This window comes from Neovison vison, chromosome 5, assembly GCF_020171115.1.
Source record: "Neovison vison isolate M4711 chromosome 5, ASM_NN_V1, whole genome shotgun sequence".
NCBI classification, from domain to species: domain Eukaryota; kingdom Metazoa; phylum Chordata; class Mammalia; order Carnivora; family Mustelidae; genus Neogale; species Neogale vison.
Window position 1 is genome coordinate 56,048,770 of NC_058095.1, and position 72,089 is coordinate 56,120,858.

Sequence of the window (72,089 nt, forward strand, 5' to 3'; positions counted from 1 at the left end):
TGGTGCCAGGGAAAGAAAAGCAAGATTAGCATCTCTTATGGACTGAATGTTTGGGGTCCCCCCAAATTCGTATGCAGAAACCTTCATCCCCAATGTGATAGTATTTAGGGTGGGGTGTTTGGGAGGTAGATAGGGCTCGGGGCTGGAGGTGTCCTGAATGGGATTAATGTCCTTCTACAAAGAAGCAAGGGAGAGCTTGCGTCCTCTCCACTGCCCTCCACCCCAAGGGCAAGGTAACATCTGACTACCAGGAAGAGGGCTCCCACCAGGCACCAGATTTGCTGGAATCTTAGGACCTACCAGCCTTCAGAAACGTGAGAAACAGAGGGCTTGTGGTTTAAGCCCCTCCATCTCTGTTGCACCTGTTAAAGCAACCCGAACGGACATCCCTACTGGGTCTTGGTGAGGCCTGCGTGCCTCTGCCGTCTGTCTACCCAATGGGGAGCAATGCTGCTAGAGAATGTGTGAGGACATCTACGGAGCTAGAAGTATTGATTAGGGTCGGTTTCACAGCCTGACAGAGATCGATAGCTCCAGGAAATAGACCTTCATTTCTCTCTCAAGGAACAGGACAGGGCAGGTGCTCCAGGTAACCTGGAAGATTTACTCCATAAATCAAGGGCCTTGGTGTTTGCAGCCTGGTTGGGGTCAAAGCTGAGTTGTGGCCAGCAGGCAGTGGAACATCACCGTCAGGTCTTAGGGCATACAGCTGGGGGCGTGAGCATAGCGGGGCCCCTCGTGGGGCATCAAGGAGATGCGGGAGCGGCAGGCCCCAGGCTGTAGTCTGGGGCTGCTGGGGGTGTCCCGCAGGGGTGCAGGAGGCCAGGGATCCTGGGTGCGTTGCCCACTCTGAGGAGTCTGCTGAGCCCGGATGTATACAGAGAAAGTGGGCTTTGCTGCAGGCTTGTGAGCAGGGAGGTGGGAGGAGTTTGCCCAAGGAGGCACCGCCAAGGATCTGGGGAATTCCGTGGGTTAGCGGGTCTCCAGGGATGGATGTAGGTGGCTGGAGCTTGGCAAAGGCGAGGTGGGGGGAAGACATTGGGGTGTCTGGGCAGGCGCCACCCAGGGACATGCTTGTCCACACTTGTCCATGCCCGTCCATGTGTCCTACTACCTGCAGAAGACAGTGGTGCTAGCATGACCAGCAGGGGAGACCTCCATGTGCCATCCCAGAGGCGACTTTCTTCACTTGGGTTCCTCCTGTGCACATGTTGGAGTACCTCCGGGTTTGCTCCAATCCCAGCTCCTCTTAGGGCGGTCAGTCCACTTCCAGGAAACAGGTGCAGAGGTCAGCCAGGTTCGCGTTTCCTGGGGCAGAGCTGCGAAGCATTTGCTCTCCTAAGTGTGGGGTCCAGTCCTCTTAGCATTTCATCATTCCTCAGCCTTGAGGGACCGGGTGACCACAGTTGTGCTACTTCCTGCTGGAAAAGGGTGCGATGTTGGGGGTTTGGAGAATGAAACAACTTTGCACTTTGTGGAAACTATTTCCTAGCACTTGGCTTGACGTGTAAGGTCTGCATGACCAAAACATGAGCTCCCTCTCTGGTTCTTTCGGGGCAGGATGGGAAAACACATTTTTAAAAAATGACCTATCCAATTAATGAGACGCAGAGGACAGACAACCCAAATCTTTGCACTCCCTGTGACATTGATCTAATCCCTTGAAGAATCCTGAAAACAGTCCCGTAAACCAATCCGTTCCTGCAAGAATTTCTGGGGAAATGTGCTGCAGCCAAGTGGTTTGCTGTCCCATTGTTATCTTAATGAGTTTTCAGTTTTGCAGAACTGTTCATATAACACAGCAAATGGTGTCAGCAAGGACGCATACTCCACCCTGTTTGGCAAGAATATGGTCCAAAGCAACGCGATTTTCAAGCCCCACTTTGGGCAACAAATCTATTTCCTCTTGTGCCACACCAACGAAAACACCAGTTTCTTTGGGTCATGGTTTCTTGAGTGGTTTCTGACACTCTTTAGAAAGCAAGAAAATTATTTTTGTTGCTTGCTGGGCTTTTTTCTTTTCTTTCTTTCTTTCTTTCTTTCTTTTTTTTTTTTTGGTCTTTTCTGTTTGTTATGTTACACATTTTTGCTAGATGGCACTGGGCATATTTTCATGAAATACAGCTGAAATTTGTCTGTGAGTGGAGGCAAGTGGATTTTTTTTCTCTTTGAGAAAAAGAAAGTTCCCTGCTCTTTTTTTTTTTTTTAAGATTTTATTTTATTTATTTGAGAGAGAGAGACAGTGAGAGAGAGCATGAGCGAGGAGAAGGTCAGAGGGAGAAGCAGACTCCCCATGAAGCTGGGAGCCCGATGTGGGACTCGATCCCAGGACTCCAGGATCACGCCCTGAGCCGGAGGCAGTCGTTTAACCAACTGCGCCACCCAGGCGTCCCAGTTCCCTGCTCTTAACCACGGAGACTGCCGTCTTCTTAGGGGCCAAGGGGCAAGACTGCCCCTTCTTAGGGGCTGAGTTGCGTTTTCTGAATGCATATATATTTTTTTCCTTCTTATCCTTGAAAGAAAAGAGACCATATAAATTTCCAAAGTTGCTAATCTCAATTCAGTAATTTCTCCCATTATTCATATAAGAGATTCCCCCCCCATGTGAAAACCTGTATTAATTGAGAGATGAATGATGGAGTGTTGATGATAATTCTTCACTTGAGTTCCTCCTGTGTATGCTGTATGCCAGTGAATACTCAAGTCTTTCTGATGATGCCAAAATAGTTGATGAAGCTGTGTGTTCTTTATTTTTTAAAAACACTTATTTATTTTAGAAAGAGAATGCATGTGAGCAGGGGGGAGGAGCAAAGGGAGTGGGAGAGAATCTCAAGCAAGTTCCCTGCAGAGCATGAAGTCTGACCCAAGCCTCCTGAGCCAAAATCAAGAGCTAGCAGCTCAACAGACTGAGCCACCCATATGCCCCTAAGTTGTATATTCTTTAGAAAGTACTGACATAAGGGCATCTGGGTGGCTCAGTCAGTTAAAAGTCTTCTTTCAGCTCAGGTCATGATCCCAGGGTCCTGGGATCCCTGCATTGGGCTCCTTGGTTAGTGTGAAGCCTGTTTCTCTCTCTCCTGCTCCCCCTGCTTGTGCTCTCTTTCTCTGTAAAAAAAAAAAAAAAAAAAAAAAAAAAAAAGCACTGGCATAATATTAGCAAACCGAATCCAACAATACCAAAAAGAAAATGATTCACTACAGTCAAGTGGGATGTATACCTGGGATGCAAGGGTCGTTAGATATTCACAAATTGATGTGATATATCACATCAACAAGAGAAAAAAATAAAAACCATATGAACATGCCAACAGATGCAGAAAAAGCATTTAACAGAGCACATCATTCATTCATGATAAAAATGCTGAGCAACTGGGTATTGTATGTAAGTGATGAATCACTAGATGCTACTGCTAAAACCAGTATTACACTAGATGTTAACCAACTAGAATCTAAATAAAAATTGGGAGGAAAAAAATCCAAATCAAGCAGACTGCAGAGTGGTGAGATTGTCTCAGCAGAAGGAGCTGGAGAACATCTACAACTCCATCATTACCCCACAGTAGCAGAGTGCACCAGGAGGAATGTGGGAGGGCTCCCCTCACGGTGGAGCACCTCCATCTGGTGGTGCCTCCTCTGGCCCCACCATGGAAGAGATTCATTAAGCCAATCTGAGCCTAAATTTGCTTTGTTCCACAAAACATCAAAGGACTCAAAGTTGTAGTAGATTCCGTGACATTTTTCAAAGCCAAGCTGCTGTGATGAATAACTGGGCATTCTTGATACATGGATATGAAAACACGTGTACAGAGAAACGAAATAACATTACAGTTTATAAGTAGTGTAACTGGAAAATGCAGTGTCTTAAAACTCTATTTAAAACTGGCACCCAAACAAATGAAAAACCCACAAAAGAAATGCTCAACAAATAGGGTTTATATATATATATATATATACATATATATATTTTAAAGATTTTATTTATTTATTTGACACAGAGAGAGCACAAGTAGGCAAAGAGGCAGGCAGAGAGAGAGAGGAGGAAGCAGGCTCCCTGCTGAGCAGAGAGCCTGATGCGGGACTCGATTCCAGGACCCTGAGATCATGACCTGAGTCAAAGGCAGCGACTTAACCCACTGAGCCACCCAGGCGCCCAGGTGTTTTTTTTTTTTTTTTAAAAGATTTTATTTATTTATTTGACAGAGAGAGATCACAAGTAGGCAGAGAGGCAGGCAGAGGGAGAGGGGGAAGCAGGCTCCCCGCTGAGCAGAAAGCCTGATGCAGAACTTGATCTCAGGACCCTGAGATCATGACCTGAGCCAAAGGCAGAGGCTTAACCCACTGAGCCACCCAGGCGCCCCAACAAAATAGATTTAGAAGGAACATACCTCAATATAATGAAGGCCATATATGAAAAACCCACAGCTAATATCCTATTCAGTGGTGAAAAACAGAGCTTTTCCCCTAAACTCAGGAACAAGACAAAGATGTCCACTGTCACCACTTCCATTCAACATAGTACTGGAAGTCCTAGCCACAGCAATCAGACAAGAAAAAAGAAGTAAGGGTCATCCAAATTGGTAAGGAAGAAGGAAAACATTCACTACTTGCAGATAACATGACACTATATATATAAAACCCAACAGATTCCATCAAAAGCTACTAGAACTGATAAATGAATTTGTTAAGGTCCCAGGGTACAAAAGGAATACACAGAAAGTCATGGTATTTCTATACACTAATAATGAAGTAGCAGGAACAGAAGTTAAGAAAATACTCCCACTTAAAATTGCACCCAAAAGAGTAAGATATCTAGGAACAAACTTAACCAAGGAGGTGAAAGACCCGTACTCCAAAAACTATAAAACATGGACAAAAGACATTGAAGACAATACAAACAAAAGGAAACACATCCCATGCTCATGGATTGGAAGAACAAATTTTGTTAAAATGTCCACACTACCCAAAGCAATACGCAGATTTAATCCAATCCCTGTCAAAATACCAACAGCGTTTTTCACAGAACTGGAACACACCATCCTAAAATTTGTGTGGAACCAATAGCCAAAAGCAACCTTGAAAAGGAAAAAAAAAAACTAGAGGCAAGACAATCTCAGATATAAGTCATACTACAAAGCTACAGTCATCAAAACACTATGGTGCTGTCACAGAAACAGTCACATAGATCACCGGAACAGAATAGAAAGCCTAGAACTAAACCCATTCGTATATGGTCAATTAATCTTAGACAAAGGAGGCAAGAATATACAACAGGGAAAATACAGTCTCTTCAAAAAATGGTGCTGGGAAAACTGGTGGAAAATAACTTTCCTCTTCCATGGATTGATGTCCTCTAAAATCCATTTCCATGAGCAATCTCTAGATTATTCCTGACGTAAATATATAAATTCTGAAGTCCTGTCCGCATGTAAATTTTCTCTTCCAGAGCCTGATTTTACATGTTCCACCCTGGACGGCTGGGATTCCATTCTGATTCCCAGCTGCTGATGGGATGGGGAGTGTATCTGAGAGAAATTGCTATTTTTTTTTTTCCTTACACGGAGCCTTCCTCTGACAAGGCAGTAACAGCACCTCTAAGCCAAGGAGTGGCTTCTTGAGCATCTCTAACAGGCTGGATGCCAGGACAATGACATATTTTCTTGGAAACCCACATAACAATGGAATTTCACCTAATGGGGATAGTCAGAAGATAAAATTCCTACGAACTTTCTTTTCTAGGCAACAGCCCAACGGTCTAAATAAGATATCTACAATGACATAAAACAGTTTTTGGTACAAATGAACATTCTATTATGTAAGAGCCTTTGATAACAGAGGACTGACCAAGAGCAGCAAAGCATCTGAAACCTGGCTAGTGGTTCCTAAATGCTCCAGGCTACTCTAAAACATCAGGACAGAGACACTCCTGATTCCCCACGCTTGGGGAGACCCACTTGGTAGGGTCTACTGAGTAAGTTGACTACTGAAAGTCTTTGGTAACACTCCCATCAGTGACTTCACGGCCAACACAGTGAATCTCTGTATTTCTACCATTTGGTAAATGTTTGTTTGACTGAATGTCCTTGTCTCTGTGTTTTAGTATTTGAGCAGAAAACAACCACGATTTGGTCTGCTCTAGGGAGGCAAAATCCGGAGCATGTTAGAAGGGTTTGGGCAGACCGTGGCTTGCAAATGCTGTGATATCCTATTTGAATGAGCCAAGCCCCAATTGCTCTAAACCAATGGTTTGCTTCAATTCATGAAATCACACGGAGATTTCCTTTTCATGCAGGTGGGCCCCAAGAGGTAAGAGATTCTTTGTCATGGCCATAAAAAGTCTCTGAGTTGTTGTCGCCTTGAAGCCATAAATTAAGGATCTGAACTTGACACTCTTCTTCAGTTTTCCACAGGCATCACAAACAGTCCCTGGGCCCTACTATTCTGGAATTCCTAGGACTTCTCATGTTGCTCTGTAGAAAAGGCAACCTTGTTCTGCTCGGTCCTGGCCTTTGAAGTGCTTGCTTCCACAGACTGCAGTAAGAACTCTGTCATTTTGTCACCAGATCCTAAGAGCTTCTAGGATCTCAGCCACTAGCATATTAATGAGAATGTCACTGTCACTGGCTTCATCACCACCAAACACCCCGTATTTTCCCGAGCGCTGGTGGTTTGCAACATGCTCTCCACTCTTAATTTCTACCCATGCTGCATTTTTGTTTTTGTTTTTTTTTCCCCAAGCAAAGATACCAACTCCTGCCAACTCAAGCAAGTCTATGGTATAATCTCGAAGCAACGACCAGAATGGTGCCATTTGGACATTAGTCTGGTCGTGTCACTTCTCTGCCAAAGACTTCACTGGGACTCCTGCCCACAAAGATGTCCTTCTGAGATGAAAACATCTGATTCTTCCAGCATCTCCATTTGGTCTGCCCCAGCAGAACAACCGATGCTCGATTCGGAAGTGAAAACGTCCAGTTCCATTCAGGTCACCGTGACCAGTTACCGTGAAGGGTGTGCGCTCCCACCTGCAACACAGCCCGTGATCAGCATTCAAGATCTGCCCTCATAGCAACTTTCCAGTGAACAGGACAGTATTGTTCTCTGTAACCACCATGCTATGCACTGAGACCCAGAACTTACTCACCTTCTGTCTGGAAGTTTGTCCTTCTGGACCAACCTCTCCCAACTCCCCCCACCTCAAAACCCTGCTAACCACTACTCTGGTCTTCATTTCTGAGTTGTTGTTGTTGTTTTTTTAAGATTTTATTTATTTGAGATAGAGCAAGAGGAAGTGATCAAGAGAGCACAGACGGCTGGGCAGAGGGAGAGTAGAATTAGGCTCCTGGCCAAGAGGGGAGCCCAATGTGGGACCCGACCTCAGGACCCCAGGATCATGACCTGAGCCAGAAGCAGACACTTAACCCACTGAGCCACCCAGGTGCCCCATTTATTGTTTTTATTTAAGAATTTTTTTTATTTTTAAAAGATTTTATTTATTTATTTGACAGAGACAGGTCACAGGTAGGCAGAGAGGCAGGCACAGAGAGAGGGGGAGGTAGACTCCCTGCCGAGCAGAGAGCCTGATGTGGGGCTCGATCCCAGGACCCTGAGACCATGACCTGAGCTGAAGGCAGAGGCTTAATCCTCTGAGCCACCCAGGCGCCCCTTTATTTTTAAATTTAAGACTATTTCATTTAATGTAATGTCTTCTAAGACCATTTTTCATGGTGGAGTAATATTCCCTTGTGTGTACGTGTACACACGTGTGTGGTGTACACACACTCTTCCTGTATTTCTATGTTTCTGTTTGGAACCTTTCCTTTCTGCCTGAAAAAGTCCTGCTTTTGAGCAGATAGCAAGGAACTGTTTTTATTTGTCTGAAGATTACTTTGTATTTTTTTTTTTTGGAAGGATATTGTTCCTTGGTATAGACTTGGAGGTGGGAGTTATTTCCTCCTAGCAATTTAGAGATGGCCCTCTGTTGTCTCCTGGCTTCCATGGCTTCTGCTGAGACACAGAGAAGACAGCCCCACTCTCGCCACTTTGGCTGTGTGTCTCTTTCCCTCTCAGGCTGCTTTTATTTGTCTCTGTTTTCTGGGGTTTTCACTATTGTGAAAGAACTATTGTGCTTGGACGAGTTCCCTTTGCACTGACCCTGCTGGGGCTCACAGAGGCTCTTGGATCAGTGGGTTGATGTCTTTGATCAGCTTTGGAAACATCTTGTCCTTCTGTATAATTCTCTTTTCTGCTCAAATTCCTCGTGCCAGACCAAATGTGTTCAGTATACTTATGCCCTTTATTTTTTGTTTTTAATTCTTTCTCTACTTCTGTGTGGCTATTGTCTTTAGACCTGTCTCTGGTTTATTAACCCAGTTTTCTGCTGCTTTTTTTTCTGCTGTGAATCCACTGACTGAAATCTTCTTTGAGCTACTGCAGTGCTTGGTGCTACATTTTCAGTTAAATTTATTTTTATTGATTACAGTCCTGTGGTGAAAATTTTAAATCATTTACTTATTTTCTTAATCTCTTCCTCCATTCCTGCATTATTCTGCTATTTTACAGACTTTATGTTGGTAATTTGAATCTGTATCATTTGTGATTCTTTTCCTTTGGCCCTTTTGTCTATGGTCCTGTCTCTTGGCTTGACTAGTACTTTTTGACTGATTGCTGGAAAAGGTGTATAAGCATTGTAGAGGCCCCAGCTGTCCTCCTCTAGAGAAGGCCTGCCTTTCCCCCTGCCAGCTAGATTGCTCCAAACTGTATTTTAGAATACGCGATAATCATGCAGTTTGAACTTGGTCAAGTACCTCTTATCACTCTTCTTTTTAGAGTAGCTGCAAGAATTCACAGTGTTGCAGATGCAATTTCGGTTAAAAGTCCCTTCGTTAGTGTTCATTGCCATTTTAGCTTCTGGGAGGCTCGCACAACACCTATCCAGAGAGAAATCCTTTACATCGTGAGAGTTTCGAGCTATCTGAAAAGCATTAGACCACCTACTTATCTTTTTTTAAAAAAAATTTATTTATTTATTTGACAGAGATCACAACTAGGCAGAAGGGCAGGCAGACAGAGAGAAAGGGAAGCAGGCTCCCCGCTGAGCAGGGCTCCATCCCAGGACCCTGAGATCATAACCCGAGTCGAAGGCAGAAGCCTGACCCACTGAGCCTCCCAGGCACCCCGACACCTACTTCATCTCAAATGGAGTGCCTCTTGTGGTCCTTGAGGAGGAGAAAGAATTTGGTAACTATCACAGCTGGGGGTGGGGCGCCCTCTGCCTGTGTGGATGCCACCCATCTTCAAGCATTCTGTCCACCCTGGGTGTTGGATAGCCACCTGCTGGCTAAGACTTAGAACTTTCCATTTCTTAGTGGTTTATAGTTTATGTGTGTCTGTATTAGGAAGGCGATTCTTTGTTTGAAAAAGAAATCCCAACTTTGGAGGGCAATCTGACTGCAAGTTCTGTCCCCACGTTGATCACTAGGGTTGACTGGGCTGATGTGGCTGGCTAGACAGTGTCTCCCTCGTCCCTCACTGCTCCACGTGGCGAGGACACCTGCCTCGACAGAGGAGGAGTGCTTCTCTGTCGAGTGTTTACAGGTGGCTGTAAACAGGACCTTCCTAGGACCTCCAGACAAGCCCTCGTGGACCACTTGTAGGAAAAGGTAGGGTAGTCAAGCTTCCATGACTCCAGACACACAGTCAGATGAGGCTCATGTCTTTCTTAAAAACACAGGCGCCCCTCACCCCAGCCTTCTGACTTCAGGAAAAGTATGATCTACAATTATGAGTGTTTCTTTGAAGAATATTGAAACACTGGCCTCTCTCTCTTCCTGGCAAGATTCCATATTAAAGGGAAAAAATTAATTTCAAAGCAAATATATTTCTCAGTTCCTCTGTACAAGAAGCAATTGGTTTTTTTTTCTTTTAGAAAGAGAAGACTTTTCCCTCCCTGATATAAAAATAATACCAAAAAGAAGTCATCTTTTACTCTCTTCTTCATGGATATTAAGGAGCCTCTGTAAGTTGTTTCAGATTCGTGATGCTCACAGATGCGTATCAGTTAATATAAAAACACCCAATAGTAAGCTTATTCAGCAGTTCTTAAAGGAGCTTTGTTTGTATTCAAATCTTAGAACAGCCCAGATGGGCTTGAAGGTTCAAGATGAACAACTTAAGATTCATTCTCCTCCTTCGGGAGAAGCAGAAGTGACTCTGTTGGTGTTGAAAGCGTAAACACAGCACATACGCTTTCAGGCTGAGTTGAGAACTCGGCCCGAGACGGCCCTCCACCTCTCCCACCCCGTGCCTCTCCCAGTCCTGGTGCATCCTTGGGGCTTGCTCTCTCAGGCTGGGGCGCAGCTCCCTGGGCAGGGCTCAGCAGACCCTCAGAGCTTACCCAGAGTGGGGAGGTTTCACCTCGGATGGCTCAGAGAGGACACCTGTGGCGGAGTCAGCACACCTGAGGGCCCTGGCTACACGGGCTAGGCGCTTCCATCTGCTTTCCACCGGCAGTTCCCACAAGGAGACAACAGGTTATTGGAAGTTCACAGCCTTCCCTGCGCACACAGTAGAGTGCTCTGCAGTAAAACCGGACCCTTCTGGAGCACTGGTGTTTCCCGGAGAGTGAGCATTGTCAAGGCTTGTGGAAAGAGCGTTCCTATATTCCTTCTTCCACCCAGGATCTGACTTCTTGACCTAAGCTTGTGGAGCCCATGTTGAAGACCCAGGCAAAAATCCATTGCTCATGGTGGTCCAGGCCCACTGCTAGCATTCCCTGGGCACCCAGCTTGGGATCCTTGGGCAGGACCTCCTGGTAAACGAGGCAGAGAGGCAGCTATCTGGGCACCAAGCTCAGAAGGAAGGTCAGAAGCACAGACTACGAGCCGAGAAATGTGGTGCTGCCCCAGGGACAGGACAGGAGAGAGAGAGAGAGAGGACATCAGCATCACTGTCCAGAGACACACCTGCAGAGTGCACAATGCTGGTCCCTGACCGGGCACTTCCATCCTTAACCAGCGAGCTGAACAGAGGCATCTGTGACCTGCGGGGAACAATAAAGGCAAGAAAAGGGACCAAGTCCCTCTATCCAATACATCCTGTTCCCCCGGCCTTGGGGTACAGAGACGCACGCAGGCCTGATGCTCAATTTCTGCCACTGCTTGGACTTGAGCCTCTGCTTTGTTAAGAAGCCACCCTGTGGGTCATGGCGCCTCATGTCTGTGCTGGGAACCCCCTGGGCAGGACACCTGACCGCCCCTGAATCATTTGTCCTGTATCGTTCCCTCTCCACCGGCCACCTTCCAGTAAACGGTTTCGTCGCGTTCGTCTTTGTACCTGCTGTCCCCTCTGCCTCGGGCGCAGGACCAGCCTGTGTCTCTCCTTGTGCCGCCTTCCCTGGGCTTCCCAGGCAGGCGCCGAGCCCCAGGCCTCCTCGTCGCTGGGCGTCTGGGGCCGGCCTCGGTGAGTCCCTGAGGTCGCTCTGAGGAGGTCCCGTCTTACCTTTTCCTTTGGTCCCTCCATTCCTCCACCACCAAACAGCCTTAGCAAAGGGCCAGACCTACAGCAGGTGCTCAGTGGGAGCAGGAAGGCAAGGACGTCTTCCTCCGCAACCTGGTCGATCTCCAGGCACCCCCTCCCCGTCCACAGGCCTCCGGTCATCTGCAGGGTGGGGGGCAGCGCGCACACAGAGAAACACCCCCGCGTCCAGGCTCCCCAGGGAGCGAGGGGGCCCACAGAGGGTGAGAGAAGGGGGTGGGGTGCAAGGCCTGTTCGCAGCTGGACTGTGGCTGCTGTCCCGCAGTGTTTACCCCCAGCCCAGCTGCGGGCCCGCCCGCCCGGCTGCACCCCTCCCCTCCCCGCCGAGCCTGCTGCTGTCCCAGGGCCCGAGCAGGACGCGGTGGGGGTGCGGGGCAGCCTGGGGCAACGGGCGCGGCCTCGGCGGGCGGACCGCAGCCTCGGCACCCGGGGGTGGCCCCGCAGCGCCCCCCGCAGCGCCCTCCGGCCTGGGACGCGGGCTCGGGGCGCCCGACAGCGGGTGAGGGGCCTCGGCCTCTCCCGCTGGAACAGCAGCACGTTCCTCCGCTGCGCGACTCCGCCTGCGAGACCCGCCGTCTGCACCCCGCATGGCAGGAGGGGCAGGAGGGAGGGGGCAGGCGCGGAGCGACCTCTTCGGCTGCCGGGCTCGCCGGGTGCAGGGCCGGGCCGGGCCGGGAGCTGTGCCGGGGCTCCACCTGCCGGCCGGCGGCGGTACTGCACCGAGAGCCGCCGCCCTTGCCCGCGGAGCCTGGGGGGACCGGCCTGCGGGCCCTCAGGCTCCCGGAGGGGCTGGGGACCGTCCTCTCGCGGGAGCTCGGCCCCGCATGGGCCTGGGGCACCATTGGGTCCACTCCGCCCCCTTTTATTTTAGAAGCAAAGTCAATGTACGAACAGATACAATCACAGCAGATGGGAAGGGAACCGTGCACGGTCCCGAACCAGCTTTCCGCAAAGTAGAAACTAGTAACGTCCAACAGCTGCAAACGGCTATTTTTATGCTCATCTTTGAAACGCATCAGTGTTCTATACCTTTTATTTGTTTTTTAAAGATATTTATTTGAGAGACAGAATGAGAGAGAGGAGCGAGCCGGAGAGGGAGGGGTCAGAGGGGGAAGTGGGCTCCCCGCCGAGCAAGGAGCCGCATGCGGGGCTGGATCCCGGGACTCCAGGATCATGACCCTAGCTGAAGGCAGATTCAAAATAGTTAATAAGGAATTTAATTTTAAAAATTTTATGAAGGGGCGCCTGGGCGGCTCAGTGGGTTGAAGCCTCTGCCTTCTGCTCAAGTCATGATCCTGGAGTCCTAGGATCAGGCTCCCAGCTCCGTGGGGAGGCTGCTTCTCCCTCTGACCTCCCCTCTCATGCTCTCTCACTCTGTCTCTCTTTCTCTCTCTCAAATAATAAATAAAATCTTAAAAAAAAATCCAACCAACAAACCATTCCGTGAAATGCTTTCTTCTGTCTCGACAAATAGTTCATCATATTATCAGAATAAAAAACGAGGAAAAAAATGTGAAATGAGAAAGTCAACAATGTAAGAGAGGCGCTTGAATTTAACTATTATTATGATGACAGGATATGTTGATACCAGGGCTGGCAATATTTGCATAAGTAACAAAATTAAGACATATGTAATAACTAAACTAGTAGAAATTTGTTTCATGTAATTCATTTTTGTTTTCAGAAGAGTTAAGTGCATAATTCGTCATGTAACAGGTGGCAGCCATGCCAAATTAGACCACCTTTCTTGACCTGAGTCATTGTGGTTCTTGGATAATTTTTGTTGATTTCAATTTGGAGGAAATTTGCTTCGTTGATGCAGCCATAACTGGGATGACCAACTCTTCCGGGAATACTTAGATTCCTAAATAAGCTGTGAATTTGATATATTATTTTAAATATTTTATTTATTTATTTGACAGAGATCACAAGTAGGCAGAGAGGCAGACAGAGAGAGGGGGAAGCAGGCTCCCTGCTGAGCAGAGAGCCTCACACAGGGCTCGATCCTAGGACCCTGAGATCATGACCTAGGCCAAAGGCAGATGCTTAACACACTGAGCCACCCAGGTGCCCCTGAATTTGATATATTTACTTAATTGCACAGACAGCCATGTGTGCTCTCCAAGCCCATGCCGCTCACTCACTGATTGGGATACAAGCCTGGATTTGTAGGGTTCAGACTGGTGTCCTTCATTCCTGTTTCTGGCTCCTGCGCGTGCTGTCCACACCACCACTGAAATGACGGTCCTCGACCGGTGTTGTCCTCATCATCCCAGCTTCTCTCAGGAGTGGTTCACGCTGGCTGTCCATGCCATCTGGCCAGTGTGGCCATCGCAGCTTGTGGTGACCTACTTCCGTCCTCCTCTTGATCTCCTGCCTGAAATGCCAACTCTGCGGATCTTCAGACATCTTTGCCAGTGCTTGCAAGGCCCCGTCAAAAGCCACCTTCTCAGGGTGCCTGGTGGCTCAGTGGGTTAAGCCTCTGCCTTCAGCCCAGGTCATGATCCCGGGGTCCTGGGATGGAGCCCCCATCGGGCTCTCTGCTCAGCAGGGAGCCTGCTTCCTCCTCTCTCTGCCTGCCTCTCTGTCTGCTTGTGATCTCTGTCAAATAAATAAATAAAATCTTTTAAAAAATTAAAAGGCACCTTCTCCAGAAAGGCTCCTCTGGCTTCACTCAACTCTTTCTGGATCTTCCTGAACTCCTCACCCCCTTCCTACTGCACACTGTCCGAGATCAAGGGACACTGCCCTTGAACAGACGTGTTCCTGCAAGAGTGTGTTCCTGCTCAGCAGCTAGAATGAATTTCTGTGCATCCAATCTCATTCTTCAAATTCCCTTTCTTACAAAACCAGAGAGGAATTCCTTTGGGCGTAAATGCTTTGGTGGGGCGAGGCAGCACTTCCACCACCAGGAAGAATTCATTTTTTGGTCATTTTTTTCCTAACCGATTCCTTTCGTTAGTAGTCATTGGTCTGTTCAGGTTTTCTCTTTCTTTCTGATTCAGTTCTAGAGGATTGTGTGTTTGTGGGAATCTACCCGTTTCTTCCAGGTTGTCACCATACTGTATGTTAGATCCCCATGACTTATTTATTTTCTAACTAATTTTCCCCTCCCCTGCCCTCCACTTCCCCTCCTCCTCCTTCTCTTTAAGGGTCCACATGTAAGTGAGCTCATACAGCATTGGTCACCTTCTGCCTGACTTATCTCACTTAGCATAATGCCCTCAAGGTCCATTCCTGCTCTTGTACATGGCAAGATCTTTTATTGTTTTACGGATGAATAATATTCCTTTGGATACCTACAGCACGTTTTCTTTGTGTCCTCCTCCATCCGTGGACACTTGGGCTGTTTCCGTTATCTTGGCTATTGTGCACAATGCAGGGGCAGGTACCTTTTTGAGTTAGTGTTTTCGTTTTCTTCTGATAACTATCCAGAATGACTGGATCATATGCTAATGCTATTTTTAATATTTTCTGAAGAAGCCCTATCCCGTTTCCGCAGTGGCTGCCCTGATTGGCGTTACCACCAACAGAGCACAAAGGTCTCTTTCCTCCACACCCTTGCCCACACTTGTCATTTTTTGGTCTTTTTGAAACAGCATGTCTAACAGGTGTGAGGTGACAGCTCACTGTGATTATTTGTCATCTGGTCTGTTTTGAGGCGAGCAGGAATTTTCTCTGCTCCGTGTCTATGTGAGTGTTTAGGGAGATGCACCATCTATGCCGTCTCTACTGTCACCACCTTCCCGGATTCTCCGTGTGCTGCCGTAAAAACCGAGGCATGGGAAGATTAATCTATGCATTGAATTTGGGTGATTGCTTTGGCAAGGAGCCATGGCTGATTTCTGAGCAATGGGTGTGTCATCAGACCGGCTCATGTGAAAGATGAACTTGGCGGAGGTTTGGCGATAGAAGATACTGGAGTGGGGAAGGCCAATTATGCCAGCAGGCCAGCAACGCAAAGAGGGCATGATACTGAGGGCAGGTAAGTGGGAATGGCGCAGCGCAGGTGGGCGTGAGAAACACAGCACAGGCTGAACCAAGTAGCTTGGTGATTGGGGCGCGGAGAAGAAGGAGGGCTGGCGTCAGAGTCAACTGGAAATTCCCAGGATGAATGTCTGGGACAGGGCACTGTCGTCCAACATCAGTGAGGAGGAGGGCGGGGATGGCGGCCGTGAGGGTGGTGGGGGGGTGAAGGGAGGAGTATGACCGAGTTTCCAAAAGCAAGTTTGGTGACTGAGGGGTACCTTGGCTGGAGATGTGTGGGGACGGAGGGAGCTCAGGGACAGACCCATGCCGGACACACAGAGACTAAAACTGTGGCAGACGTGGGGCTTAGCTGTACAAGGTGGGGTATGCGGTCTGTGGACCTACACCTGTACGTATGTGCCTGCAGACGGAGAGGCCTCCGGCCACGCCCCGTGTCACTCGTGCACACGTGTCACAGGGTAAACAGCACCTCCGAGGCTGGGCCTCTGGGGGGTTCTCGGGGGGCTCTTATGCCTGTGGCTCACTGCTCTCCCCCCTTACTGCACTTTATAGCATCGAGAAGGTGAAGCTGGAATCTGTTTCTCCACCTGCCTTCAGTCTTTCCCAACCAGGGTGAAACCTGCTATGTGGACAGTCCTCCCTTTTCTGTGCTTTTTGTCCCTGTGCACTTTGATGTTTTGCTTCCTTGACCTCTGCAGTGGGGGTGTCAGAACACAGCATATGGGCAGGTGGCCAGGTTTCTGCAGTCGCCCCTCCCAGGGCTGCAGAAGCACAGGAGGGCTCCCACCCAGGGCTCCAGGGACGTATCTACAGCAGGAACGACACAGCTCCAGGGATGACACCTGTTAAAACCAAACCCCGCGTCCAACGGGCTGGCATCACACAGGGGATTCACCAGTTTATGCAACAGAAGTCAGCGGCGTGGCTACTTTAGGATTAGTCTGGTTCCGTGTTTTCAAAGCTGTGATTTCTCCGGATCTTTCCGTCCTGCCTCCCGTGGTGTCAGCCTTATCCTGAGGCTGTTTCCACCACAGAGGCAACGCCGGGGCAGCTTTTCCAGGCTTTATGTGTGAACCCGATACTGTCTGGGAAGGGGGGGACGCGTTCCCAGTGAGGCTTCTGGGAATTACCCGGATGAAGCCACATAAATTACACCACCATGCTATCATCAGCGGCCGTTTCCAGGCACAACACTATGAACATTTCATGTCACTAGAGAGAAAGAGAACATTCTAGAAGCCTTCCCTGACAAAAGAGCAGGTAGCCATAAAATAAAACAAAATAAAATAAAATAGCAAAATCAAAAGCCAGAGCCAATAAAGCAGTACTTCTGTTTACAACAAACTGAAATGTCAGGAAAGGCTGGAGATGTTTAAGGTGCACGAGGAGTTATGTCCATAAGGAAGCTACAGGACCAAAGGCAAAAACCAAGAAGAGGAAAGCTTGGGATTTAGTGAGCAGAGGATCCAACATGGGAGAAAAATAAGGCAAATTCCAGAATGAAAACCATTTGTCAGATCTGAATTCAGAGCAGCCAGTTTGCGCCAGTGCAAGAGGACAGAGGCTCTGGGAAGGGATTAATTGTTCCTGGTGTATGATCTCATATATTTTATAATTAAGAAATAAAATAGAGAGACACTTTACAGATGGAACGGAGCACCCAGGGGATAGTGAAGGAGAGATACTTACAAAATTAAGCAACTAAAAATCAAGAAAATTATTAATTTCCAGGGAAGCAATGCAGGGCAAGAAAGGACAACAAAGCACTATCTTGTGTTTATTGGACTCTGCAGTAAACAATACTTACATAATCAAAAAAAATGTCAACTCTGACGATTGATTTAACAAAAATTTAGGTGTAATCATACAGGAGACCCCGGGGGACAGTGGAAAGGAGGGGAGTCTAAGAAAGCTAATTGTTCATTACTGTTGCAGGAGGTCAAATAATCAGTAAATAGCTTCTTTTTCTTTTTAATGGTACCATTTTCAGTAAATAGTTTCTAAAACAGATTGCTCGGTGAGCAGAACGACAAGGATATTATTTAGACACGAATATAAACATCGGAAGAACCATTTCAGCAACGTGAAATGTGGCTATTTCTAGGGAACGAGAAGGCAGGAAGGCAAGGGGTTCTTTTCCCCCTGTGACATTCTAACTGTTTTTATAAAGACATATCTGAAGCAATAACGTTTGCCGTTGATTATTCTGGGTAGTGAGTACACGGGTGAGTGTTACATTATTCTCTGGGGTGTATGCCAGGAGCAAGGGCCGGGTGGAAGCAGGGGACCCAGCTCTGCAGGGGAAAGGACGGTGGAGGGAGGACGTGAACATAGAACTCCCATGCACCGACTGTGGAAGCGGAAATGGGCACCGCCACGCTGGGAAAGTTTTGGACATTTCCAAGAGATTCAGCATATGCATGTCCCATGATCCAACGACTCACTCCCAATTATCCATCCAGCGGACGTGTTTCTATACATTTGCTGAAAGACACACACTGCAAGGTTCACAGCATGACTGTTCCTAATAGCCCCCAGCTGGAAGCTACGGTCAGGAATGGGACGAGCACATTCGTTATGGTATATTTGCCCAAAACAACTCCACGCAGTCTGGAGAACAAAAGCTCGACCCCTCAGCCGCCATGCGGGTGAATGTCACAAACATGGTGTTGAACAAAAGAGTACACATGAAGCAAATTTATTTATACAAAGTACAGAGATGGGCAAAACGAATCCATGGGGCCAGAGGTCAGAACAGGGGTTACACTTCGGAGGAGGGTACTGACTGGAAGGAGTCATGAGAAAGACTTCTGGGTGGCTGTTTTGGTTTTTTATCTGGGTGCCGATTACAGGAGTGTGTTTGGTTTGAGAATGCCATCAGACTGTATGCTGGCAACAAGACACTTTTTAAAATAAAGATTTTATTTGTTTATTTGAGAGCTAGAGAGTGAGAGAGAGCATCCGAAGGAGGCGTGGGAGAGCGAGAAGGAGGCTCTTTAATGAGCAGGGAGCCCGATGTGGGGCTCGATCCCAGGACCCTGAGATCATGACCTGAGCCAAAGGCAGAGGCTTCACCGACTGAACCCCCAGGCATCCCAATAACACAATTTTATATATGTAACTTGTACTTCAAGACATAAAAAATAAGAGAATTTGCCGTATTTGAGCAACATAGACCCTCAGAGTGAAATTGCCTCGTTCCCAGTACAACTAAGGGAAAAGACCCGTTTGCCAACACTCTCGTCAAATGAGAGTAAATCCAGACTCAAGCAAGGAGAAACCATTCAACAGTGTCGCTGCAGGGAGAACCCGTGACCACAAGACTTGCCAGAGTCACAAAGGCCAGATGGAAAGAAATTTTCCCTGATACCAGCAGTATTCAAGCTGGAAAGAACCAGGGTGGTGACGTGCTCAAAGCTTGGAGCCCAAAACCCCAAGAACCAACCAAACCAACCCTTGCAGCGGGAAGGTCCTTCCTTGAGATTGGCTGGGGAGGGGTGTTCCCAGGATGGGCAAATCTCTATTATTTTTCTGACCTCTAGCTCTCTGCATTTGACGCTGGCAGGGGCGGTGGAATTGGGGAGATGGGCTGTAAACCGTGGTGCATAAACATCAGAGGCATTGCTGGGGCTCCCAGGGGAAGGCAGACAGGTATTGGGAACGACTGGAGACCTCGAGATGGAAGCATGAATCAGAACCAGCGACGTAACTGGTCCTGGGGGTGCTGAGGGGGTACTGGAGTGAGGAGGATTATGAGGGTGTGAAACCAGAGGGAGTCTCGGCTTTACTGGTTTATTTATGGCCCACGCATCTCGGACGAATAGATATCTTTCCCATTAGGTTTTAAACAAATAATAGACTTTATGATTATTTTTTATTCAAATTCAATTTAGTTGACATAGAGTGTATTTTTAGTTTCAGAGGTAGAGGTCCGTGATTCATGTGGTGCGTGTAACACCCAGTACTCCTTCCATCGTGTGCCCCTGCCTTGCCCGTCACCCAGTTACCCCAACCCCACCCACCTCCCCTCCAGCAACCTTATTTGTTTCCTGTAGTTAAGAGTCTCTTATGGTTTGTCGCTTTCTCTCTTTTTATTTTATTTTTCCTTCCCTCCCTCTATGTTCATCTGATTTGTTTCTTAAATTCCACACATGAGTGAGATTTTATGGTATTTGTTTTGGAGAAAGGGGAACCCTTTTACACTGTTGGTGGGAATGCTGCAGCCACTGTGGAAAACACTGTGAAGGTCCCTCCAAAAGTTGAGAATAGAATTACCCTGCAACCCAACAACTGCACCACAAGGTATTTGTCCAAAGGATACAAAACAGTGATTCAAAGGGGCACACGCACCCCAATATTTATAGCAGCAATCTCCACAGTAACCAAAATACGGACAGAACCCAGGCGTCCACCGACAGATGGACAGACTTTTTATTTATTTATTTTAGGATTTTATTTATTTATTTGACAGACACAGATCACAAGTAGGCAGAGAGAGAGGAGGAAGCAGGCTCCCTGCTGAGCAGCGAGCCTGATGTGCGGCTTGATCCCAGGACCCTGAGATCATGACCTGAGCTGAAGGCAGAGGCTTAACCACTGAGCCCCCCAGGCGCCCCCAGACTTATTTTTTAGAACAGTATTAGATTTACAGCAAAATTGAGTAGATAGTACAGAGAGTTCCCACGTATCCCTGTCCTCCATGTTATGCACAGTTTCCCTATTCATGTTACAGACTAATAATAATAACAATATATAAGGCGTCTTGCATTGATGTTTTACATTCCTTACGATCACTGAACTGAAACTGACATCGTAACTAAAGTAAACACACATAACCATGATAATTAGTATTGAATTTTACTGAAGTCCAGAGCTTCCATTAAAGCTGACTGTGGTGTACAGCTGAAAGGGTCGGGCGAGGGCGTAATGGTCTATTCCCAGCATGACAGTATCACACAGATGAGTTTCGCTGATCTAAAGTCTCCCTGCGTCCTGCCGGTTCATCCTTCCCACCTCCCCCACCACTTCTTTGGCAACCACTGGTTTTTTACTGTCTCCTTGGTTGTGGCTCTTTGAGAGTGGTATGTAGGTGGAGTCATGCAGGACGCTGCCTTTTTACACTGGCTTTTTCTTTTTTTAAACTTAGCAATACACATTTACATGCATTTGGGGTGTGTCTGTCTTTTCATGGCTTGAGAGCTCATTTGTCTTCATTGTTGGGTCACAGTCCAGTGTCTGCAAACACCACAGTCTGTCTGTCCACGCACCTATTGATGGTTTTTGACCATCAGGAGGAAAATGACTATAGAGATTCATGTGCAGGTTTTTGGGCTGAGATAATTGCTTACCCGCCAGCAGCGGAAAATTGCTGAAATTCAGGTTCGTAAGAAGCTGCAACTTTCTTCCAAAATGGCTTCTTGGGCGCCTGGGTGGCTCAGTGGGTTAAGTTACTGCCTTCAGCTCAGGTCATGATCTCAGGGTCCTGGGATCGAGTCCCGCATCAGGCTCTCCGCTCAGCAGGGAGCCTGCTTCCTCCTCTCTCTCTCTCCCTCTCTCTGCCTGCCTGTCTGCCTACTTGTGATCTCGGTCTGTCAAATTAAATAAATAAAATCTTAAAAAAAAAAAAGTTCAAAATGGCTTCTCATCAGCAACAAATGAGTGTTCTTGTTGCCCTACATTCTTGTCGGTGTTTAGGGCTGTCCCTTTTTTGTTTTTTGTTTTAGTCAGCCTAATCTGTATGCAGTGGTATCTTGTCATTCTCATTTACAATCTCCTAGTGACCTGTGACATCGAGCATCTCTTCATATGCTCAGTTGCTGTCTGTCTCTAAACTTCTTTCATGAAGTGTCTGTCCAGATCATTTGCTCGTTATTAAATTTGTATTCTTGATGATGGTAAAATGCACATAACATAAAATTTACCATCTTAGCCATTTTTAAGTGTATAGTTTGGTAACATTAAGTGCATTTGCATTGTTGTGCAACCCATCCCAGAACTCTGTTCATCTTGCAAAGCTGGAACTCTACATCCATGATCACGTGCCTTTTCCTCCAGTACCAGCCACCCCCACCCGCCAGACGCCTGCGACCAGCGTCCTAGTCCCTGTCTCTAGAAATCTGACTACCCAGCTACCGGTACTCCATTAAGTGGAACCACGCAGTACTTGTCTATGTGTGGCCATTTGTAAAACTTGGTTTCCTGATTGTTGAGTTCTCTGTATGCTTCAGAAACAAGTCTTTTATCAGATATGTGTTTGGCAAATATTTTTGCCTGCTCTGTGGCTTGTCTGCTCATGCTTTTTTAACAGAGTCTTCAGCAGACCATAAGCTCTTAGGAGTTGTACGTGGAAAATAAAGGTATTACGGGGTCTGCAAACAGGAACGAGGAACTCTCTTCAAGGAGTCCTTGAATACTAGGTCTGAGACCTTCAACTGCTCCAGGTTTTAAAGGATACTGGGATGGTCCAGGGAGGAGCACGTGGGGTCTAGTTCCACTCTTAAGGGCTCTGTTTCCCAAATATGTCATATGTCTGTTGATCTTGTAGCCAGAAGAGACTCAGGAATGTATGTTCTGAATAAGGGACTGTCAGAGGGCCTAGGAAGTGGGAGGGGGTAAGATGTCCATCATCTGGGATTACTGTTTTAACCCTTGTGTTTAAGGATGTCTGGGGAAGACAGGGCAGATTCCTGAGTGCAGTTATTGACACATCTGATGCATTCTTCTTCTCCTTCTCCTTCTTTCTTCTTTTCCTTCTTCTTTCTCCACCACCTCCTCCTACACCCCCTTCTTCTTCCTCCACTATTACCACCACTACTACTACTACTACTTCCTCTTCCTCCTCCTCCTCTTTCTCTTCCTCTTCCTCTTTCTCCTCCTCTTCCTCTTTCTCCTTCTCCTCCTCCTCTTCTCCTTCTCCCTACTTTTAACCCACTGTCTTGTTTCTGGCAGTGCTGAGTGGTGTCCTAACGTATTCAAGTTTGCAGGAAAGTTAAGGGTGGCCCCAGGGCCTTGGCATGATTTCTCTGGAGTCGTCCAGTTGGAGAGCCACGAGCTCGCATAGCTCAGCTTCCTCACCCTGTGCGTCTTCATGGTGTTGTGCTCAGGGGGAGGGGCACTCTCTAGTCAACCTGATGGCTTTGAATAGCCTTTCTTTGGCAAGGAACCCATTGACAACACTGGTGATGACAGTGGATGCCACGTAACCGTAGAGTTAAATAATCCTTCCAGATGTTTTGTCAGTGATGTTTACAGTTACAGACCGATTCTTTGCGGTCTGCACCCTTGAATCTTTGACAAGCCAGTTTTAGATGGAAGTCCACAGGTATACAATGTAAAGCCTTTTCTCTGATCTGTCCAGCTCCAAAATAGGTATTTTGGTTCAACTGTACATCTTTATTAATTTTGGTCTTCCCAAACTACAGGGAGACATCTCCAGGTCCTGAAACTGCACTATCGATAAAGATCTGAAAGCCTGGAGAGTAGGACCCTAAAACTAACCTAAATAGTGCAGAAAATCCCTGCCCTCACTAGTTTTACTCTCAGACCCTCACAGAACCACAGTATGATTTGCAACTGCAAACCACTGTAATTGATGACTTCACCTTGGTCCGTCTGTGCCCTGTTGGGTCCCTTCAGCTCAGTCACACATTCTGCTCGGCTTTAAATCCGGGCATTTCCTTGTGCATAGTGATGATCTCTACTATTTGTTGAGTGCTTATTAAACCTTACATATCATGTTAATAGCGGTGCTCATGGTAAGTCTTTTAAGGTCCAAGCAGCTCTAGGGTGTAGGTGCTGTAGGTTTTATTTTGTAGACGAGTGTGCAAGGACTCTGAAAATCTCAGTAACGTATTACAGATCTTACAGCAAGTTAGAGGCAGGGCCAGAAGTGGGCTCAATTGTGTCTGGCTCAAAACTTGTGGCTTTAACCACTACTCAGGATCCCCTTCCTTGTTTCACACTCTGAGATTCTTCCCTTGAGATGGTCTCACATTTTTAGGTCTCACTCACAGCAGATGACCTTGTTTGAATATGACTTAACCTTGTTTTGACCTGGACCATTTTCCCACTGCCTAAAAGTTTTGCCGTAGTAGGGATGGAGTGGAATTTCCCAAAGTCACCACAAGTTTAATATTACTTTTTAAAGAAGATTTTATTTATTTATTTGACAGACAGAGATCACAAGTAGGCAGAGAGAAGGGAAACAGGCTCCCCACCAAGCAGAGAGCCCGATGCGGGGCTTGATCCCACCTGAACTGAAGGCAGAGGCTTAACCCACTGAGCCACCCAGGTGCCCCAGGATTTCATTTTTTAAAAGATTCTCTTTATTTATTTATTTATTTGAGAGACAGCAAGTGAGGGATAGAGAGCACAGAGGGAGAGGGAGAAGCAGACTCCCCACTGCACAGAGAGCCTGATATGGGGCTCAGTCTCAAAACCCTGGGATCATGACCTGAGTCAAAGGCAGATGCTTAACCAACTGAGCCACCCAAGTATCCCAGATTTCATTCTTTCTGATGGCTGAGTAATATTCCATTGTGTATATACACCACATCTTCAGCCGATGGCCATTTGGACTCTCTCCATAGTTTGGCTATTGTTGACAATGTCGCTGTAGACATTGGAGGCATGTATCCCTTCGAATCTGTATTTTTGTATCCTTTGGGTAAATATTTAGTAGTGCTTTTGCTGGATCCTACAGTAGTCTTATTTTTAACTTTGAGGACACTTGACACTGTTTTCCACAGTGGCTGCACCAGTTTGCATTCCTACCAATAGTGCGCAAAGGTTCTATTTTCCCACATCCTCGCCAACACTTGTTGTTTCTTATGTTGTTAGTTTTAGTGTTCTGACAGGTGTGAGGGACACCTCATTGTGGTTTTGATTTGTATTTCCCTGATGAGTGACGTGGAGCATCTTTCCATGGGTCTGTTGGCCATCTGGATGTCTTCTTTGGAAAAGTGTCTGTTCATGTCTTCTGCCCATTTCTTCACTGGATCACCTGGTTTTTGGGTGTTGAGTTTTGTAAGTTCTTTACAGATTTAGGGTACTAGCCTTTATCCGGCACATGGCTTGCAAATATCTCCTCCCATTCCACAGGCTGCCTTTTAGTTTCACTGATTGCTCCCTTCCCTGTGCAGAAGCTTTTTATGGGTTAATTAATGGGCTTTCATATCCCCTGGCTTCTAGCTTGGTCTGTCCAATGGAGAGCCTTAGCAGGAGGTCATAGGGAAGGAGGAGAATGAAGTCAGCATGTTTAATACCCTGGGTCCCTCCCTAAAAGTTCATTGTAGGCTGTGTGACTTGACAAAAGGGCATTGCTCCATTCAAGGAAGGCTTCCCCCAAGAACTTTCTCTTTCTAGGTGTTAGTCACCTTTTCCTTCACCAGGCCCATGAGTGATGGCAGCTTCAGGGCTGATGGGCTCAGGCCGCATTCCTCTGTGGTTCTCTCCCACCCTGCCTCTCCATCCATTGTCTCCTCCAATTAGCCTATTTTCAATGCCTCACCTGTCTTCTACTGGGTCCTTGGCTGCTGCAGGGAAACCAGCAGAATGTGACTCTCCCAGTGCCATCGCTGGCATGTAGGACAGTGGAATAAAAGTTACCAGAAGAGGGGCGCCTGGGTGGCTCAGTGGGTTAAAGCCTCTGCCTTCAGCTCAGGTCATGATCCCAGAGTCCTGGGATAGAGCCCCGCATCAGGTTCTCTGCTCAGCGGGGAGCCTGCTTCCTCCTCTCTCTCTGACTGCTTCTCGCCTATTTGTGATCTCCGTCTGTCCAATAAATAAAAATTAAAAAAAATTTTTTTTTTAAAGTTACCAGAAGAGTTCCAATGCCCCAGGGGTAGGGAGCACTGCCATTTCAGAAATGGGAACGATTTATCTTCCAGATTTGGCGGCATACACTAAAATAGTGTTTGCTCTTGGTCTGGAGGCTTTTGAATGAAGGAATGTTGCTGGAGAGTTTTGAGTCTAGTAAGGAGTTCCAAGAAGGCCTGAAAGAATCTTAACAAATTTTGCCCTGGGGGAAGATGTGTCCATTGTCAACTAAGTCTACCTCTCCGCAGTCCTTACAGGGTACAGGGTTCAGTGATTCCTGTACCTTTACGTGAACAGACAGAAGCCAAGAGACTGCAGTTGGGACACCCGTCCAGCCTGACAATGGCGTTGAGATATTGCCCTGAAGGAACTTACTCTAGGAGTTCTTCCAACAGGAAGAGCGAGCGTGAAGTTAAACCTGCCACAAGAACCAAACGTTACTTGTGTAGACCATCATATCCACACAGGCAACCAGCAGAGGATGGCAGAGGTAACCTCTGAATTTCTCCACGCTCTCCCTCACAGGATGTGTGAGAGCACAAAGTTCAAAGACAGAAAGATAAACCACAGTAAGAGTGACACTGCTGACACATGACAATAAATGACACATAAATTGCGATCGGATGGGCGGGCAAGTGACATGCGAAATGTAGGGATCTGGAGGCAGGGTCGGTGGAGGGCACACGGGGCCAGGCTGTCAGAAAGTTCTCTAAGGAGACGTTCAAGCTCTGGAGGACGATGGAAGTTTACAGACTGGAGGGGAAGTTGGCCAGGGGTTGGAGCCGATGCAGAGGAGAGGAGAGGGCTCGCAGTTTGGGGGAAGGAAGAAGCAAGGGTTTATTGGCAATAGTGTGACTGCAGAAGACAGTCCCCGAGGGATGGCACGGACACAGCTCCGTGGACATGTTGTGTGGCGAGTGCCGAGATCGCTCGTGGTCCCCGATTCTCGAGTGTCGGGAGAGGTGGCTGAAGCGGACAAGGCGGCATCAGAGAGTAAGTGGATTTTACAACGAAGCTTCCAGATCACCCGTGGGGAGCCACCTTAGCAGGTGATCGACACAGAGCGTCCCCTACAAAGACCCACAGGCCCACCGTGTGCCAGAAGCACGTGGCTGGGAGCCTCATTCCTGCCACACGTGGCACTTCGACGACCAGAGCTGAGCCTTCTGTTTGCCGAGAAGAGTGTGTACACCTGCCCCGACTGCTGTGTCCTGTGTAAATGTTATTGTAATTATGCAATTTACAAACTGAAGCAATGAGTAAACAAAAAGGTATTGTTCTTATTAAAACCAACTTGGCTATTTTATGACTCTATAATCAAGGATCATTTAAGAATCGCCATCAAGTTAATGATCAGCAGACAGGACGGCTGTAATGGTTTGAGGAAGACTAAAGATCTGGGGAGACGCTGAATTTAGTCTTTCCCCCAGAAGAACATTTAGGTTTGAGTCCCTCCTTTTTGTTTTCTTTTTTAAATTTATTTAAATTCAATTAGCTAAGGGACAGTACATCATTAGTTTTTGATATAATGTTCAATGATTCATTAGTTGAGTATAACAGTCACGTCCCTCTTGAATCACCCAGCTACCCCTCCCCCCACCCACTTCCCTTTCTGCAACCGTTTGTTGCAGAGTCAAGAATTTCATATGGTTTGTCTCCCTCTCTGATTCCTTCCCATTCAGTCTTCCCTCCCCTCCCTTCATCCTCTGCACTATTCCTTATGTTCCCCACCGGAGTGAAACCGTATGATAATTGTGTTTGTCGTTGCCTTATTTCACTCAGCATAATCCCCTTCAGTTCCACCCACGTGGATGCAAACCATAGATCTGAGCTCCCTTTTAAACGTTGTGAATGCATCTGGGTGTGATTTACACGACAAAGACCCTGGGAAGCTCTTCCTGCGGACCCACACTGGAGAACTCCTGCCCTATATAAAAACATTCGTGGGTGGAGAGTCATTTACGGTTCTGCTTTCAAGCAAAATGCTTAGGGTTTTCGATTCCCTCTGGATCAAGCGATTTGGACTAATTCAACGTGCAGAACTAGAAACGATATGTAAGCAAAAGGTTATGGACCCAAGACTGTTTGTTCATAATAGAGCAGGAGGGTCAGGAAAGAGGCAAGCCCACTGGAGCAGCAGTTCTGGCGAGGGATGGAGAGAAAGGAGTTCTGGAAGAAGGAATTTGGAGGGGTCCGAGCAGAGCACAGCAACCGCTTCCAAGGAGGGCGAGGAGAGCCAAGGATCAGCAGGGGCCTGGGGCGGAATGGACCCTGGTGGGAGGGTGCTGGTGGGGCCCCTTACAGGTGCTCGGGCAGGGTGCTGGCCTCACAGAGCCTGGCTCAGGAGAGCCCCCACGGAAGTCCCAGGATGCACTTGAAGGGGAATTCCCCATTCCCCTCTCGGCTGGGAGTCTGGACCACAAGCCCATCTCCTGCACCTGTGTGGCACTATCTCCTGTTTGTCCTCAACGGAAAGCCCCGGATCTTTGTCAAGATGGTTACTCACTTTCCTCCGAAAACACCCCGGCGCTTCCAGCCTCCCTCCTCTCCATTGTCTGTTGCTACCACATTCGCTATCTGTTTATTCACTATTTGGGTGGGCCGCGAGTGGGCGCCGTGCTGGCACCAGGCAGTGTCTCCAAGAGGACCAGGGTGGGGTGCACCTTGCCGAGAAACCTCGTCCAGCCGGTGGCAGGGACACGTGCATCCAATCCAAGCGCAGAGGAACCCGTGGGTGGGAGGCGGAGACCCTGGGAGCTCAGGCCTCAGGGGACACTGGACTGGGTGCGGCTTCACTGGGGGTTGGGCCTCACACGCTTTAAATTGCTAATCTCCCCCAGGCCCCCCTCCAAGTCCGAGCGCGATGGGCAAGTACACGATCCGCGTGGGCACCGGGGACTCGCTGATGGCGTTTTCCTGCAACCAGGTGCAGCTGTGGCTGGTGGGCGAACACGGGGAGGCCGACCTGGGGAAGCGGCTGCGACCGCTGCGCCGCGAGGTGGGTGCGAAGGCGACGGGGCGCGGGGGCAGGCCGGGCGTCTGGGGCGGGGATCGGGCGGGGCACCTGCAGCGGGACTCGGGTCTCTCCGGGGAGGGCCGGGCTCCGAACTGCGCCCACCCGACGGTCGTGGGGAGCAGCAAGTCAGCGTCTGAGCTCGCGCCGGTCCCGCGACAGACGGAGTTCAAAGTCCGCGTCGGGGTCCACCTGGGGCGCCTGCTGCTGGTGAGGCTGCGCAAGCACAAAGACCTGACCGACTCGGACTGGTTCTGCACCTCCATCTCCGTGCGCGGCCCCGGAACCCAGGGCGAGGCCCTTTTCCCCTGCTACAGCTGGGTGCAGGGCAACCGGGTCGTCTGCCTGGCCGAGGGCACCGGTGAGGGCGGCGGGGCAACGGGGGTGGCAGGGAAGGAGGTGGCACGGAAGAGGGAGTCGGGGATGCTGGGACGTAAGAGGGGTAAGGTTGGGGTGCAGGAGAGGGGAAAAGGGGGGACCCTCGCAGACCGAGGTCTGGGGAGACCTCGTGCTCGTGTGTCCCTGCCCAGCCCGGACTGTGAGCAACGACCAGAGCCTGTTGAAGACGCACCGGGAACAGGAACTTCACGAAAGAAAGACGGCGTACCGGTGAGCCCCAGCAAGTCTCGGATCCCCCTACCAGAGCCCAAGAAACCCAACCCCCTTATCACCGAATTCACCTTCCTCCTCCAGGTGGGGCTCCTGGAAAGATGGGTTAATCCTGCCTGTTGTGGGGAGAACTCCGTGCGACCTTCCCAGGAATGAGAGATTCCGCGAGGATAAGGATCTCGACTTCTCCTTCTCGCTGGCAAGAGCGTATGTGCGGGGTAGAGGGTGGGCACTTGCTCCCTGGATGCCAGGTTGGGTCCTTCCTGGATCTCCTGGCACTGCCATTCTTTCCACAGGCTGGAGGGCTTGGTGCTCAAGGGGGCACTGGACCTCACCAATCCAGTGAGAAGACTGGAGGATTTCCAAAGACTGTTCCCTTGCGGGAAGACCCCGCTGGCTGGTCAGTTACTGCCTCCCCAAATGTGTGTGCATATTTCCAACCCAGGGCTTTGAGAGAAGATGGGGAGAGGGTAACCAGGAGGATCTGTGAGTAAAATGAGGGGCTCCCAGCTCACAGCATGCTCCCCGACTGGTGTCCTTAGAGCGGGTTCGAAATTCCTGGAAGGATGACACGCTTTTTGGGTACCAGTTCCTCAATGGTGCAAACCCCATGCTCCTGAGGCGGTCGGCCAGCCTCCCAGCGCGGCTGGTGCTGCCTCCAGGGACGGAGGACTTGAAGACCCAGCTACAGAAAGAGCTCCAGGTGCGGAGCTCCCTGGGCGCACCCAGCAGCCTAGCCATAGTGCCTCTGTCTCCCACTGCCCCCCCATTTCCTCCATCAATACTCTGACACCCTCCTCCATCTACACTCAGCGTCCCCCAGCTTTGACACTGAGATCTGGGGCCAGAGAGCTTGTGGGGCTGTCCTGTGCGTGTAGGATGCTAGAACCCCTCACGCCCATTGTGACAACCAAAAATGCCTCCGGACATTGCCAAATGGCCCAACATCCTGCGGTGGGGGAAGGTGGGGCAAAAACCACCCTGGTCAGAAGCAACTGAACTAACCATCTCCCCGTCTTATTCCTTTCTTTTCTCCCTCCTCTTCCTCCTTTGTTAAATGTGTCCCAGCCTTGGGAAAAAGCTCAGGTTTCTGGAGGGAAAGAGGAAGAGAGATGGAATGAAAACCCCAGAAAGAGAGTTGGGGCTGTGTGGGGTTAGGAGGGGAGGATGGCGGAACCGTTCTGTGTTCCATCTGGTTAAATCCTGAAGGGAGGTAGCAGGGAGGACTCTAGTTGTGGGGGGAAGGGGTCACGGTGGAAAACCAGAGAGTTCACCTCAGGGAGCCCCAACTCTGATGGGAGACGCCGGGCGTGGAAACCTTGAGTTCGGGGCTTGGGTTGGGGGAGCAAGATTGGGGTTCAAAGGAAAGACTTGATGGGTAGAGAAAGGAGGGACTAGGCTCCCAAAGGAAATAAGGCCAGTCCAGAAGTGACCCCAACCCCTTTATCGATCCCTGCTCCCCCCCTCCAGGCTGGGTCTCTGTTCGAAGCCGATTTCTCCATGCTGGAGGGAGTCAAGCCTAATGTTATCATCTTAAAACAACAATACGTGACGGCCCCTCTGGTCATGCTGAGGCTCCAGCCTGACGGGCGACTCCTACCCATGGTCATCCAGGTGAGAGCCCCCAGGTGCATGTCACACACACGGGTCCCCTCAAGAGACCCTGGTGCACAGGTCCTGAGCCCCCCGCTCTGTCCCCTGCTCTAGCTGCAGCCTCCTCGTCCCGGATGCCCCCCACCCATGCTGTTCCTGCCCTCCGACCCCCCTATGGCCTGGCTGCTGGCCAAGACCTGGGTCGGGAGCTCTGACTTCCAGCTGCACCAGCTCCAGTCCCACCTCCTGCGGGGACACCTGATGGCGGAGGTTATTTCTGTGGCCACCATGCGGACCCTGCCCAGCCTGCATCCCATCTACAAGGTGTGCATCCGTGTCTCTTCTGTATCTGGCTGCCCTTCGGAGCCCGGGGAAGCACCTCCCAGAGTCTAACCTGGTGGTGTGCGAGGTCCGTGGTCGTCTTCTTGGACAGGCACATGCACGCCCGTGTGCGCACATGCGGACGTGCTCCCAGGCCCGGGGAAGGAGCGAGCGTGCCTCTCACAAGGGCGCTGTTGAAATGTGGTCTCTGGAGGTTGCCAGGTGGGTGGTGAGGGATGGGGACCTTCCCATCGGAGAGGTCCAGAGAGGGCTCTGGAGGGTGACTGAGGAGGAGGGTGTGAGGGACTGAAGGCCTGGGTGGGAGAAGGGTTGAGAGGAAGTCGTGGTGCTCAGTGGGGAGCAGAATCGAGAGTTGTTCTGGGGCACGTGCGGGTTCCAGACCCTGTAGACAGCCACACCCGAACATGTCGGAGGCAGGTCAGATATAGGAGCCTGGGGAGCCTGGACCGGGGGAGGGTTGGAGACACAGATCTTAGGGTTGTGAGAACACGGGGCTACCGAAAGTCATTGTACTAGATGGATTGTCCAGGGGTTTGTAGCCAGAGCAGAGAATTCGGGCCAGGACAGAAGTGTCAGGCGCCCAGCCTTCACGCACTGGGAGGGAGGAGTGGAGGAAGACGGGGACCAAGAGAAGGGGCATCCACTGAGGGGGCAGGGAAACAAGACGCATGATGTCAAGTGGCTGAGAGGAGAGAGTGTTAAAGAGGGGCCACGATTATCTGTGTCCGAGGCTTCTGAGAAGCCAATGACGTCCCAGGGAAGCCGGGTCTGGAGGTCGGTGTGGCAGCCAGGTTGGTGTGAGACAGGAGATCCCTGGGATTCTTACGAACACCGCGAGACTGTGCAAATAAGTGAACCTGTGAAACCCTTGACCTTGGAAGGCCTTGGGAAGACGTCGCTCCATCTCTGTTTTCCAAATCTTAACCTGACCGCATCCAATGCAAAGGGAGGTCTCTCATTTTACGGAGACCCACCCCCCCTTCTTCTCTATCCCTGGTCCCTTAATTTCTGTTCTGCTCACGGACCCTGGGATCCCCCTTCACGGTCCCATTTCTTTCTTCCAAATCAGCTCCTGGTTCCCCACTTCCGCTACACCATGGAGATCAACGTCCTGGCCCGGAGTAACCTTGTCTCCAAATGGGGAATTTTTGATCTGGTATGGAAAGGGATGGGTGAAGAGGGCAAAGGGTTCCACAGTGGAAGGTTTCCCAGGGTTCTTTGGCCTGAGCAGGACCATGGACCTGGAATCTGACCCTGAACGTCCTCCCTGTGGACATGGCTGACCCTGGCTTACATGCTGTGGGGTCACCCTCAGGTGGTGAGCACGGGCAGTGGAGGCCACGTGGACATTCTCCAGAGAGCCACGGCTTGCCTGACCTACCGTTCCCTCTCCCCCCCTGACGACCTAGCTGACCGCGGGCTCTTGGATGTGAAGGCTTCTCTTTACGGCCAAGACGCCCTCAGACTGTGGGGGATCATCAGCCGGTGAGGAGGACACAGAGCGGGAGACCCAGCGGGCTTGGTGGAGAGAATGAGGGGGGCTACCGGTCCAGCTGGTCCTGCGTTGGCCGCCTGAGACCGGGGGCTTTCTTGCCTGGGGAGCAGGTACGTGGAGGGGATGGTTGGTCTTTTCTACAAGAGTGATGCGGCCGTGAGGGATGACCCCGAGCTACAGGCTTGGTGCAGAGAGATCACCGAGACCGGGCTGCAGGGTGCTCAGGACCGGGGGTAAGCTCAGACCCCTCCCCACTGGCCTGTGTTGACCCACACCCACCCGCCAACCATCTGCACCATCTCACAGCGCCATCATAGGCCACCCTGCCTCGGTTTCCCCGAGCATCCCGGGCACCTCCAGAGCACCCTTCAGAAATCTGAATGATCACTCCTGAGTCCCCAGCCCCTTCCCTCTGCATTGTCCGGCACAGCATTCCCTGCCCTCACACACTCAGAGCAGCCCCTGGAACCAGACACGCTTTCCTTGGGCACTTTCCCTCCTTGAGCGCCTACACGTACATCGCGTGCGAGCTGTGGACTCTAGGGGCCACAGCCACGGACAGAAACTTCTCCGAATCTCCAGATACCTTGCACTGACTGAGGCCTGGGGCTCATGTCCTGGTCTCAAAGCCTCTTCTTCTCTTCATGTCACCCAGGTTCCCCGTCTCCTTAGAATCCCGGGCTCAGCTCTGCCACTTTGCCTCCATGTGCATCTTTACCTGCACAGGTCAGCATGCTTCTGCCCACCTGGGCCAGGTAGGCTGCTGGGGTCGGTCCCAGGGGCTCCCGGGATGGAGGAGATGGGGGACCAAATGCTTGGGTCATCAGCCTGGACTTCGGAGAGGCTCCCCTCCTTGCAGCTGGACTGGTACGCCTGGATCCCCAATGGCCCGTGCACCATGCGGAAGCCCCCACCCACCTCCAAGGATGTGACAGAGAAGGATATAGTGGACTCACTGCCCACTGCCCACCAAGCCCGCATGCAGAAGACCTTCACAAAGTTCCTCGGCAGACGCCAGCCCGTCATGGTTAGAGACAGATGCCGGGTCCTGGGGGAGGCGGCGGCTTGAAGGAGGGGTGGTATTCTCAGCCAAGGGGTCCAGGGCCGAGCTGTCTTGTTGTCCCCTTCTCAGGTGGCCTTGGGGCAGCACAAGGAGAAATATTTCTCGGGCCCTGGCCCCCAGGCTGTGCTGGAGAAATTCCAGGAGGAGCTGGCTGCCATGGACCAGGAGCTGGAGGTCCGCAATGCAGGCCTGGAGCTGCCCTATGAGTACCTTCGACCCAGCATGGTGGAGAACAGTGTCACCATCTGAGGGGCCCCAAGCTTTGCCCTCCCTAAGTGCCTTTGAGGACCTCCTGTTCCTTGGTTACACCCTCTGGGGAAGAGACTAGCCCCACAGCTGTGTTGTCAGGGACCCCGGGCTGCAGCCTCAAACGGCTCTGGGGAGTTCACCAGGAGTGGTACCCAGTGACTTCTGGAACTCAGCACCCCCGCAGTCACCCTACTTCAGTGTCCATCTGGTCCTGCACGTTGTCACCCATGGACTCCTCGCATCCCTGTCCTCCCCAGAGAACTTGACTTTCATATTCATAAAAAGGTCTGATTAAATAATAAAGTCGGTGATACATGCTCTGTTTCTTGCCCTCTCATTCAGATTTCAAGGAAGAAAAACAAAGACAGTGTCTTAGAACACAAATGTCTTCCTGTAGTCAGTGCTTCCTCCAAGGGTTTCGTAAGCCCCTGGAAGCTAACCTACAGAAGTTCCCAGCGTGTCAGGGGATCTGGCTGCCCACAGCAGCTCTTGGCCTCAGGCTTTTTGGAATCCTCAGCCAACCCGTGCCAACAACACCCCTCCCCAGCCCTGCCTCCCCTCCGCCATGCTCTCAGTGCCCCTCCCTTCCCTCCCCATGGCTCTTGATAAACCCTCTCCTCATTTTTGTTCCTCCTCCTTCCCGCCATCCAAATGCACACAGAAGCCCACAGTCGGACGCACTGTGGGCAGGGGACAAGTAAGGGACCAGCAGAACCGGCACTCTGGGGTTTCAAATGCACAATCTTGATGTATCTCAGTTTGACTTTTTTTTTTTTTTTGCCCAGTCACTTCTGCATACAGCAGGCTCATGCTGCTTCTGTTCTCTGTGGTGATTCCTACAACGGTGGCTCCCCTCTAGCTTGGGAAATGCACTAAACCACAGGGCCCTGGCTGGACCTGCAGTCCAGCGCTGTCTGTGTGCTATTTTATGTGAATGGCGTTCCCTGCACTTTACTCCAAGAAGCTACAGGTAAAAATGTGCGAGAGCACCCTGAGTTCTGGAGCCACACCTGTTCTGTTAGGCTGGGCACCCCATGCAAGTTCATCTCTCCATCTCCTTCTTATTTTATTCCAACAGCAGGTCCTCTGTAGTTGTTTCTGGTGCATAGAGGGATTTCGATTCAAAATCACAGGATTGTCCAAAATTAATTTATATATAAATTATATATATTCATATTCAAAGAACTGTCTCCAATCTTCTGCCAGGCCCCCAAGTGGCCTTAGTGTGTTTCCTTCTTTGGAGCATTTGCATTTTTGTTTTTGTTTTTTTCCTTCTCGTTTGGTACAACCCAAAAGCAACATAACAAAACCAATCTCCTGTTATTTCGAAAGCAAGCAGTTATGGTTAGAACTGAAAGGATAAAGGACCACAGCATTCAGCCAGGCTGGGCTAAGTATTTTGGACCAACTCCTTCTATTATATCTGGGTTAAGTCTGTTAGTGTAGCTGTCTTTCTTTTTAAGATTTTAGTTATTTGAGAGAGAGACATAGCAAGAGAGAGCACGAGCAGGGGGAGAGGAGAAGCAGGAGTCCCGCTGAGCGGGGAGCCTGAGGTGGGGCTCGATCCCAGGACCCCAGATCATCACCTGATCTAAAGGGAGATGCTCAACTGACTGAGCCTCCCAGGCGTCCCCATTGGATAGTGGGCTTCAGTCCCTATGAGGTCAGATTTCCAGCTCCCCCTTACTCCTCAGGTGTAATGTCTCTGGTCAGTGCCAAGTGAGAGAGAGTGAGTCCATCAAAAGCAACGGAGAGGGCAATTACTCAAACACATCCACATCCACATCCACAGATTGAAATACCACCACAAGTCCCAAACTGGGTGAAGAAAAACCAAACCAAACCAAACCAAACCACGTGTCTTCCTAAAGAAATGGGGGGAAACCCCCCCCCCCGAGAGAAATGTAAAAATGCTGGAAACCAAAGATGGGAGAAAAACCTTAAAAGTAGTCAGAGGGAAGGGAAAAAAAAACCAAACCCGTTAACTTCAAAAGGGACGTCTTGGGTAGTGATTTTTCAAATGAAACACTGGATGCCTGAAGGCAAAGGCAACCTTTCAAGTGGTAAGAGTACCTGCGGGCTAGAACAGATGAGGCATTTCTACAATCCACAGGACAAAGCAGGCCACTCCATCTAGAAAAGAAAAGAAGACTTACGGATACTCTACAGGGAGTCCCAAATGTCCGTAAGTGGATGGAAGGGATTGTATTTGCTGATTATGTCTGCGTCCCTCTAATACATCTGAGCAACCCGGAGGCAGGTGCAGGTCTCGGTGCGCCCCCAAAGGTACTGGATTTTAAAGATGAATAAATAACCCTCCGGGCTGAGGGACAAAAAGATCAAATCACTTATGAGAGAAAAATGAGTCTGGACTCAGACGTCTCCATGGCAACAACCAGTGCCAGACAGTAGTGGGTCCGTCCCATCAAAATACTCAAGGAGAAAATAAGACGATGATTTTTTTTTCTTGGTCAGTCCATGAATAAAAATAAAAATAAAAGAATAATAATGTTCCTTTTTGGTTTTGCTTTCTTTAAAAAATTGTGTTCAGGTTCACATAGTGTCAAATTTACCATCTTAGCCATTTTAAGTGCACAAGTCAGTGGTATTAAGTATGTCTACATTGTCATACAGCTGTCACCACTGTCCATTCCCAGAACTCTTCATCTTGTAAAACTGAGCCTCTGTCCCCATTAAACACTAACTACATTCTCTCCACTCCAGCACCTGGCACCCACCACCCCACTTCCTGTGTCTACGATGGAGGCTCTGTGTTATCTCATAGACGAGGAGTATACGTATGTATGTATCTTTGTGTGGACTGGCATATTTCTTTGTGTGGACTCAGCTTATTTCACTAGTCCTCAAAGTTCACCCATGTTGTAGCACCTCTCAGAATTCCCTTCCTTTTTGAGGCTGAGTAATGTCCTATTGTACAAATATGTCACACTTGGCTTATCGATTCATTGGTCAGTGGACACCAGCATTGCGTCCATATTTTAGCTATTGTGCAAAATGCTGTGAACAGTGGTGTACAAATATCTTTTTGAGACTCTGCTTTCAACTCTTCTAGGTGCACACCCAGAAGTGGGATCGCTGGGGGTCATATGCTAATTCTGTTTTTATTTTTTAAGAGATAGAAGTGTATTTATTTCTTCCCTTTTTTGGTACTGATTTTTTTTAAAAATTGAGGAATAATTGACATATAATATTGTATTTATTTTGGGTGTACAACATGGTGATTCAATATTTATATACATTACAAAATGATCACCACAATAAGTCTAGGTACCGTCTGTCACAAGTACAGTATTTTTAATGTTACCATCTAGAGGGGCACCTGGGTGGCTCAGTGGGTTAAAGCCTCTGCCTTCAGCACAGGTCATGATCCCAGAATCCTGGGATCGAGCCCCCTCTCTGCTCAGCAGAGAGCTGCTTCCGCCTCTCTGCCTACTTGTGATCTCTGTCTGTCAAATAAATAAGTAAAATCTTTAAAAAAATATTACCATCTAGATTCACTATGCTGTGTACCATATCCCTGTGCCTCAATTATTTTATATCCAGAAGTCTGTACTTCCTAATCCCCTTTCCCTATCTTGTCATCCCCCCACTCCTCTTCTCTCTGGCAACCATCATCTGTGAGTCTGTTTCTGTTTTTTGTTTGTTCCTTTTGTTTTATTTTTTAGATTCCATGTATGAGTAAAATCTTACAGTATACTTGTCTTTCTCTGCCTGACTTAATTCACTTGGCAGCACACCCTGTAGGTCCATCAAGCAGTGCATGGCAAGCCTATACTCCTTTTTACGGCTGAGTGATGGTAATTCTACTTTTTATTTTTTTGTAGAAACTCCACAGTTTCCCACAGTGGCTGTACCATTTTACATTCCACTAAAGTTCAGGGTTCTGGTTTCCCCACATCCTCACCAACACTTATTTTCTGTTCTTTTGGTAGTAACCATCTCAGTGGGAGTGAGGTGGTATCTCATTGTAGTTTTGAGTTGCATCTCCCTAACGATGAGTGATACTGAACACCTTTTCGTGTGTCTGATGGGCACTCTTATATCTTATACTTTGGAGAACCAAAGTATATTTGGTCTATTCAAGTCCTTTGTCCATTTTTGAATTGGCTTATTTTGAATTGGCTTGTTTGCTTTTTGATAGTTTTGAGTTTTAGGAATTGTCTCTATATCGTGGATATTAACCACTTACCAGGTATGTGGTTTACAAATACTTTTTCCCGTTCAGTTCCCTTCTTATTCTGTAGATTGTGTCTTTTTGATGTACAAAATTTTTAATTTTTTGTGAAGTCTGATTTGTCCGTTTTTTTCTTTTGTTACCTGTGTCTTTGGTGTCATATCCACAAAATGACTGCCCAATACAAGTGGTCACAACACTTTTGCCCTGTTTTCTTCTAAGAGTTTTACTGTTTTAGGTCTTACATTTAGATTTTTGCCCTATTTTGAGAAACTTTTGCATACAGTGTTAGGTAAGTGTCCAACTTCATCCTTTTGTGTATAGATATCTTGTTTTTCCAGATAAATTTGTTAAAAAGATTGTCCTTTCCCCATTGAATGGTCTTGGCACCCTTCTCAAAAATCATTTCACCATAAATGTGAGGGTTTACTTCTGGGATCTCTGTTCTACTTTGTTAGTCTATATGACTGTCTTCATGCCCACAAAGCAATGCCCACTGCATTGCTTTGATATCTGTAGCTTTCTAGTAACTTTTGAAATCATACAGTGTGAGTCTTCCAGCTTCATTCTTCTTTTTCAGGATTGTTTTAGCTATTCTGTGTCCCTTTAGAGTCTACATGAATTTTTAAGATGTATTTCTCTATTTCCATGAAAAACATAATTTGGATTTTGATGGGGATTGTGTTGAATCTGTAGATTGCTTTGGGTAGCATGGACATTTCAATAGTACTAATTCTGCCAATTCATGAACATGGAATACCTTTCCATTTATTTGTGTCTTCATTGATTTCTTTCATCAGTGGCTTATGGTTTTCAGTGTATAGGTCTTTCACTTCCTTGGTTAAATTTATGCCTAGTTATTTTATTCTTTTTGATGCAGCAGATATTTTGAATTAATTAATTAATTAATTAATGAGTGTGCACTAATTCTAACACATGGGTATCTCAAAACATCAGCTCTTATTTTCTTATCTCCTTCAGGGTTTCAGTTTCTAAATTTTGTTTTTTCCTCTCTTAGGTTTCCCTGTTTCCTTCCAGTCTCAGGATCAGCTAGCTCTGTCATTTCCTTACCACAAGTATCTTCACATGTGCTACTCAACATGCAGCCATCAACCAGGTATGGACAACTGGATCCCTGTGGGAAAGGCCTGGATAAGGAGGCATCTAAAGGGAAGATTAGAGGACTGCGTTTTCTGGGTCCCCATGCCCCATGCACAATCCTCATTACCCAGAAATCTGTAGCAAAAGTTCAGATCACTGTTGCAGTGTTTATAGAATTATATCAGTGCTACCCAAGCCTTTCATGGTAGATGAATTGATAATGACAGGTATAGACTGACCTGCTTTGTAAAAATATTCCTTTATCCTTCCCAAATCCTTAAGACACCCAGGCTTTGAAGAAGTATCAGTGATGTGGCATCCTTCCAATGATGCTTCTCTGTTTAATGATGGATGATTCTACAACATGCTGTGTCAGCTACAGTGGTACCTGAGACTTCCTCCCTTGGGGTTTATCTCTTATTTATTCCTTACATGTATGGGAACTAAAACAGAATTGTCTCCACAGCACTTTCTTTAATATGTATTTCCAGACAGAGTAGCTGATATACAAACAGTAGCATGAACTCAAAAGTCAAAATAATGAAATAGTAGTTGGGAATTACAACTAAGGTGAACAACAAGGTGAACAACACATTCTATCTGAAGTAGGATGACTAGAACAGATGGACTGAAATTTTGATTTTATTTTTTTAAGATACATTTATTTATTTGAGAGAAAGAGAGAGAGAAAGAAAGTAGACGCAGGGGGCATAAGCAGGCTCCCCACTGAGCAGCGAGCCCAACATGGGGCTCGATCTCAGCACTCTGAGATCATGACTTTAGCTAAAGGCAGATGCTTAACCAAATGAGCCACCCAGGTGCCCCTGGACTGAAAATTTTAAATGAGCATAATAAATACACTTAAGATGATAAGGGAAGATGTTAGTGCATGAAAAAAAAAACAAGAAATCATAAAAAGAATAAACTACAATATTGGGCATGAGAAACATTAGTCAACAAATGCACATAATACATGCAATAAAGAGTAGGAGGGATGCAACAGAAGAACACGTCCATGAGGAACTCCCGCAGAAGGCAGTAGGAAAGGATAAAGGCCTCATATTTAAAAGGCTCTCAGACAGAGAGAAAAGACATGGAAACACACCTGTATTTACGCTCTATGAATTTAAGAATGGGAAACACACAGAGAACATTATAAAATGCTTCCAGAATAAGAGCTGGTCAACTACAAAGGAATGAGAACTAGATTTTTACACTCCAAATAGCTGCACCGTATATAAAATATAAAGGAGGAATTTAAAAACTAAATTTGTTTTAGAATAGTTAGATTTATAGAATAGCTGCAGTATAGTACAAAGACTTCCTATATACCCCACACCCAACTTCCCCTACCTTTAGCATCTTATGTTAGTTTGGTACATTTGTTATAATTCTTGAACCCACGTTGGTATATTATTATTAAGTAAGGTCCACACCATATTCAGACTTCCTTATTTTTTAATCTTGTACTTTTCTGAGAGTCTGTCTATGTTACATTGAGTCCTATGGTTGTGACAGTTTCTGAGACTTTCCTGGTTTTTGACGGCCTTGACAGTTTTGAGGGAGTAGTTGTCAAATATTTTGTAGAATGTTCCTCCATTGGGATTGGTTAAATATTTTTGTGATGCTTTGACTGGTGTTATGGATCCTTGAGAAGACCTCAGAGGTAAGTGCCACTGTCGTCACAGGGTATCAAAGACATATCCTATATGGATGACATCATCATGATGTTAACCTTGACCAACTGACTGAGGTGCAGTTTGCCAGGTTTCTATAATATAAGATTACCCTGTTCTTTACCCTTTCCAAACTGTACTCTTTGGAAGGATGTCAGAGTGGGTTATGATCTACCTGAGTTTACACTGATATCTACATTCTACTCCATTATGACAGGATCCTGCCAGCCTCATACTCACCTTTTTATACATAACTATCAATAAGAAGAGAAAATAAAAAGTGTTTGTAAGGATGTGGAGAAACCAAGATCCTTGTGCATTGCTTGTAGAAACGTAAGATTTTACAGTGTAGCCACTCCAGAAAACAATATGGTGGTTCCTCAAAAAATTAAAAACAGATTTACCATTTGATCCAGTGATCCTTCTTCTGGGCATGTACTCCACAGACTTGAAAGCAGAGACTCAAACAGTTATTTGTACACCCATATTCATAGAAGTATTATTTTCAATAGCTAAAGGTGAAAGCTATCCAAGTGTCCATTGGGAGATGAACAGATAAGCAAATTGTGTCCTACACAAATAAGAGACTATGATTCAGTCTTAAAAGGGAAGGAAATTCTGACAAATGGTACACCGTGGATGAACCTTAAAGACAAGGTATACTAAGTGAGCCCATCAGAAAAGAGAAAATACTCTATGTTTCCATTTACATGAGGTACAAAAGTGGTCAAATTCATGGAAGTACAAAGTAGAGTAGGGGTTGCCAGGGTCTGGGATGGGGGAAATGGAGATCTTTTGTTTAATGGGTACAGAGTTTGTTATAGAAGATGAAAGAAGTTCTGGAGATAAATGGCCACAACAACTTGAATACACTTAATACCACTGAAGTGTACACTAAAAAATGGTTAACAAGATAAATTTTATGTTATGTATATTTTACCACAATTAGAAAAAACAAAATATCTATTACTATCTGAAACAAAACTTTAAAAATAATAAATTAGGCACTCACAAGAATACAACACATTAAAATGATGAAGTGGAAAAAAACAACAGAAAAGGGAAACAGTATACCCATAATAATTTAGAAATAAAATTCTATGAAGCACGATTTGGTGTAATTACAACAAAGCACTGCCATACTTACTCCTCTACAGAAAACACTTAGATTTAGGAATTGTGAATGAGGTTTACGTTTACTAATTTATTTTCTACTAAAAAACTCATAGAAACAAATGAAAATGAAAACACAACTGTTCAAAATCTTTGGGATGCAGCAAAGGCAGTCCTAAAAGGGAAGTATGGAGGACTGCAAGATTTCTCTAGAAACAAGAATACACAACCTAACCCTACACCTAAAGGAGTTGGAGAAAGAACAGCAAATAAAGCCTAAACCCACCAGGAGAAGATAAATAATAAAGGTTAGAGCAGAAATCAACAAAACGGAAACCAAAAGAACAACAGAACACATCAACGAAACTAGGAGATTGTTCTTGGAAAGAATTAATAAGATTGATAAATCCCTGACCAGATTTATAAAAAAGAAAAGAGAAAGGACCCAAATAAATAAAATCATGAATGAAAGAGGAACGATCATAACCAACACTGAAGAAATACAAACAATTATAAGAACATATTATGAGCAACTATACACCAACAAATCAGGCAATCTGGAAGAAATGGATGCATTCCTAGAGACAGATAAAACACCAAAACTGAAGAAGGAAGAAATAGAAAACTTGAACAGACCCATAACCAGCAAGGAAATTGAAGCAGTAATCAAAAATCTCCCAACAAACAAAAGACCATGGCCAGATGGCTTCCCAGGGTAATTCTACCAAACATTTAAAGAAGAATTACTACCTATTCTTCTGAAGCCATTTCAAAAAATCAAAATGGAAGGAAAACTTCCAAACGCTTTCTATGAGGCCAGCATTACCTGTTCCCAAAACCAGACAAAGACCCCCACCAAAAAAGATAATTACAGACCAATATCCCTAAATAACATGGATGCAAAAATTCTCACCAAAATACTAGCCAACAGGATCCAGGAGTACATTAAAAGAATGATTCACCATACCAAGTGGGATTTATTCCTGGGCTGCAAGCGTGGTTCAACATCCACAAATCAGTCAATGTAATACACTACATAAATAAAAGAAAGGAAAATAATTATAGGATCCTCTCACTAGATGCAGAAGAAGCATTTGACAAAGTACAGCATCCTTTCTTGATTAAAACTCTTCACAGTGTAGGGACAGAGGGTACATACCTCAATATCATAAAAGCCATCTATGAAAAAGCTAAAATGATTATCATTCTCAATGGGGAAAACCTGAGAGCTTTTCCTGTAAGGTCAGGAACATGGCAGAGATGTCCACTATCACCACTCCTGTTCAACACAGTACTAGAAGTCTTAGCCTCAGCAATCAGACAACAAAAAGAAGTAAAAGTCATCTGAACTGGCAAGGAAGAAGTCAAACTTTCACTCTTTGCAGATGACATGGTCCTCTATGTGGAAACCCCAAAAGACTCCACTCCAAATTTGCCAGAACTCAAAGAGGAATTCAGCAAAGTGTCAGGATATAAAATCAATGCACAGAAATCAGTTGCATTTCTACACACCAACAATGAGACAGAAGAAAGAGAAATTAAGGAGTTGATTCCATTTATAATTGTACCCAAAGCCATAAGATACCTAGAAATAAACCTAACCAAAGAGTCAAAGGATCTGTACTCAGAAAACTATAATGTACTCATGAAAGAAATTGAGGAAGACACAAAGAAATGGAAAAATGTTCCATGCTCATGGATTGGATGAACAAATATTGTTTAAATTTGTCTATGCAACCGAGAGCAATCTATACATTCAATGCAATCTCTAATCAAAATACCATCAATTTTTTTTCCCAGAGCTGGAAAAAATAACCCTAAAATTTGTATGGAACCAGAGAAGACCCCAAATATCCAAAGGAATGTTGAAAAAGAAAACTAAAACTGGTGGCATCACAATTCCGGATTTCAAGTTTTATTACAAAACTGTGATCATCAAGACAGTACAGTACTGGCACAAAAACAGACACATAGATCAGTGGAACAGAATAGAGAGCCCAGAAATGGACCCTCAACTCTATGGTGAACTAATTTTTGACAAAGCAGGATAGAATGTGCAATGTAAAAAAGACAGTCTCTTCAACAGATGGTGTAGGGAAAATTGGACAACCACATGCAGAAGAATGAAACTGGACCATTTTCTTACACCATACACAAAAAGAGGCTCAAACTGGATGAAAGACCTCAATGGGAGACAGGAATCCATCAAAATCCTAGAGGACAACAGAAGGAGCAACCTCTTTGACTTTGGCTACAGCAACTTCTTGCTAGGCACATCTCCAAAGGCAAGGGAAACAAAGGCAAAAATGAACTACTCGGACTTAATCAGGATAAAAAGCTTTTGCACAGCAAAAGAAACAGTCAACAAAACCAAAAGACAACTGACAGAATGGGAGAAGATATTTGCAAATGACATCAGATAAAGGGCTAGTATCCAAAATCTACAAAGTATCCAGACTCAACACCCAAAGAACAAATAATCCAATTAAGAGATGGGCAGAAGGCATGAACAGACATTTCTTCAAGGAAGACAGCCAAATGGCCAACAGACACATGAAAAAATTTCAACATCACTTAACATCAGGGAAATAGAAATCAAAACCACAATGAGGGGCACCTGGGTGGCTCAGTGGGTTAAAGCCTCTGCCTTTGGCTCAGGTCATGATCCCAGGGTCCTGGGATCGAGCCCCACATCGGGCTCTCTGCTCAGCAGGGAGCTTGCTTCCTCCTCTCTCTCTGCCTGCCTCTCTGCCTACTCGTGATCTCTCTGTCAAATAAATAAAATCTAAAAAAAAAAAAAAAAACCAAAATGAGATACCACCTTACACCAGTCAGAGTGGCTAAAATTAACAAGTCAGGAAATGACAGATGTTGGCAAAGATGCAAAGAAAGGGGAACCGTCTTGCACTGTTGGTGGGAATGCAAACTGGTGCAACTACTCTGGAAATCAGCATGGAGGTTCCTCAGAAAGTTAAAAATAGGGGCACCTGGGTGGCACAGTCAGTTAAGGTGTCTGACTCTTGGTTTTGGCTCAGGTCATGAACTCAGGATTGTGGGATGGAGCCCTGTGTCAAGCTCTGTGCTTAGCATAAAGTCTGCTTGTCCTTGCTCTGCTCTTCCCCATACTTGTGCTCTCTCTCAAGTAAGGAAATAAAAAACTTTCAAAACTTAGTGAAAAAAAAAAGTTAAAAATAGAACTACCCTACGACACAGCCATTGCACTTCAAGGTATTTATCCAAAGGATGCAAAAGTAGAGATTTGAAGGGGCACATGCATCCCAATGTTTACGGCATCTATGTCCACAATAGCCAAAATAGGGAAAGAGCCCAGATGTCCATCGACAGACGAATGGGTAAAGAAGGTGTGGTGTATATATACACGATAGAATATTACTCATCCATCAAAAAGAATGAAATCTTGCTATTTGCAATGACATGGATAGAACTAGAGGGTATTATGCTAAGCAAAATAAGTCAGAGAAAGACAAATACCAGATGGTTTCACTCATATGTGGAATTTAAGAAACAAAACAGATGAATATAGGGGAAGAGAAGGAAAGACAAAATAAAATAAAAACAGAGGGACTATAAGACACCATAAGAGACTCTTATCTACAGGAAACAAACTGAGGGCTGCTGAAGGGGGGGTATGGGGTAATTGGGTAATGGTCATTAAGGTGGGCACTTGATATAATGAGCATTGAGTGTTATATGCAACTGATGAATCACTAAATTCTACCCCTGAAACTAATGATACACTCTACGTTAAGTTGAATTTAAATAAAAAAATTTTTTAAAGGAATAAAAAATAAATTAAAAAAACAGCCTGAAAAAAAAACCCACAATAGAACAGATCAATGAAACCAGGGGCAGGTTCTTTAAAAAAATTTAATAAAATTGATAAACCTCTAGCCAGACTTATCAAAAAGTAAAGACTCAAATAAATAAAATCACAAATGAGAGAGAAGAAGTAACAACCAACACCACAGAAATATAAACTATTATATGAAATATTATGAAAAACTATATGTTCACAAACTGGACAAACTGGAAGAAATGGATAAATTCCTAGAAACATATAAACTGTCAAAACTGAAAGAGCAAAAAATAGAAAACTCGAACAGAATAACCAGGAAAAAAATTGAATCAGTAATCCAAAAACTCCCAACAAACAGGGGTGCCTCTGTGGCTCAGTCAGTGAAGCATCTGTCTTCAGCTCAGGCCATGATCCCAGGGTCCTGGGATTGAGCCCCACATCAGGCTCCCTGCTCATCAGGGAGTCTGCTTCTCCCTCTGCCCCCACCCCCACTCATGCTTTGTGCTGTCTCTCTCTCTCTCTCTGAAATAAATAAATAACATCTTAAAAAAGCAACAAGAAGAACAAAAACAAACTCCCAACAAACAAAAAAGTCCAGAACCAGTTGGTTTCATAGGTGAATTCTACCAAACACTTAAAGAGTTGATACCTATTCTTCTCAAACTATTCCAAAAAATAGCAAAGGAAGGAAAGCTTCCAAACTCTATGTGGCCAGCATTACTCTAATACCAAAACCAGATAAAGATTCCACTGAAAAAGAGAAGTACAGGCCAATATCCCTGATGAAAATGGGTGCAAAAATTCTCCATAAAATACTAGCAAACATAATCCAAAAATATATCTTAAAAAATCATTCCTCATGTTCAAGTGGGATTTATTCTCAGGTTTCCAGGATGGTTCGATATTCACAAATCAATCAGTGTGATATACCACATTAATAAAAGAAAGGATAAGAACAATATTATCATTTCAAAAGATGCAGAAAGAGCATTTGAAAGTATAACATCCATTCATGATAAAAACCCTCAAAAAGTAGGTGTAGATGGAACATACCTCAACATCATAAAGGTTATATACAAAAGACCCACAACTAATATCATCCCCAATGGGGAAAAACTAAAAGCTTTCCCCCTAAGATCAGGACCAAGATAAGGATGTCCACAGTCACTGCTGTTATTTAACATCATACTAGAAGAGCTAGCCACAGCAATCAGACAAGAGAAAGAAAGAAAAGCCAGCCAAATCTGCAAGGAAGAAGGAAAACTTCCGCTATTTGCAGATGACATGATACTCTATATAGGAAGGCTTAAAATTGTAAAGATGACAATACTACCTAAACCAGTCTGCAGGTTCAATGCAATCCCTATCAAAATCCCAACAACATTTTTTTTTTGCAGAAATGGAAAAACCTATTCTAAAATTCATATGGTATTTCAAGGGATCCTGAATAAGAAAAGTCTTGAAATACAACAAATCTGAACACTTCCCTATGTTAAAAACTTATTATAAACCTACAGTAATCAAAACTGTGTTAATGGCATGAAGATAGACATACAAATGGAATACAAGAGAGAGCACAGAAATAAATCTCCTCATAGAGTCAACTGATTTTCAGCAAGGATGCCAAGGCCATTCACTGGAGGGCGGCCGGGGTGGGAGGGAGGTAATGAAAGTCTTTTCAACAAAAGGTGCTGTCTAGGAAAACTGGATGTCCACATGCAAAAGAATAAAGCTGGAACCTTACATTAAACATATAGAAAAATTAACTTTAAATGGATCAGGAGCCTAAGTTTTATATTTAAAGCTATAAAATTGTTAGAAGAAAACCCAAGGGAAAATCTTCATGAGCTTAGATCTGGAAACGGTTTTAAAAATATGATATTAAATGTGCAGGGAACAAAAGATAAATCACGGTAAGAGTACCACTTTTTAACACCCACTAGAATGGTCACAATTTAAAACAACAGAAAATGGTAAGTGTTGAGAACATGGAGAAATTTAAACCTTGTACCTTGTGGGGGTACTGTAAAGTGGCTTGGCTGCTGTGGAAAACAGTTTGGCAATTCCTCAAGAAGTTGTACACAGAATTATGATACGATCCAGCAATCCTACTCCTAGGTACGTACTCAAAAGAACTGAAATCACGGGCTCAAACAGATACTGTACGCCAATGTTCATGACAGATTTGTTCAAATGGCCCAAAGGTGGAAAAGACCCAATTGTCCATGCACAGATAAATGGATTTTGAAAAATGTGGTACAGATACACAATGGAATAGTATGCAGCCATAAAAAGGAAGTTCCGATACATGCTACAACAGGAATGAACCCTGAAAACATTATGCTAAGTGAAATAAGCTAGATGAAAAAGGACAAATATTGTATGATTTGCTTCTATGTTGTCCCTGGAATAAGCAAATTCATGAAGTCCATAGAGGTTCCCAGGGGCTGGGTGAAGGGAAAGTGGGGAGTTACCGCTTAATGGGTATAAAGTGTTTGGGTGATGAAAAAGTTCTGAAAGTGGTGGTGATGATTACACACTGTCATGTCTTCCTAATGCCACTCAACTGGGATAAAATAAAATAACTGGGATATTAAATCTTCATGTATATATTTTAATAGACTTTATTTTAGTTTACTTTTTTAGAGAGAGAGTGAGCAGGGGCGGGGAGAGGGAGAGAGACAATCTCAAGCAGGCTCCACCCTCAGCACAGAGCTGGACTCAGGGCTCAATCTCACCACCCTGAGATCACGACCTGAGCCGAAATCAAGAGTCAGACACCGAACCGACTGTACCACCAGTCGCCCCCTAATAGACTATCTATAAAAGACATTTTAGGTATGCAGCAAAACAGCAGAAAATACAGAGAATCCCCCAATTCCCCGCATTCCCATAGTGCCTCCCCCACCACTGACAGCCCCACACCAAAGGGGTCATTTGTTACAATCAATGAACCTTCACTGACACTTCATTATCACCCAAGGCCTGTAGTTTACATTAGGGTTCACTGCTGGTTTCGTACACTTCATGGGCTTTGACAAATGTATAACAACATGGACCCGCCATTACAGTGTTGTAGTTTCATTGCCCTAAAAGTCCTCTGAGCTCCACCTAGTCCCTCCTCCTAATCCTCTTAACTGATCTTACTGTGCCCGTAATTTTGGCTTTTTCAGAACATTACTGTCTCGGTCAGTTGAGGCTGCTGTAACAAAAAGACCACCGTCTAGGCAGCTTAAACAACCACCTATCCCTCACAGTTCTGGAGGCGGCAAGTCCGAGATCCAGGCATGGCGAATTCTCTGTTTGGTGAGACCTTGCTTTGGAGCTGGCTGTCTTCTCGCAGTGTCCTCATACTGCCAAGACTGGTAGAGCTCTGGGGTCTCTTTCATCAGGGCACTAATCCCATTCGAGAGGGCTCTACCTTCATGACCGAATTACTTCTCAAACACCCCACCCCCTAATAGCATCCTGTTGAGGGGTAGGATTTCAGCATGGGAACTGTGCGGGGACACAAACATTCAGTCCATGGTAGTTGTACAGTTGAAATAATTCAAGATCTAGCCCTTTCAGATTGGCTTCTTTTACTTAGGGAGATGCATTTAAGGATCCCACGTGTTCTTTCATGGCCTGATAGCGCATGTCTTCTTGGTACTGAATCGTGCTCTGTTCCTGGCATGGACCATAGTTCCTTCCTTCTCTGTATATCCACGTTTCTGGCCTGACCGTCCCTTGCTGTCTGGGCTCTGGTCTCTCAGCCTCAAACTTCTGATTTTACTCCCTTAGAGTGTCCCAGCTCCGCCATTTTGCTACCAGGCTGGTCAGTGGGCTTCTGTCAACCTGGGCCAGGAAATGAGTCATGGGCATGGAAGGAGGACAGAATGCATGGTCAGTAGCTCAGATCCCTGAGGGGTTCTCCTATTGGAGCTGGATCAGCACTCCTGAAAACCTGAAAACCGCCATGAACCCATCTCCAATCAGACGACGGAAAAAGGGGATACTGTAGACTCTTCCCTTGTCTCCATCAGGTCCGTGTGGTTTAAAAGCTTAAGAAATGCATGACATACAACCAAATACAACAGCTCCAGGACCAATTGGGAGGACAGAGGAAAGCTTAAATAAGGACATGAGCAAAACAGTGTATAGAAAAGATGGATCTGAAGATGTTGAGATCGAAGGACCAATCTAGAAATCACGGCTGTCATCTCAACATAAGGAAATGAAAGTCTGGCCTGGGGTAAGGGCTGGGGGTTTGGCAAAGGCTAGGAGAGGTAAAGTCCGGATCCTTAAAACATCTTAAATATTTGGCTTATCTGTGCCATAATTTTCTGAGGCTGACATGATACAGTTCGTAAGCTAGACACAGGTATGTGTGACCCATCACAATCCACCTACCCATGCCACCAACCTCTTCACCCCCGGTCACTGTGTCACAAGCAGGAGGTAGAGTTTGAGCTCAGACCTTGCCCTCTCAGATGGGTAATAAAGACGGCCTCTGCGAAGGTCTGCACTGGCCACTTCGAAGTTCTTCTGGAGAGACTTTGTGAGGCAAGACTGGAAAACCTGGGACATGGACGTCTTCCTCCGGAGAGGAAGAGGGAATGAGGGAGGTTAAATGCGCGGTCCAAGGTGGTGGGGGTGTGCATAACAGAAGGGACACTGTTGAACTTGGAGTACGATGTGACACGTCCGGGAAGCAAGTAAGGAGACTATTGGAAAAGAGGCTACTGGGGTGCAAATAGGGGGCTGAGTGTGGGGGGGGTCCAGCGCTCTCAGGGCCCACCTTCAGTGAGGGAGGAGGGAGTGAGGAGTGGGGCCTGGGAAGGAGGGGACCGGCTCGTGAGACAAGGGACACAGGGGCTCGCCCGGTTCCTCGCCTCTCCTTCAACATTCTCTCTCTCCCTCTAATCCATGCTCTTGTCTTCCCTGAGGCTTCTCCGCAGGCACCCTAACCTCCCCCATGGCACATTTTGAGGTCACTCGGTCCAGCTCATGGAACATTCTACCCTAATCCGTGGGGGAGAGTCTGCCACAACCGCCTCTCCTATTGAGGGATGTGCTTGCAGGGCTGGCTGTTGTCTGCATGCCTGTTGGGGGGGACCCCACGCCGACCATACCCCCCAACTTCCCATCCAGCATCTCGCTCCCCCTTGGCAGCAAGCTCAAAGCTCCCGCAGGAATCCTGGTGGCATATCCTCCAGCTGACTTAGAGCTTTGCTCTTTCTCCTTCGGTGTCCCACACAAGTCCAGGGAGGGGCACTTACGCCACATTCGCCGGGAGCCCTGTCCACTGCAGCTGGGTGACACGGTGGCCCCGGAACGGGAAGAGAGAGGACCGAGGGTTCCCAGGCCAGGCCTTCTCTTTCGGCCAATTTAGCTCTAGGCTGGAGCCCACCAGGGGGCCTACCCATCTTCCCCCTACAGCAGCCACCGCAGGTCCTGTTGTTCCGTCGCTGGCCCCCAGGGGGCTCTCTGTTTCAACTGCGGGTGACAAATTCCGGAATTAAAATGTGTGGTCCCCGGCCTCACCTGTTGGCCAGGTGGGCCCCCTTTCCCATTTTGTGGACTGGCTGGAATCAAAGCAATAACACGGGTTCTTCAAACAGACGACAGCTGTCGCTTTTAGGGGAAAGGGTCCACTGTGACAGCACGAGCCCACATGTGCCGGGTAATGAGGAAGATCGCCCTGCTGGTTCTGCAAATCAGGGATTCCAAGAGTGCCCCCCCTTTTCTATCCTCGATGTGGTGTTCTTGCCATGTTTTAAAAAAACCAAACCAGCATATTATATATAAGTACTGTTTACTGCATCCTTTTTTAAAAAATATTTTATTTATTTATTAGACAGAGAGATCACAAGTAGGCAGAGAGGCAGGCAGAGAGAGAGGAGGGAAGCAGGCTCCCCGCCTAGAAGAGAGCCCGATGCGGGGCTCGATTCATGACTTGAGCCGAAGGCAGAATCTTAACCCACTGAGCCCCGCAGGCGCCCCTACATATCCTTTTTAATGCAGTTAAATTTTGCTCTCTCACGTTGTGCAAAAGTAAAGCTTGAGATTTGCTTGTTTTATTTTAAATGTTTTCTACATATTCTTGTCTCTCCGTTTCCTATATGATCAATTGCTGATGTCTGCCTCCTCCTGCTCTCTGTACTGTTGAAACCGTACTTCTCTTTCTACATTTACAGAACTGAATCCTTAACCCATTCATTGCGGCGGCCGTCAGCTTCAGGTATGAGGGACCCAGGAGGTGGGGGGCTTGTTTTTCTTATAGAAGGTGTGGGTAGTAGGCTGTCCACAGCCACTGGCCTTTGTGGTTTTTATCTTCGTGTCACAAACGGCTTCTGAGTCCCCAGGCAGCCAGAGAGAGTCAAGGAGAGAGACGTCTGTTCTTTGTTCTTATTTCTTTTTTGCGGGGGCGGGGGGGCACTGGCTTTGTCAAGCAACTGTGCTCTGATGACTCCTGTCTCTTCTAGGGAAGATCTCACTGCCGAAAAGCACATAGCTCACAAGTGCACAGTTTGGTGACTTGTCCCGGGGGGAGCATCCCCATGGAACTAATATTCATTCAAGAAATAGAAACGTCCAGCATCCCAAAAGTCCTCTCGTGGCATCTTCTCCAATCGCGTCTCTTTTCTACCTCCTCAAAGCTAACTGTCAGTTTCAGTTTTAGCACCGTAGATAGTCTGGTATTAATGGAATCACACAGTAGATCGTCTTTTGGTCTGGCTCTTCTTTTTCGCTCAACATTTGTTTCTGAGGTTCATCTAACTTGCATTTAGCAAGAATTTGTTTACTTTCTTTTTAAAAAAATATTTTATTTATTTATCAGAGCTCACAAGGCTCCCCACCAAGCAGAGAGCCCGACGTGGGGCTCGATCCCAGGACCCTGAGATCATGACCCGAGTGAAAAGCAGAGGCTTAACCCACTGAGCCCCCCAGGTGCCCCAAGAATTTGTTTGCTTTCATTGCTATGTAAGGTTTGCCTGGCTGTTACAAATGTTACCAGTCTTTTAAAATCACAAACTCTTGTTTTTTAAATATTCCCGGTTATGACTTTGTTTCTGTTTTATTAATTTCTGCTCATTACTATTTGCTCTTTTCTACTTTCTTTGAGTTCATTTGGTGTTATTTTTCCGACTTCATGCGATGGTACTCAAATGGTTGCTACTGAGCCTGGACTTTTTTCTGGTTTCATTTAGTGTTATAAATCTTCCTTTAAACATGGTTCTAGCTGCATGTTTTGACATATATTTTCATTTATATTTAGTTAAAATACTTTTTAATTTGCAGTATTTTTTTATAGACCCATGGTTTTATGATGGTTCTTTTTGTTGTTGTTGTTGTTGTTGAGCATCCTGCTTCATTTCCCTGTATTTGAGATTTTTTAATGATATTTATATCATTTGATTCTAAATAATACAATTTTGGTCAAAAAAGTTACTCTGCATGACAAAATCCTTTGAAATTTATTGTGCCCCTATTTCTTCAATTATGGGAAATGCTGCACATGTACTTGGATATATATCACATGTTTTAGGTCAAATTAGTTACTTATGACTTTTATGACCTCACTGATTTTCTGTCTACTCGTTGCATGGGCTACTGAGATAGGTGTGACATGATTCCTTTCTAAAACTGAGGATGTGTATATTTTTCATTATGGTTATGCCAATTTTCACTTTATCTATTCTCAGACGATGTTATTAGGTACAAAGCAAATTTAGAATTATGGTATCTTTCTGGTGGGTCTTCAAACTAGATCAGCCTCTTTGCTGTTAATGTCTAATGTTGTATTTTTCTCTTTTTACTTCTGGTATTTCCGTATCCATAAGCCAGCCCCCTTTCAGAGAGTATGTGGGTCTCCTGTGAGTTCTCTGCTGTTACAAGGAATGCCACCATGAGGAGTTTCACACTTACATTTCTTCTTTCTGTCCACATACTTTGGGGATGGATTCCTACAAGTGGGATTTCTATCTCGAAAGGCAAATTCATGTATGATTTAGCCACAGATTGCCAAATTCCCATTTTGCATTCACACCAACATGCATGAGTGTCAGTTTCCCTAAAGTCTTGCCAACAGAGGATTGACAAACTTTTAGATTTTCGCAAATCTGACAGGAGAGAAATGACACTTTGGTATGATTCTAATTTGCATTTCCCCTATTATGAGCAAGATGGAAAATCTTTTCTTCTAAGGGCCATTTAAATTTTTTTTCCTATAAACTATATATATATGTTTCACTCATTTTTTTCCTATAGGGTTCCTGGTCTTTTTCTTCTTAAATTTTGTAAGTTCAGTATATAGTAAAGATAATAGCCTTTTGTGGTACAAGTTGCAAATTATTTCCTAGCTTACCACCTTTTTACTTCATTTGTGGGGTTTTGCTGTGCAGGTTTGTTTATTTGTTTTGTAATTACACAGTCAAGTTCATCTTCTTGCTTTATGGCTGCTGGAATTTTGGTCAGGGTTACAGAAGTTTTCCCACTGCCAAATTCTGCAAGAATTCACCCATACTTTCTATTACCACTTACAGGGGTGGGGGTGGGGATTATTTGTTTGCTATTGTTTTTTCACATTAAGTCACTTGACTCATTTCAAAATTTCCCTAATTTATGAAAGGCATAGGCTGGGTCCCTCATGTTTGGCTTAATATAGATACTACTATAGAATATAGATAAATTATACATATTTATTACATATTTATGTATTTGTTTATACATTACTGTATATTATATAAAATACATATATTATGACATATTATAATACATAATATATAATACATATTATATATAATTGATATGGGTATATCAATATCAATAATATCAATATACAATCAATATTATATATAATGTATATTATATTATATTATGGTATATCTATAATGACTGGTGGTAAGTACTGAATATTTATGTACTGTAGAACTAAGATGAAAACAGTGGTGGGAATAAAGGTCACATAATAGAATATAAATACTTTGTTTTACAATGTGGAAATTCTACTTTACATATATATAACTATATATACATATATATGGTATATATATATACCATTGTGCAATCAGCTGAGAGGGTCTAGAAGCAATGACACTCCAAAAGCAACATGCTCAGAACTTGGATTTAAATGCCATGCTCCAGTAAAAAGAATTACGGCTACTTAGGGAGATGACTGATTCTAGGACCAGAGCAGAAACTATACAAGACTAGCTTAGAGTATTTTGTCATGGGAGAAAGTAAGGAAATGCTCACACACACACACGCGCACGCACACAAAATGATGGGTATACTTTAGGCAACATAGGAACCTACTGAAAACGTTTCTAATGGCCAAAGCTGAAACAATTTGAGCAACAAAATGAATAAAGCAGTATTAGGTTATAATTCAAATTATAAAATAAATATTTATGAGTGCATAGTCATGATACAAATAAATGAATAAGAAATAAATAAGAAAATAAATAAATAAATAAGAAAATACGAATTCCAAATAATTTATGTAGATACTCTGCTGTGAAGAAGAGAGCGCATAACTCCCCACCCTTTAAGTGTGGACTACTCATCGTAACTTCCTTCCAAAGAGTACAATATGGGAAGGGGGTTAAAGAGTAACTTTACAGGGGAGAAGCCGGACAAAAAAAAACCCTGATCAATAGTGGTAAGTCATACGGATCACATGTACCCTTGATATGACAGGAATGGCATTTTATGCCTATGGGCTTCCTCCTCCAAACTCATAACCTCCATCTAATCATGAGAAAAAAATGTCAGACAAATCTCAATATAGGGATATTCTACAAAATACCTGACGAGCATGTCTCAAAACTGTCGAGGTCTGGACAGATCGTCCGAACAGAAAATTGACAAGGAAACAGTGGCTTTGAATGACACATTGGACCAGATGGATCTAACAGATATAGTCAGAACATTTAGAACATTCCATCTGGAAACAGCAGAATACACATTATTTTCAAGTGCACGTGGAATATTCTCCAGAATAAATCACATATTAGGCCACAAAACAAGTCTCAACAAATTCAAAAAGACTGAAGTCACCATTCATCTCTTCTGATTACAATGCCATGAAATCGGAAATCAACCACTGTGGAGTTATTCTTAGAAAAATGTACTGTTAAATCCCAAGAGGTGACTTGGAAGCAGCTGAGACATCATCAGCACTCCTGTTCTCAGGCTATTCAATGCAATGGCCTGGTAGGAGCAGGATCCCATCATCTCCATGGAAGAGAGCTTAACCAACTGAACCAGCCAGGTGTCCCAAAGCAAGAAAAATTTTAAATAAACAACCTAACCGTACACCTATAAGAGCTAGAAAAGAAGAATAAACAAAACCCAAAAACAGTAGAAGGAAGGAAATGATAAAGATGAGGGCAGAAATAAAGAAATAGAAACTAAAAAACCAAAAGAACAGAACAAAGAAACCAGGAGCTGGTTCTTTGAAGAGATCAACAAAATTGATAAACTTTTAGCCAGACTCATAAAAAAAAAAAAACAGGAGGTGGCGAGGTAGGGGGAGAGGACTCAAACAAAATCAGAAATGGAAGAGGAGAAATAACAACCAGCACCACAGAAATACAAAGGTTTATAAAAGAACATTTTGAAAGATTATATGCCAACAAATTGGACAACCTAGAAGAAATGGGTAAATTTCTAAAAACATGTAACCTCGTAAATCAATCAATGTGATACAACAAATTAATATGAGAAGAGAGAAGAACCACATGGTCCTCTCAATTGATGCAGAAAAAGCATTTGACAAAATCCAACATCCGTTCCTGATTAAAACGCTTCAAAGTATAGGGATAGAGGGAACATTCCTGAACCTCATCAAATCTATGAAAGACCCACAGCAAATATCATCCTCAATGGGAAAAAGCTTGCAGCCTTCCCGTTGAGATCAGGAACAAGACAAGGATGCCCACTTTCACCACTCTTATTCAACATAGTATTAGAAGTCCTAGCAACAGCAATCAGACAACAGAGAGAAATAAAAGGTATCCAAATTGGTAATGAAGAAGTCAAACTCTCTCTCTTCGCAGATGACATGATTCTTTATATGGAAAACCCAAAAGACTCCACCCCCAAACTACTAGAACTCATACAGCAATTCAGCAGCGTGGCAGGATACAAAGTCAATGTGCAGAAATCAGTGGCTTTCTTATACACTAACAATGAAAATACAGAAAGGGAAATTAGAGAATCGATTCCATTTACTATAGCACCAAGAACCATAAGATACCTGGGAATAAACCTAACTAAAGAGGTAAAGGATCTATACTTGAGGAACTATAGAACACTCATGAAAGAAATTGAAGAAGACACAAAAAGATGGAAGACCATTCCATGCTCTTGGATCGGAAGAATAAACATTGTTAAAATGTCTATACTGCCTAGAGCAATCTATACTTTTAATGCCATTCCGATCAAAATTCCACCGGCATTCTTCAAAGAGCTGGAGCAAATAATCCTAAAATTTGTATGGAATCAGAAGAGACCCCGAATCGCTAAGGAAATGTTGAAAAACAAAAATAAAGCTGGCGGCATCACCTTACCTGATTTCAAGCTTTATTACAAAGCTGTGATCACCAAGACAGCATGGTACTGGCATAAAAACAGACACATAGACCAGTGGAACAGAGTAGAGAGCCCTGATATGGACCCTCAACTCTATGGTCAATTAATCTTCGACAAAACAGGAAAAAATATACAGTGGAAAAAAGAGAGTCTCTTCAATAAATGGTGCTGGGAAAACTGGACAGCTATATGTAGAAGAATGAAACTCGACCATTCTCTTACACCGTACACAAAGATCAACTCAAAATGGATAAAAGACCTCAACGTGAGACAGGAATCTATCAGAATCTTAGAGGAGAACATAGGCAGTAATCTCTTCGATATCAGCCACAGCAACTTCTTTCAAGATACGTCTCCAAAGGCAAAGGAAACAAAAGCGAAAATAAACTTCTGGGACTTCATCAAAATCAAAAGCTTCTGCACAGCAAAGGAAACAGTCAAAAAAACAAAGAGGCAACCCACGGAATGGGAGAAGATATTTGCAAATGACAGTACAGACAAAAGGTTGATATCCAGGATCTATAATGAACTCCTCAAACTCAACCCACACGAAACAGACAAACACATCAAAAAATGGGCAGAAGATATGAACAGACACTTCTCCAATCAAGAAATACAAATGGCTATCAGACACATGAAAAAATGCTCATCATCATTAGCCCTCAGGGAGATTCAAATTAAAACCACATTGAGATATCACCTTATACCAGTTAGACTGGCCAAAATTAACAAAACAGGAAACAACATGTGTTGGAGAGGATGTGGAGAAAGGGGAACCCTCTTACACTGTTGGTGGGAATGCAAGTTGGTGCAGCCTCTTCGGAGAACAGTGTGGAGATTCCTCAAGAAATTAAAAATAGAGCTTCCCTACGACCCTGCAATTGCACTCCTGGGTATTTACCCCAAAGATACAGATGTCGTGAAAAGAAGGGCCATCTGTACCCCAATGTTTATAGCAGCAATGGCCACAGTCGCCAAACTATGGAAAGAACCAAGATGCCCTTCAACGGATGAATGGATAAGGAAGATGTGGTCCATATACACTATGGAGTATTATGCCTCCGTCAGAAAGGACGAATATCCAACTTTTGTAGCAACATGGATGGGACTGGAAGAGATTATGCTGAGTGAAATCAGTCAAGCAGAGACAGTCAATTATCATATGGTTTCACTCATTTGTGGAGCATAACCAATAGCATGGAGGACAAGGGGCGTTAGAGAGTAGTAGGGAATTTGGGTAAATTGGAAGGGGAGGTGAACCATGAGAGACTATGGACTCTGAAAAACAGTCTGAGGGGTTTGAAGTGGCGGGGGGGTGGGAGGTTGGGGTACCAGGTGGTGGGTATTATAGAGGGCACAGCTTGCATGGAGCACTGGGTGTGGTGAAAAAATAATGAATACTGTTTTTCTGAAAATAAATAAATTGGGAGAAAAAAAAAAAACATGTAACCTCCCAAGATTGAATCAGGAAGAAATAGAAAATTTGAGAGGCTGATTACCAGCAATGAAATTGAACCAGTAACCAAAAAAACTCCCATCAAACAAAAGTACAGGTCCAGATAGTTTCACAGGTGAATTCTGCCAAACATTTAAAGAAGAGTTAATACCTGTTCTTCTCAAAGTCCTCAAAAAAAAAAAAAAGAAAGAAAGAAAAGAAAAGAAAAAGAAGGAAAGCTTCCAAATTTATTCTATGAGGTCAGCATTACCCTGATACCAAAACCAGTATCCCTGATGAACACAGATGCAAAAATCCTCAACAAAATATTAGCAAACCCAATCTAACAATACCTTAAAAAGTCATTCACCACAATGCAAGGTGGTTCAATATTCACAAATCAATCACTGGGATACATCACATTAACAAGAGAAAGATTAAAACCATATGATCACTTCAATAAGTGCATTTAACAAAGTACAACATCCATTCATGATAAAAACCCTCAATAAAGTAGTTTTAGAGGGAAAATACCTCAACACAATAAAGGCCATATACAAAAACCTTGCAGCTAACATCATACAAAATGGTGAAAAACTGAGAGCTTCTCCCCTAAGGTCAGGAACAAAATAAGGATGTCCACTCTCATTCAACATAGTACTGGAGGTCCTAGCTGTAGCAATCAGACAAGAAAAAGAAATAAAAGGCATCCAAGTTGCTAAGAAAAAAGTAAAACTTTCATTATTTGCAGATGACTGAAAACCCTAAAGACTCTCTCCAAAAGCTACTACAACTGTTAAATGAATACAGGAAGGTTACAGGATACAAAATCAATATACAGAAATCCCATTGCATTTCTACACACTAATAATGAAGTAGGTGAAACCGAAATTAAGAAAACAATCCCATTTACAATTGCACCAAAAAGAATAAAATACCTGGAAATAAATTTAACCAAGGAGGTAAAAGACACAAACAAGTGAAAAGATATTCCATATTGATGGATTGGAAAAAGAAATATTGTTAAAATATCCATACTAGCCAAAGCAATCTACAGATTTAATGCAATCCCTATCAAAATACAAACAGCATTTTTCACCAAACTAGAACAGTCCTAAAATTTGTGTGGAACCACAAAAGACCTCAAATAGCCATGGCAATCTAGAAAGAGAAGAAAAAAACTGGAGGTATCACAATCCCAGATATCAAGATATACTATAAAGCTACAGTAATCAAAACAGTATGGTACTGGCACAAAAACAGACACTAGATCAATGGAACAGAATAGAAAGCCCCCAAATAAACCCACACTTACATGGTCAATGAATCTTCAACAAAGTAGGAAAGAATATCTAGTGGGGAAAAAGTCTCTTCAACAAATGGTGTTGGGAAAGCTGGGTAGCTCCATGCAAAAGAACGAAACTAGACCACTTTCGTACACCATACACAAACATAAATTCAAAGGGATTAAAGACCTACATGTGAGACCTGAAACCATAGAAATCCTGGAAGAGAACACGGGCAATAATGCCTCTGATGTCAGCCATAACAACATTTTTCTAGACATGTCTCCTGAGGCGAGGGGAACAAAAGCAAAAATAAACTACTGGGACCACATCAAAATAAAAAGCTCCTACAGCAAAGGAAACAATCACAAAACTAAGAGACAACCTACTGAATAGGAGAAGATACTTTTAAATGATAGATCCAATAAAGAGTCAGTATCCAAAATATATAAAGAACTTATAAAACTCAACACCAAAAAACAAATAATCCAGTTAAAAATTGGGCAAAAGACATGAACAGGCATTTCTCCAGCGAAGACATCCAAATGGTCAACAGACACGTCAGAAGATGTTCCACATCGCTCACGGGCAGAGAAATGCAAATCAGAACCACGATGAGCCATCCTCTGACACTTGTACGAACGGCTAGAATCAAAAATACAAAAAACAAGTTTGGGGATTAGTTTACCCTGGTGTTCAACAGACATTGTTATTATTATTTTTTAATGAATCCAGTAAACAAACCAAGTATTTTTCTACCATTATCCTTCTATTTCTCCGAAACAAGCAACCAGGCCTTCCAGCAGGGGTTTCTTTGAATCTCTACTCGTGGCCTCCCACAGTAGAGCTGAGGGGATCCAACCCCACCTCATTTCCCCTCGCCGGAGGCCTGTGTGGGCCTCAGAGAGCCGTCCCATGAGCACTTCCAGTGGGGCCTCTAACCCCGGGCCTTCCCAACAATCTTACCCTTCCTTCCCAATACCCACTTCCATGGCTCCTTCAACCTGCTCCCTTTATCCTGTGCCATGACTTTTCCCTCTTATCTTCCCACATATCTCTCTTATTTATCTCCCAACTTTGTCTTCTATGTCTCCAAACACCAAGTAACCGCCCCATCCCCAGGCATCATCACTGTGCACACTCGCTAGGGAACAACTATGGTGCCCATGCCCTGTGCCAGGCCCTGAGATAAACAGAATGAGGCAGAGTCTCCGCACATGGGAAACTCCAGGAGGAAAACATGGATCTAAAGAGATTTATGTAAAGACGGACTAGCATCCTCAGGTTTTGGAAGGGAGATACCACGAAGACTGGAGGTGGTCAGAAAATGCTTCTTGTTAGAGATAAGGCATTGATGGGGAGCAGAGAGCTAGCTGAGGACAGGCAGAGGACAGGCTGACACCCCACAACAGCAGCTCCTGTCCCGTGCTTTAATAAACCACCATTTTGCCCCAAAGATGTCTCAAGAATTCTTTCTTGGTCATCGGCTCTGGACCTCATCCCGCTGAGCCTCCCGTGTATTCCAAAACCCCATCAGCATGACTGGGTTTTGAGCTAGGAAGAAAAGCTCTTGGACAAGTTCAGAGAAAGGGAATCAGAATCTCAGACCGAGTCAGTGGCCTGAGCAGAGATCCAGGAGCCAAGAAGTACAAGGTGTTTTAGCACAATAGTTAAATTATTTAGGCTAGAATAAAAAAGGTGGTATGGGAAAGCTGTGGAGGTGAGATTAGAAAGATAACTTGGTGCCAGACTAGGAGAGGCCCAGCTGCCAGGCTGAGGAGCTGGGCAGTGGTGGGTAAGCAAGAAAAAGATTTCTAGGTTGAGGAAGAACAGAGGACTCAGATTTCCGGCTGGGCAGTGGTGGGTAAGCAAGAAAAAGATTTCTAGGTTGAGGAAGAACAGAGGACTCAGATTTCCGTAGTGATTACGAAGGCTGGTGTGGCAAACAAATGTCTTTTAAACATATGAAAAGAGTTTTCAACCTCATTCACAGTAAGACAAAAGCAAATGAAAAGACACCAAGGTACTATTGTTCCACTAATCAGACGGGGGGGGGGGTAATTAATAATAATAAAAGTAACACTCTCTTGCTATGTCCCATTCATTGTTAAGTGCTTTATTTTTTTTAAGGTTTTATTTATTTATTTGACAGACAGAGATCACAAGTAGGCAGAGAGGCAGGCAGAGAAAGAGGGGGAAGCAGGCCCCCTGCTGAGCAGAGAGCCCGATGTGGGGCTCGATCCCAGGACCCTGAGATCATGACCTGAGGCGAAGGCAGAGGTTTTAACCCACTGAGCCGTCCAGGTGTCCCATTAAGTGCTTTAGACACACTAACTCATGTGTGTGTGTGTGTGTGTGTGTGTGTTAGCACACTCTCGTGTGTGTAACAGGATAACAGGTAGTCACAGTCTCATACAGTGCTAGGGGATTATGTTTATTGAGTAGAGCTCCTGAGGAGGGCGACTGGGAATATCTAACAAGATTACAGACCTGTATCTCCTTTGAGACAGCAGTAATGTCTCTGAAACGTCAGTATTCAAACACACTTGCACACAGGCGAAATAATGTGAGTAGAAGGTTAATCACCATCTCGTTCGCTTTAGTAGAAAACCAGGAAAACATCTAAATGTCCGTCAGCAGATGACTGGTTGCGTACGTTACAGTAAATTCGTACGATGGAATATTCCAGAAAGACTATACAAGAAATGAATACGGTGGTCTCCAGGAAGGAGGCCTGTGGGAATTAGACAGGGACAGGAAGAAGATTCTTCATTCTATCCCTTGTAATTCATTCTACAAATTGAAGGGGAACTAGTTCATTTATAAGTTCTTGGACGCAGTGTGCATTGGTACCATAATATGGAAACAATTTGCCTCTGAGTATGCAGAAACATAAAAATATACATGACCTTTCCCCATTAATTTTTTTAAAGATTTTAAGTCATCTCAACACCCAACGTGGGGCTTACACCCACAACCCTGAAGTCAAGAGCTGCGCGCTCCAGTGACTACGCCGGCCAGGGGCCTTGCCCGTGAATCCTTCTCCTGGAAACTGACTCTACTTTCCAGAAAAACCGACTTTATTTTCCCAGGGAAAATCTGCAAAACGATTTTTTAACACGAAGAGTCATTCCTCCTAAAGGTAACACCGAGAAAGCCTGAGTCAGGCATTGTAATCTACTACACGGAGTAAACAATTGAAAACAACAGTCATAAAAACCAGGTTTCCTAAAACTGCCTTCCAATCCAGACGAGACGAGTCGGAGCACCTGACAGTGCTGGAGGTAAGGAAGCGCTAAAAAATAAAAATAATCAGGGAAATACAAACCCGAAGCACAACGAGATACCACCTTGCACCCGTGAGAACGGCAAAAATTAACAAGTCAGGAACGACATGCTGGTGAGGATGAGGAGAAAGGGAACCCCTCCTACACTGCTGGTGGGAATGCAAGCTGGGGCAGCCACTCTGGAAACAGCATGGAGGTTCCTCAAGATGTTAATAATAGAGCTGCCCGATGACCCAGCAGTTTCACTACTGGGTATTTGCCCCAAAGATCCAGAGGTAGTGAAAAGAAGGGCACCTGCTCCCCAGTGTTCATAGCAGCAATGTCCATGATCACCAAACTGTGAAAACAGCCGAGATGTCCCTCCACAGATGAATAAGTAAGGAAGATGTGGGTGGGGGGGCAGGGGGGCAGCTGCCCAAACCTCTCCTGCCAGCCCAAATCCTCTTCCACTCTCCCCATGAAAGATCCACTGCACTTGCTGGAATGGCTCCTTCCCTTTGTGCCAAACTCTTCCTGCCTGCAGGTATTCTGTGCCCAGGCCACATCTTGACTTTGCTGTAAGACAGGTCATACCCTTTGCTTCTGTGCAGCAGGTGCAAATACAATTGCCCAGGGCAGGTTAGGTCCACCAAGGGCTGGATACCCATGTGAATCCCTTTACCACCTTCTCACTGCCTGTGCACCTGCATCAGCGAGACCCAGGCTGGTTCTCTTGAGCCCGGCATCCCAAAATGAGACCACAAGGAGGCAGGAGTGAGGCCAAGGCCCGGCTGAGGGAAAGCTAACTCAGTGTGTGTGGGGATTCCTGGACCTCTGTGCATCTGGACGCAGAGAGGAACACGGTGCTGCAGGCCAGGATCCCTCTTTATCCTTCTTTCAACACCCCTGATGGCAGAGCAGATCTCCCCGAACATCCCAGCTCAGTCTCCCTCGCCAGCAGGTGCCATCCTGAACAGGCTGTGTCCTGGCTCTCCTTGGTCAGCCTTCTCCAGCTCTTGAGCAGAGATGCAGGTTGGAGGAGAGAGGGGATAGAAGATGCAGGGGACATCACTGACCCCAGACATCAAGGCCACACAGACAGTATGAGCTGAAGACTGGAGACTAGGTCTCTCAGAAGGAGGCCGCTACAGAGAACATGGAGGACAGGGCCTAGAAGCTTCCAGAAGCTTGAGATCCCTTTTCTCTGGTTCCCAAGGGGTCCTGGCCATGCAGCCGAGGACTACTTCTCACCAAGCCTGTGCTGACGGGGAGCCGCCTGCCCTGAACAGTGATAGAGTCCGGACCTGAGTGTTCGATCTGTCCGAGGAGTGCCCCCAGCCAGCCCCCAAGTCCACAACAAAGGTTCCGGCTCACTCTTGGTGGTGTACATTGTCTGGGTATGAGCAAATGCTACAGGGATTCCCACTCCCTGGGGGTCTTCTCTGCTCTGCTGGTCCATTCCTCCTCCTCCTCGCCAAGCCCTGGCAACCACTCATGTTTTCATTTCTCTCTGGCTTTGCCTTTCCCGGGATGTCATACAGCTGGGATCGCACAGTACGGAGAATGCAGACTGGCCTCTTTCTCTCAGGGGTATGCACTTAAGGTTCTTCATGTCTTTTCATGCCTTCACAGCTCACTTGGTTTTAGCACGAACAATATTGCATTGTCGGGCTGTGCTAGTTTACTCACGTAGTGAAGTGATGCTCCATATGGGAAGTGAAAATAAATGCAGTTCGTTTATTTATTTATTATGTTCATAAATGAACATCTGGGTTATGTATGACTTTTGGCAATTACGAATAAAGCTGCTACAAACATCCGTGTGCAGGTTTCCATGAGAACATAAGCTTTCAGCTCCTCTCAATCAGTACCAAGGAGCATGACTGCTAGATCATATGGAAAAAATATGTTTCTTTTTTTTTGTTTTTTGGGTTTTTTTTTCAAGTTTTAATTTAGATTCCAGTTAGTTAACAGACAGTGTAATATTAGTTTCAGGTGTACAACTTAGTGATTCGATGTTTATATACAACACCCTGTGCTCATCAGGACAAGTACCCTCCTTCACCCCTGTCCCCTATTTCACCCATCCCCCACCATCTCCCCTCTCGTGACCATCAGTTTGTTCTCTAGAGTTCAGAATCTGTTTCTCGGTTTGCCCCTCTTTGTTCTTTCTTTCTTTTTTTTCTTTTTTTAGAAAGCATATTTTAAAAATTTTATTTATTTATTTGACACAGAGAGAGAGATCACAAGTAGGCAGAGAGGCAGGCAGAGAGAGAGAGAGAGGGAAGTGGGCTCCCCGCTGAGCAGAGAGCTCGATCCCAGGACCCTGAGATCATGACCTGAGCCAAAGGCAGAGGCTTAACCCACTGAGCCACCCAGGCACACCCCCCCTTTTTTCTTTTTACCCCTACGTTCATCTGTTTTGTTTCTTTAATTCCATGCAGAATAATATCATATGGCATTTGTCTTTCTGTGACTGATTTATCTCACTTAGCATAATACACTCAAGTTCTATCCATGTCGCTGTAAATGGCAAGATTTCATTCTTTTTGATGGCTGAGTAATATTCCACTGTGAATAGATATACCACAGCTTCTTTATCCATTCATCAGTCAATGGACATTGGAGCTTTCTCTGTAGTTTGACCATTGTTGACAATGCGGCTACAAACATCGGAGTGCACATACCTTTCTGTATCTGTATCTCTGTATCCTTTGGTTAAATACGTAGTAGTCCAGTACGTTTGGTTTTGAAAGAAACAACAAGACTGTCTTCACAAGTGGCTTCACCATTTCCCATGTGAAATGGGAGGTCCTGGTGCTCCTCACCCTTGCAGTGCTTGCTGTGGTCAGCGTTCTGAATTTGGGCCACTCTAACAGGTGTGCTGTGGCACAAGGGCACTGTTTTAATTTGCATTTCCATAATGACACATGAGCATCACCTCCCGTGCTTACTGCCAGCTGCCTGTCTTTATTGGTAAGGTCACGGTTAAAGTCTTTGGCACATGTTTGAATCACGTTGTTTGTTTTCTTATTGTGGAATTTTAAGAGTTCTTCCATATTTAGAATAACAGTCCTTTGCTGGACATACTGTTGCAAATATATTCCCCCCAGTGTCACATAATTGAATATGACAGTGACATATAACAACATGGATACACATCAAAAAGTACCGTGGGGCAAAAGAAAAAAGACCAAAAAAGTATACGATGGCATATATATGAGATGTAGGAACAAAGAAAGTTAATCTAAAGGGATAGAAACTAGAGCAATGGTTGTTTCCAAAAGTGGAAATATGGACAGGAGGGAACATTTGTGAGTGATTAAAACAGTCTGTATTTTTATTTGGGTAGTGGAAAACAGGTGTATAATTATGTAAAAAAAAAACTAATTAAACTTGGAGCTGTGCATCTTACTCAATATAAAATACACCACAACAAACAATACCAAAAACTTTTATTTTTTTTTATACTACAAGATGGTGAGTTGGCCTGAAATAGTGTCAAAGGTCATTTTATGTAATCTTCTCAGATGTTCCAAAAACATCTAAGGCAAGTGGAACACAATGAAATGAGACCTTCTAGGACCCATGCAAATATTCTTCCACACTGCTTCCACTTTGCCACCAGCAACCCTTCAATAATGAAGATTCTTTTTTTTTCAATTTAAATTCTGTTAGCCAACTCATGATGGACTGTGAGTTGGATAATGAGGTTTCTACATGACACCCTTCAGGGGAGAAGAAAATGGTCCTAGATGGAAAGTCAGAATTCCACGAATGAATAAAGAACATAGAAAATTGCAAAGATGTAAGTAAATGTAAGTGAAAATGGACTCTATAAAATATTGGTATTAAGGAGGATTTTTAACTGTTTAAAAAATTTTATCATCTGAAACTTCACTGTTTTTTAAATAGCTCCATATTTTTTTTAAAAATTTGAGTCTTGTTAATCCACTATATTACATTACATTTCAGATGTATAACATAGGAGGACTTTTTTTTCTTTTTCTCTTTAGAGACTTTATTCACTTATTTGAGACAGAGAGAGTATGTGGGTACATGAGCAGGCGGAGTGGGAGAGGGAGAAGCAGACTCCCCGCTGAGCAGGGAGCCCCATGTGGGGCTTGAATCCAGGACGCCAGGATTATGATATGAGCCGAAGGCACTCTCTTAACCAACTGAGCCACCCAGACACCCAGGGTTGAACATTTTTAGGTGGAAAATATTATATTAAAAATGTGTATGCGTGTGTAAGCCCCAGAGAATTGAAAGAAGAGACTCAAACACATTCCTTTCACGCCGGTGTTCACGGTATCATTGTTCACAATAGCCAAAGGATGGAAACCATCCAAGGGTCCATCGACAGATGAATGGGGAGATAACACGTGGCCTGTGGGACCAATGGAGCTCTATTAAACCGGGAAATGGAATGAAATTCTGATACGTGCTACAACACGGCTGAAACTTATGAAATTATGTACGTGAAAGCGCCAGGCACAAAAGAACAAACACTGTAGGATTTTGCTGACAGCAGGTTCCTACAAGAGGTGATGGGGGAATTTCCCCCCGGATGAGGGGACGGGGAATCACTGTTTCATGGGTACAGAGTTTCTCTCTGCAATGATAAAAAGTTCTGCAAATGGAGGGCAGTGATGGCGGCACAACAATGTGAAAATCCTTCGTGCCACTGAACTGTACACTTAGAAGCGCTAAATGGTAAATGTTATGTTATGCATCAGGTGTTTGTCACTCTGTTAATTGTAGAAACAAAAAAACTGAGGGCAAAAGCAGCATTTCTAGAGAAATAAAATAGTTTCATTTCATATTGATAAAATAAATGCTCAATTCGCCAGGAAGATATAATGTTTTTTTAAAGATTTAATTTATTTATTTGAGAGAGAGAGCACAAAGGGAGAGGGAGAAGCAGGCTCCCCACTGAGCACAGAGACTGATGTGGGACTCGATCCCAGGACCCTGAGATCCTGGCCTGAGTCGAAGGCAGATGCTTCACTCAGGTGCCCCATGATTTTAAATACATATGAACCTCATAACATCATCTCAAAACACATGAAATAAAAATTGAGACAACTAGGAGGCCTGGGTGGCTCAGTCTGTGAAGCGTCTGCCTACAGCTCAGGTCATGATCCTGGGGTCCTGGGATGGAGTCCCGTGTCGGGCTCTGTGCTCTGTGGGGAGCCTGCTTCTCCCTCTCCCTCTGCACCTCCCCCTGCTTGTGCACTTTCTCTCTCTCTCTCTGTCAAATAAATAAATAAATAAAATCTTTTTAAAAAAATTGACATAATTATGTTGAGAAGCAGACAAGTCCACAATTGTACTGGGGATATTTTAATACACCTCTCTTGGTCATTGATAGAACAAACAGATGAAAAATCAATAAGAATATAGAATCATGACATCCAGATGGCCAACAGACACATGAAAAAGTGCTCCATATCACTCGGCATCAGGGAAATACAAATCAAAACCACAATGAGATATCACCTCACACCAGTCAGAATGGCTAAAATCAACAAGTCAGGAAATGACAGATGCTGGCGAGGATGCGGAGAAAGGGGAACCCTCCTCCACTGTTGGTGGGAATGCAAGCTGGTGCAACCACTCTGGAAAACAGCATGGAGGTTCCTCAAAATATTGAAAATAGAACTGCCCTATGACCCAGCAATTGCACTACTGGGTATTTACCCTAAAGATACAAACGTAGTGATCCAAAGGGGCACGTGCACCCGAATGTTTATAGCAGCAATGTCCACAATAGCCAAACTATGGAAAGAACCTAGATGTCCATCAACAGATGAATGGATAAAGAAGATGTGGTATATATACACAATGGAATACTATGCAGCCATCAAAAGAAACGAAATCTTGCCATTTGCAACAATATGGATGGAACTAGAGCGTATCATGCTTAGCGAAATAAGTCAAGTGGAGAAAGAGAACTATCATATGATCTCCCTGATATGAGGAAGTGGTGATGCAACATGGGGGCTTAAGTGGGTAGGAGAAGAATCCATGAAACAAGATGGGATAGGGAGGGAGACAAACCATAAGTGACTCTTAATCTCACGAAACAAACTGTGGGTTGCTGGGGGGGGTTGGGAGAAGGGGAGTAGGGTTATGGACATTGGGGAGGGTATGTGTTTTTGGGTAAATTGGAAGGGGAGGTGAACCATGAGAGACTATGGACTCTGAAAAACAATCTGAGGGGTTTGAAGTGACGGGGGGTGGGAGGTTGGTGTACCAGGTGGTGGATATTATAGAGGGCACGGCTTGCATGGAGCACTGGGTGTGGTGAAAAAATAATGAATACTGTTTTTCTGAAAATAAATAAATTGGAAAAAAAGAATATAGAATCACAACTGAAGAAAAAAAAAGAATCAACTGGAAAACAAAGCGTATGTTTGAACAACGCAGTTGAACTTGGCCAGGTAGGCCCTTGTAGAACAACACACCCAACACTGCATAACACATCCTCTTTTCAGGAACACACAGGACCTTTACAGAAATGTCCCATACTGGACAATAAATCAAGTACCAACAAGAGATGGCAATCAGGCAAGCCATGTTATGACTACGACCAGTAATCAAGCCAGACACCAACAGCCTGCTTATGAAGACACCTTGGTTCTAGCACGAGAGCCAATGGTGTGGAAAGAAGAGCCCAGAAACAGACCCAGGCATATCTGCTGTTTTTAAAAAAAAAGATTTTATTTATTTATTTCCAGAGAGAGAGAGAGAGACAGAGAGAAAGCACACACAAGCAGGGAAGGGGGCAAAGGGAGAAGCAGACTCCTTGCCGAGCAGGGAGCTGGACATGGGACTCAATCCCAGGACCCCGGGATCATGATCAGTGCTGAAGGCAGACGCTTAACCCACTGAACCACCCAGACACCCCATGTCTGTGATTTTTTAACAGAAGTGCTGACCTAGATCAGGTGGGGAAGGACAGGCTCCTTCAGAAAGGGTGCTGGGACAGCGAGGTCTCCATACGGAAAAAAAGGAGTCTTTTCCCTTATTGTACATAAATCAGCTTCAGGTAGCTTTAAGCTTCAAGGTCTAAATGTAAAAGATAATATTAAAATCTTTCAAAAGAAAACGTAGAAGAATACCTTCAAGCCCTCATCTTAAACAAGAGGCAGACAGTACTAACCCTGAATAAAGGGGTTCACAGAGTGGCTGACACAAAAATTAAGAACTTCTGCTCATCACACATCATTACACAATTGTTGAAATGGGTGACGGGAGTGGAGGGGTTTATTGTATTTTCTGTGTTTTGTGTCTGCTTGAAATGACAATTTAAAAGTTTCTCGTGCAAGTCTCATAGAGCAAACTCTAAAAGCATGATGCAGAACAGGATATCTGTAGCTCATGTAACCCCCCAAAAGTGCAAATACCTAGAACACAACAAGAACTCCAGTAATCAACAAGTAAGAGACAACCTCATAATAACTAGACAGAACAGGGGGCACCTGGGTGGCTCAGTCAGTTAATCGCCCAGCTCTTGATTTCAGCTCAGGTCTTGTCTCAGGATCTTGAGTTCAAGCCCCTCATTGGGCTCCACACTGGGCATGGAGCCTCCTTAAGAAACAAAACAAACAAACAAACAAAAGTTATCCATTTATAAAAAATAACTAACTAACTAGACAAAACACTCGAACAGGCACTTCACAGAAGAAGAGATCCAAATGGTCAATAAGCATATTTTAAAATTCTCAATCTCATTAATAATAAAAAAACAAACGAAGACTTCAATGAGCTACAACGAACACTTCCGGAATAGCTAAAATAAGAACACTCGGCATGCCAAGGACTGCCAAGGACGTGGCACAGTTCTCACCTACGACAGCCTGGCTTCCGTCGGCCACTTCGGAAAGTCAGGAGCGTCTTCTAACAAAGTGGGATTTGCTCACAGCCCACAAACCGGCAAATCCAATTCTAGGCACACGCTGCACAGAAACTCCAGCCCATGCGCACTGCAGGCACTATTCTCAGCAGTAAATAGGAAACCATCCAGCGTCCATCAACAGGGAAATGGAGGGACTGTGGGACATTCGTGCAAGAGAGCACTGCAGAGCAGCGGAAACGAGGGAGCCACAGCTACACATGGCAATGCACGGCAACGCGAATTACCGTTACAAACATAACATCGAGCTGAAGAAGCAACATGGTAAATAATTTAGTATGATTCCAATTATATAAAGTTTAAGCGCAGACAACACTAAATAATGCAATAAATAACAGCAAGTGTGGCATGAAAATGGTGGCATAAAAGATAGAAGGTATAGAACCAGCAACTTACAGCCTTGTGATTTAAGGCAAAACTTTCAGGTAGGGATTTTTGAGGGCCACTGATTTGCACTTGGTGATAGGCTGTAGGCTTATTGGTTATAGACATTGAGTTTGTTATCACAAACTCACTGGAATAGCAGCCCTGGAGCTTCGTGAGCGCTTAGGAGCTTCTGTTCAAGAGGTGCTTGGGTGGCTCAGTTGGTTAAGCATTGGAGTCCTGGTTTGGGCTCAGGTCATCATCTCGGGGTTATGAGATCAAATCCCTGAGCCGGGCTCTGCGCTCAGTGGGGAGTCTGCTTGAGATTCTCTCTCTCTCCTCCGCCCCCATGCCCCTCTCTCCACTCACATTCTCTCTCAGGAGAGAAGAAGAGTGAGAGAGAGGAGGAGGAGAAGAAGAAGAAGAGTGATTTCTGTTCAAAAATAGGTTCCTACTTTCTTCTCAGTTTTCCTGTAAACGTAAAACTGCTCTAAAAAACAAAACGTATTAATTTAAGAACTGTATACTCTGGAAATGAAGGGTATTCTTAAAAAAAAAAAACCAACCCTTGGAATCAGCATGGTCTTCGTTAAACAGGCACAAAATATAAGTGATAGCATTTCTGATCTTAATT

The 72,089-nt window shown here is 45.2% G+C and overlaps 1 protein-coding gene across 2 annotated transcripts; it reads left to right on the plus strand.

The window, feature by feature from the left end:
• The first annotated feature begins 28,201 nt into the window (after window positions 1-28,201).
• On the plus strand, window positions 28,202-34,020 carry LOC122907758 (polyunsaturated fatty acid (12S)/(13S)-lipoxygenase, epidermal-type-like). 2 transcript variants are annotated; one of them, XM_044250574.1, is made up of 14 exons: window positions 28,202-28,336; window positions 28,514-28,712; window positions 28,882-28,960; window positions 29,045-29,167; window positions 29,257-29,360; window positions 29,503-29,663; window positions 30,431-30,574; window positions 30,668-30,877; window positions 31,965-32,051; window positions 32,211-32,380; window positions 32,501-32,623; window positions 33,046-33,145; window positions 33,250-33,417; window positions 33,523-34,020. In XM_044250574.1, exons 1-14 carry the CDS (start codon window positions 28,202-28,204, stop codon window positions 33,700-33,702), a joined length of 1,983 nt encoding a protein of 660 aa, XP_044106509.1. In that variant the 3' UTR covers window positions 33,703-34,020. The 2 variants fall into 2 exon arrangements, with proteins under 2 accessions (XP_044106509.1, XP_044106510.1); XM_044250575.1 differs by having other exon boundaries at window positions 33,046-33,116.
• The last annotated feature ends 38,069 nt before the right edge of the window (window positions 34,021-72,089 follow it).

Coding starts and splice junctions, on each gene's coding strand:
- LOC122907758 (XM_044250574.1), top strand. CDS start 28,202: ATGGGCAAGTACACGATCCGCGTGGGCACCGGGGACTCGCTGATGGCG. Junction 28,337..28,513: donor TGCGACCGCTGCGCCGCGAG/GTGGGTGCGAAG, acceptor GTCCCGCGACAG/ACGGAGTTCAAAGTCCGCGT. Junction 30,575..30,667: donor TCCTACCCATGGTCATCCAG/GTGAGAGCCCCC, acceptor CCCCTGCTCTAG/CTGCAGCCTCCTCGTCCCGG.